This window comes from Lepidochelys kempii, chromosome 1 (assembly GCF_965140285.1).
Source record: "Lepidochelys kempii isolate rLepKem1 chromosome 1, rLepKem1.hap1, whole genome shotgun sequence".
Classification (NCBI taxonomy): Eukaryota; Metazoa; Chordata; order Testudines; family Cheloniidae; genus Lepidochelys; species Lepidochelys kempii.
This window is the reverse complement of record NC_136380.1, coordinates 294,990,787-295,062,875: the sequence shown is the minus strand read 5'-3', so window position 1 is coordinate 295,062,875 and position 72,089 is coordinate 294,990,787. Positions and strand designations below refer to the sequence as shown.

Sequence of the window (72,089 nt, the reverse complement as noted above, 5' to 3'; positions counted from 1 at the left end):
TAGGATGATCAACAGCTTCTACGAAGCAGTAGCTGGTGGTTTGTTACAGATCAGGAGCTCTGTGAAACTGTTCATAGTGTTCAGGATCACTCCTGAGCTGGCTCAACAGCTTCATCCATGAAGACCAGGATCTGTGTGCCACACTGTTTGGAGTGGCTCATGACAGTAAGTGCCAGCATCAGGGCAGACTGTCAAAAAGCAGGGCAGAGACCCCACACTGGTGGTATGCTCTAGAGTTAGATTTCACCAACCCAGTAACAAATGTGAATTCATAAGGCACGATAACAGTCTTTCCATGGAGTCACAGAGAGTCCCCTGGGACATTCCACTCTATCTTGACACCCAGGCAAGATGGACTAAGTGATAAATGGTCACTTACACCAAAGATCTCAAAATATTGAAGTTACTCCTGTACCCAAGAGACCAGTCACTTACACCAGGACAATCTGTACCTTAGATCTCACACCAAAGACAATGCTTGTAGCTAATCCTATAGTAAACCAACTAAGGGTTTATTAACTGGGAAAAAGAAATGAGAACAGACATTTACAGGTTAAAGAAGGCAACATATATACACATATGAGTTAGTCAGTTGTGGATTAATGCATGGGTCCAGGGGGCCCGTGACTAGGGGCTCCGTCCAATTTGAGCCCCCCCCCCCCCCAAGAGTGCCAGAAATGTGGCCTCACCTCCTGCTCCTCCTCTCCCTGCCATGGACCCAGCCCCCTGGCCAGGCCAGAAGCCAGAGCCAGGCCAGAGTTGCCCAGGGAACTTGGGTCTCCCTCCCACTTTTTAACAAAAGAAACCTGTCTCAGGGTGGGTGAGAGCAGGGAGTACTGCATCATCAGTGCCAGCCCCTGCTCAGCCTAAACAGGGGCAAGGTGTGGGGGGTGCACCTGGGGCCACATGCCACTGCTATGGCTGATTTATGTGAGTGCTGAGCAGCTCTGCTTGGCCTGCGGGAGAGGGGAGAATGGGGGAAGGGGTGAGGTGGAAGGAAGGGGTGGGGGTAGGGGGCAGTGGGGAAGGAGGGTGGGATAGGGAAGGTGGAAGAAAAGGAGAAGGGAGATGGGGTTGGGAAGGGATGAGGGAGGCGGTAGAGGACAGTGGGGAGAGGAAACAGGATGGAGTGGGGAGAGGCACTGTGCATCTGAATTGGCTGCTGAATTGCCCTCAGAGCTGTCTAAATTACACCAGGGAGTCACTGCTGTCCTTGGAGCATCACAGGATTGAGAGAGCAAAAAAGTGGCTTAAAGCCGCTTTAGCCACCTCCTTGCTCTGGGCTGTGAGTTCTGGGCTGTGACTCTAAAAGATGCAGAACACAATCTCACCCTCAGACAGTAAACCCACCTTATGGGCAACAGTCTCAGCTTCCACAAAGATTTGCACCACAAGCAGCAAAACAGCATTTCCTCCATTCAGTTAATATCTATAAGACTAACAATTCCCAGTAATACGAGTCTTCTTGCAAGTGGCAATACAAATTTTCCCCTCAGAAATTAAACAACAAATGTTTTCAAGGTTGTGGGCCATGGATTCTGAACAGAGTTTCTGATACAAGATTACAAAGCCTGGGGACATAAGAGTTTGAATCCCTGGGGCACAACTTCCAGAAGCTATAACTGGTATTCATAAACACTCTACGTTGTACTTTAGAAAAATACCCCTTTAGAAGGACCAGTCTGGTGAACCGGTTGCGGTGGTAGGAAAACCTGACGCAGTGTCTGACTCTTTGTGGGGCCTTTGACAAGTCACTAAGGCCCAAATTTTCAAAAGTAATCACTTCATTTTGGGTAACTTGGTGTTTGCTTACTCACCATTAGACACCTAGGACCTGATTTTCAGAAGTGCTGAGCATTCACAACTCCAGCTGGAATCCGGATTCCCGGCACCTCTGAAACTCAGGCTCTGGGTGTCTCAAGTTGAGCACCCAAAATTAGAGGCCACTTCTGAAAATGTCACCACTGACTGATTTCCCCACCTGTAAAGCAGGGATGTTAATTCTCACCCTTCCACAGGAGTGTTGTGGCGATTAGTTAGTTAACGTGTGGAAAGCACTTTGAAAATATAAAGTGTTGCTTAAGTGCTAAGCATTACAGCACTGGCATTGAAAAGATGATTGTCATACAGCAGTTACTTTTGTCATTCTTTTGGTATAAATTGCTCAGTAATCTACAATAAAGTACAATTATGACACAGACTTACATGTTATTTCCTACAGTGGGCCTCATTTACCACCCCAGGTCCCCCCAGTAATTGTGATAGCTTCCTACACTGATAGTAGGGGCTACCTTGGAGCCACATTCACCATGGAATGGCAAATGTTGAAGTATTCATGCCACCCACTGTACATAGTTACATGGTACTTACAGAGTTACTTCATTTTTGCTTTAACAGGGAACATCTACAGTAACTACTCAGGTTTTGCATTCCAGAAAGTGTTTTTTTTAGGGCTATTTCAAATTAAAACACTCCTAAATCGTCTATCTCTGTGTGAAGCTCAATTTTTATTTCCTTCAAACTAACAAAACAGAAACTTTCATTATTTTTCTTTAAGTACACTCTTAAAAACGCAACCAGCTTGAACTCTCTGTTGTAGTATTGAATCACGTTGCAGGCAAATGATCAAGCATCAAGTTTTTCTCCCGATGAAGAAAGCCTTATTGTAACAATCTGATTTTACTGCGGAAATGTAATTAGAGACTTACCATTCATTGTGCTGCTTTGAAAGCTGTCATTACTTGTGTATTTACAAGTTATAAATAGGTTGCAAAAATCAGATGGAAAAGAGAGTATGGTAAATGTATTTCCTCTTCGTTATTAGCATTCAAGAAGAAAAGCTGACAGTAGCATGAACTCCAGGGATATTATGATATGCAATTGGAGCTTCTTGTTCACAAGCACAGAGTTAAACAGACAAAGATTTTTGTCCTACAGCACATTGATAGGAACATTGATATTTTAGTCTTATTCTGGTCCCTTGAACTTCCATTAGAATCAACTAGGTAGGTATATTTCGCATGGTCAAGTTCTTGCGAGTGTAGGGGGTTTCTATGGTTCATTTATCAGTATTTTGAGTGTTCAGAACAAGAAAGATCTTGAATCTGATCTGTTACACCACTACTGTAGTCAGGGCCGTCCCTAGAGGGGTGAGGGGCCTGGGTCAGAAGTGATGGATTTGTCTCTTCCAGGACTGACCGTGCCGGCCAATCGCACCAGCCTGTGGGGCGCCCCAAAGTGGAGGGCCCGGAGTGGGAGGGGCCCAGCACAGAAGTGACAGATTTGTCTCTTCTGGGACCAACTGCGCTGGCAAATCGCACTGGCCTGCAGGACCTCCGAAAGCGTGGGGCCGGAGTGGTTGCCCTGATTCTCCCTACTGAAGGGATGGCTCTGACTGTAGTATTGTAACTCAGTTGACTTCAGTGGAGTTAATCCTTTTTACACCAATGTAACTCGGAGCAGAATCAGCACCTAGATTCTAAAACAATCTATCTTTTACTATCCTAAATACTGGGGATATATAATGCCCAATGCTCAATATAGTCCATCACAAAATTAAAACAGCATGCTGCTGGTCAGATGAAAGATGATGATATTAACATGATTGTAGGGTTTAATGGATTCCCTTCCTGAAATAGACAACAAGTGAAAATGATATAGTCCCCCTAAAGGATGATGGCTGACATAGGCACCCACAGGGCTGGAGCACCCATAGAAAAAAATTAGCGGGTGCTGAGCACCCACCGGCAGCCAAGCTCTCCTACCTCCCTCTCCCAGCTGCCTCCTGCCTGCCAGTGGTGCCAATCAACTCCTCCCCCTCCCTTTCAGTGCTTCCCACCAGCCATGGATCAGCTGTTTGGCGATGTGCAGGAAGTGCTGAGGGTGGGGGAGAGGAGTGGGGGCTGCTCATGGGAGGGGGCAGAACTGAGTGGGAAGAGGCAGGGAAGAGTCAGGGCAGGAGTGGGAAGAGGAGAGGCAGGAGCAGAATGAGATGGGAAGGGGGTGAGGAACGGGCAGGAAGAGGAGGAGTGGGGGCAAGGCCTGGGGCTGAGTGAGGGGTTGAGCACCCCCGGGGAAAGTTGGAAGCCAGTGCCTGTGATGGCTGAAATCATATAACACAACCCAACTGGGCAAATTTGTTAATTTCTGCTCAGGAGAGGCCCACGGTTAGTCTAGCTAGTTTGGAGTGAGGGTCACTGATTGTCTGAGCCGTGAGAACCAGCCAGTACTGTTAGTTCTTTGCTTTTATGAGCACTAAGGTACATCCAGAGTATTAGACTGAAAATACCATCATTGCTCAGTCAGAAGTAAACTGCTTCTTTAGAGATCCCTTCTCATTTCTCTTCATAGATGTCCTTCAGTTATTTATTGCAAGGAGAGAAAAACTCCTATAAAAGCTGTTCTGGAGTTGATGTTGTGATATTAATTTTATAAACTTCATCATAAAACAAATAGGGACAATGCAAGAACTCAAGAAGAAGAGTCAATATGACAACTCAAGTGCAGTATACCAATAAAGGGTTACTTCAGCTGAGTTTGACAGTGAGTCTTGGTCATGCATTTAGAAATCATCAGTAAAGTAAGGAGAATGAAATTCAACTAGCATGTCAATATGCACATGGGTATTGCCTCTCACCATCTAGGGCTGGCAAGAAAACAATAATGCCATTTAATTTAAAAAAATGAGGTTTTGGCATTTGTTTTGTTCTGCAGCGAAACTGAGACCTTTCAGCAACTTTCATGGAAAAAATGAGACAGCCCTGCCAGGGAATAGCCAATGGCCTAGTGGTTATGGCCTTTTCCAGGGTGTACAGGAGATCCAAGTTCAAGTCCCTGCTCTGCCTCAGTCTACAGGGTGATTGCCCTGACCACTGGATTGTTGGCTATTCAGGGTAGATGTTGGATACCTGAGAAAGATACGGCACTTGTAAAACAAAGTTCACAGAAAAGGTATTGTCATTCAGAGCTAACGTGTGGAACTGACCATTACAAATTGTAGCCATTATTTCCCAGAGTTTAGAGAATGATATATTAAGTGCATTTACAGCAAATCAATATCGGCCCCATAATTATTGTGCTAGCAGAGCAGATGTTTTGCAATCACTCTTCCAACAGCCAAGAACACATTTACTTTTTGGGAATGGAATTTCCAAGCTGCACAAATATGTTCATGTCTGTTTGGGGCAAAATTGTTTGCCATCTCATCAATCTGAAATAAGTTTGTTGTGTTTTTGTAATCTAAAGCTGGCCATTATCGTTTCCAGTGCTGTTGACTGACAATGTGTGACAGTTTGTTGTGATTAAGAGATGTCATTTGGAAGGAAAGCAAGGCTTGAAAACATTCCAAAATAAGCACTAGAAATGTGAAAAAGACTATCAGCAACTGCAAAGAACTATCATAGAACAGAATCAAACTTTTTTCTTCTAGGTTTTAGCAGTTCCAAAGGCATATAACTGGCAGTATGTCTACACTGGCAGAGTTACAGCGCCGCTCGGAGAGCGCGGAAGGGAAACCGCTGTTGTGTGTTCACACTGTCAGCTGCCTGCGCAATAGCGTGTTCACACTTGTGGCACTTGCAGTGATATTCGGAGCGGTGCACACTGGGCAGCTATCCTACAGAGCATCTCTTCCTCTTCTGCCGCTAGGAGTTGTGGGAAGGCGGAGGGGTCACGGGGCATCCTGGATCCTGTCCCAATACCCCGTAATGCATTGCTTCGCATTCCAACAATCCTTGTTCTTCCATTTGCATTTGGCACCATCTTTCAATGGTTTGTGTACTGCACGCTCTGCCTCTTCAGTCTACAGGAATGGATCCCGCACTGTTGACCAATATGCTGCTCGCTCTCACTAACACGTCATGAATGGCAGTGGAGTTATTCCTGAAACTACAAAGGCAAGAGGAGTGCAACCTTGATCTCTTGACACATAGTAGCTATGACGTGAGATTGCTTTTGGCATTCACGGAGGTGCCGGCCACAGTGGAATGCTGATTTTGGGCTTGGGAAACAAGCACTGAGTGGTGGGATCACATCATCATGCACGTCTGGGATGACGAACAGTGGCTGAAGAATTTTTGGATGAGGAAAGCCACATTCATGGGACTGTTTGAGCTCGCCCCAGCCCTGCAGCACAAGGACATGACAATGAGAGCTGCCCTGTCATTGAGATGTGTGTAGCGATTGAACTGTGGAAGCTGGCTACTCCAGACTGCTACCGATAGGTCGCTAACCAGTTTGGAGTGGAAAAGTCGACCGTTGGACTCATTTTGATGGAAGTGTGCAGGGCCATTAATTGCATCCTGCTCCGAAAGGCCGTGACTCTGGGCAACATGCGTGATATTGTGAATAACTTTGCACAAATGGGCTTCCCTAACTGTGGAGGGGCGATAGATGGCATGTATCTTCCAATTCTGGCACCAGACCACCTAGCCACCGAGCAAATTAATTGGAAGGGGTATTTCTCTATGGTTCTCCAGGCACTTGTGGATCATCGTGGGTGTTGCACAGACATTAACGCAGGCTGGTCTGGAAAGGTGCATGACACACACATTTTTTGGAACATTGGCCTGTTCAGAAAGCTGCAAGCAGGGACTTTCTTCCCGGACCAGAAGATCACCATAGGGGAAGTTGAAATGCCCATTGTGATCCTGGGAGACCCCGCCTACCCCTTAATGCTGTGGCTTATGAAGCCATTCACAGGGTACCTTGACAGCAGCAAGGAGCGGTTCAACAACAGGCTGAGCAAGTGCTGAATGACTATTGAGTGTGCTTTTGGCCATTTAAAGGCCTACTGGTGCTGCCTATATGGGAGGCTGGACCTGGCTGATGACAATATTCCTATGCTTATAGCCACGTGTTGTATGCTCCATAATAGTTGTGAGGGGAAGGGTGAAAGCTTCACTCAGGGCTGGACTGCTGGGACTCAGCACCTGGAGGCTAAATTTGAACAGCCAGAGACCAGGGTTATTAGAGGAGTGCAGCGAGGGGCCATAAGGATCAGGGATGCCTTGAGGTAGCAATTTGAAGCTGAAAGCCACTAATATTTGTTGCTATGCTCAGGAGTGCAGTACTTGTAATGCTAGGAGGGAATTGTGATTGGTGCAGACGATGCACTGTGAAGGTCTAAGAAAATTGCCTGTTGCTTTGCAGGGCTCTGTTTGCTTTCATAATTAATGGAATAAAGATTACTTTTAAACCAAAACAATTCTTTTATTAAAAAACAACAACCAGAGGGGAGAGAGAAACAAAAAAACACATCAGCACTGAGGGGGATGGGGGAAGTGAGGGTCCCAGGCGGAGGTGGGGTCCTGGGACGGTTAAAGATTTGTGTATGTTGACTTCTCATATCCAACCTTTCCCTTTGGAGTACAGTACAGCGGGTACTGTACTTCAGCAGGGCTAAACTGCAGAGGGGGGTGTTGAGTGCAGTGGGTACTGAGAGTCCGCAGGGCTGGACTGTGATGGGGGAGGAGTGGAATGCAGTGGGTACAGACTGGAAACAGGAGGTTGATAAGAGTGTGTGTGGGGGCGAATGGGAAAGAGTTTAGCGACAGCGGCTGCAGGGGAGGGCGGGCGCGGAGCTGCTCGATTCGCAGTGCTAGCAGTGCCTGGAGTATGTCCGCTTAATGCTCCATAATGTTTAAGAGCCGCTCTGTGGCTTCATTCTGGCCCTCCATGTTCTCCTTTCGGTCCCTCTTCTCGCTGTCCCGCCACTCCTTCAGTTCTTGTTTTTCGGCCGCGAAATGCATCATGACCTCACGCAGAAAGTCCTTTTTAGTTCTTCGTGACCACTTTCTAATTCTGCACAGCCTTTCAGCCGACAATAACAAAGAGGGAGGCTGGGCTCCCAAGGTCATATCTGTGAAGCCAAAATGCAACATTTTACAGAAGCAGTATTGTTTCCAACACACAGACCCACTGATTCAGTGATTTAAAACACAGCCACTATTCACATACCTGTCACTAACTGGCTGACCCCAGGCAAGCACACATGAGCCACAAGACCCCCAAAATGGTGAGTAACCACAGGGATGGGGAAATCAGTGTTCCAGGATTGTACTGTACACTGAGCACATGGCTTTGGGGAGAGCCAGCACTGTAGGAGGGGCCTTAAAATCATTCCTGTCCCCACATTTTCCACAGGCTGTATTCATTATAGAAGATATCTCGCTGCTGAGGGAGAGCAGGGAATCAAGGGAGGGACTTCTCCAAGACTACGGCTTCCTCCCTGGCCCTTATGTGGCTCATCTATGTGCAGCAATGGTCTTCCCCACCCCCCAGTGATGGCAGAGTGGCATGGGAAAGTTACCCTTAATAGGGCAAGAAACAAAGCAGGTCTGCTAAAGAATGGCGGCAGCGGATTGCCAAGTATCTCCATGAGAGTTTCTTGGAGATTTCTGAGGCAGATTCCCGTGAAGTGAGGGAGTCAATCATGACTCGGTTCTGCCACTCAGACTAGCCATGTGGTGGTACACGCATCAGACAGACACAAGCCTGCTTTCTGCAACCCTCCTGCTTCTGCAACAACTTGCTTCAGCGATTCCCAAAATCAAAGCCACTTACCAGGGGCCTCCTGTCCTGTTTGCACCTTGCCAAGATCAGACAGCTTGACTGGCTAGCCTCCTCCGGGGTAGAGAAGAGCTCTGGGCTGCATGCATTTCTGACCTCCAAGTCATTCTCTGCCTCTGGGTCCCCCTCCCCCTTCACATCCTCATCCAAGATTTCCTCCTCCTGGCTCGGTCCACTCTCGACTGGCATACGAGTCACCAAAGTATCCACAGGGGCCTTCGCAGTGGAGGTGGGGTCACCACCGAGTATCACGTCCAGCTCTTTGTAGAACCAGCAGCTCATGGGCACAGCACCATAGTGGCGGTTTGCCTCCCGCGCCTTGTGGTAGGCGTTCCGCAGCTCCTTCACTTTGACCCTGCACTGCAGTGTGTCCCGGTTATAGCCCCTTTCTGTCATGCATTGTGAAATCTGTCTGCAGGTATCACAATTCCTATGGCTGGAGCGCAGCTGGGACTGGACAGCCTCCTCTCCGCAAATGCTGATGAGGTCCAGCAGCTCGGCATTGCTCCAAACGGGGGATCGCCTGGTGTGTGGAGCAGGCATGGTCACCTGGAAAGATGCGCTGAGACCACTGCACGCGTCACCGAGCAAACAGGAAGGGGACTTTCAAAATTCCTAAAGCATTTAAGGGGTGGGGATGACAGTTGGTCACCTGAGGGCAGGATAGTAGAGTTCAAACCAATGACCAGAGAGGCGAGAACAGGCATTGTGGGACACCTCCCGGAGGCCAATCGCAGCGGTGTAATCGACCAGGGTGTCTACACTGGCACCGCGGTGCTGTAGCCCCTGGTGCAGAAAGCTGCATGCCTCTTGTCGGGGTGTCTTTTTTACAGCGCTGCAACTGCTCAGTTTCTGCACGCTGAGTGGCTTGGCAGTGTGTACACCTCAGGAGTTACAGTGCAGAAAGCTGCTTTACTGCGCAGAAACGTGCCAGTGTAGACAAGGCCACTGTCTGCATTCTGAGAGAGACTGCAGTTTTAGGGTCTGATCGTGTAAAGGTGCTCAGCACCTCCTGCCAGATGGCTGACAGGCCTTTCTGTACTGAGAGTGGGTCTCATGGGCAGTTGGGGAGTGTTATTTTCATTTTCCTTGAAAGCATATTAAAAAGAAAATTCCAAGGAGATCCCGTTCTTATCACTCTTGGTGCCGTAACTGCAGTGGTTGCAAATCCAGTGCCTTCTGTGTTCTGTAAACTATATTATAGAATGACATTAGGAAATCCTGTGTTCTGAGTGGTAAATACAGAGCCTTGTGATACCTTGACACCATGAGTCAGGACCACATTGCTTTGGAAAACTACACCTCAATTAACTCAATAAAGCTCCACTCGCTAGGTGTGATGTTCCTCTTGGGGTACCCAGAACTGTGAGCCACTGTGTTAGTGCTCGCAGCCTCCGCAAGTGAGAGCTTTGCTGCTGCTAAGCTCCCTGACACAGCCAACTTGTCTTCCTTGCCAGCAAACTCTACAGGACTCTGCCAGTCCAAGCCTTGCCTTGCAGGAACCCCAACTCCCCGGCTCCCCAGAGATGTCTTTCTGCAATGTTCAGTTCCTGTCATTGGACACTCACAGAAATTATTGAATTCACTGCCTCCAAAGAGACAGTACACACATCAGCCTGTCAATTTAGCACTCTCCAGTTTAATACACAGCACTGAGATGGTTTTGTCATAAAACAAGAATAAGTTCATTAACAAAGAACAGAGATTTAAATGATACTAAGCAAGCATAACAGAGACAGGTATGGTTACAGGTAAAAGAGAACAAAACATGCTTTCTAGTGACTAAAACTTCATTTCAGCAAGTTACACTCTTGGTTTAAGCGGCTTTCTTACCTCTAGTCAGTTTCTTGCCTCCGAGGACACTTTTCATGAACTCAAAGGGTGTTGCTCTGCTTTGTCCCCAATTGATGGATGTCTTCCTGGGGATGCAGACTCCATCCCCCATTGTGATCATTAAGCAGTCATCTCCCCCACATGCTAGCTTGATGGCTGTGTTTACCTTATATGTAAATGTGCTTTTCACTGTCCTCTGTGATCAAGCTGGTCAGACAAGTAAATACACATTGCTTTGTCTAGGGCCAGCAGGACTTTATGCATTGCCTGCCAAACACATTTTAAGAACATATTTCCCGCAGACACTTAGAAGTCTTTGTACACACCCCATACATACATTATGCAATATTTTCAGGACCAGCATGTTACCATTTTGCATACTTTATACAGCACCTTTTAGATACAGATTCTGACAACAGTGTGTTGGGGCAATGAATTTGTCCTAAGTCAGGCTGAAGCAAATTATGTTATGTTGTGTCCTCTGTCAGTCATGACAGAATATTCTAATGACAAGCTTTATTTATAATCTAATATTTTAATTGCATTTTTATTAATACATTTTTAAGTAATGCATTAATAACCTTTTTTGTAACCTTCCTGTTTATCCAGCTTAAATCTTATTACCATCCCCCCCACAATGCTTGTATCTCTTCAGTTGCTTCTTCCTGAATGCTGGGGGAAATTAAAGTTTTTGCTCCTCCATCTTCAAAGCCCTCCATGGGATTGATCCAAGGATCACATTGCTTGCTCTATGTGATCCTCTCCTCCAACGGTAACTATGTTCCACTGGAACAATGGAACTGTCCATCTTGAGTGAGACTTGTGGGTGCAGGTGACAGGTCTTTGACAACAACAGCTCCATGAATCTGTGACTTACTTCTGGAATAATGACAGGTTTCAGAGTAGCAGCCGTGTTAGTCTGTATTCGCAAAAAGAAAAGGAGTACTTGTGGCACCTTAGAGACTAACAAATTTATTTGAGCATAAGCTTTCGTGAGCTACAGCTCACTTCATCGAATGCATCAGATGAAGTGAGCTGTAGCTCATGAAAGCTTATGCTCAAATAAATTTGTTAGTCTCTAAGGTGCCACAAGTACTCCTTTTCTTTTCACTTCTGGAAGAAAGGCAATGAACCGTCAAGCCTCCAGAACAAAATGCAAAGCCACTTCTTCAACTGCTTCCCCACAATAAAACAAAAAACAATTCACAAAGAAAAAAGGAGGGAAAGAAAAATACAGTCCTTAAAGTGAGAGGAGATAGATTTTTGTGGGTGCCCACATAATTTTGAGGCTTAGACAGATGGGCTTCAGTGACTCTTTGACAACCACTTGCCCATGGCAGGCCCTAGTAACTTATCTGTCTGCTGAATCTGAGCTTGTAAAATTCAGTGTTACACTTGAACATTGGATGGATTACCACTTCCTTCTGGACTATTTGTTCAACCCTAAATATAATCTTCTATATACATCGGAGGCATGGTACCAGAAGTGAGGGACAATAACTATTTTCTGCAGTTAAGGGAAGAAATTGTTTAAAACCGAAGATGGAAATATTGAAGGTAAATATAGGAAATACATTTTTGAAAGAACATGAAATTAGGCTTTGGAATAAACTGTTGAGTCAGGTGCCATAGCTGAGTACTTCTTCACTAAGGATTTCCAAAAATGGGTTAGAATCTTAGCCCTAGTCTACACTGGGGGAGAGGGGATCAATCTAAATTATGCAACTTCAGCTACGTGAATAACGTAGCTGAAGTCAAGGTACTTAGACCTACTCACCACAGTGTCTTCACTACAGTGAGTTGACTGCTGCCACTCCCCCGTTAACTCTGCCTGCACCTCTCACAGCGGTGGAATACACGAGTCGACGGGAGAGCATTCAGGGATCAATGTATTGCATCTAGACTAGACCCAATAAATCAACCCCCGCTGGATCGATTGCTGCCCGCCGATCCGGCAGATAGTGTAGACATACCCTTAGTGAGATAAGTGTAGAGGATGATCTGGGTAAATGCACAATGTTGGATCATTTCAAACCTAACTTCTCAGATACAAAATGTATTATTTATTTAAGGTACTTCATGGAAATATTTCAGAATAACAGCCGTGTTAGTCTGTATTCACAAAAAGAAAAGGAGTACTTGTGGCACCTTAGAGACTAACCAATTTATTTGAGCATAAGCTTTCGTGAGCTACAGCTCATTTCATCAGATGCGGATGGAAATATTGAAACTTGTAATAAGAATATGAGTGCTACACTAATCTGATGGTTATGGATCCAATCCTTCAGTCCTCAGTCAATGGGAGTGTGGCAGGGTGCTGCTGGAGAAGCCCTTAATCTCCTCCTGCCACTCCAGCCCCAATCAGGGAGAAAGGATGGGGCTGGGTGAACTGCCCCATGTTTGCCTGGTAACTGACAACACCTGCCAGGCTCATTAGCAGGAGCTATAAGGCTGGAAGGAAGTGAGAGAAAGGGTGGTGGAGACTAAGAGCAGGAGGTCAGGCTCAGAGGGAATAGGAGCTTCCTAGTCTGTTGCTGGCTAGGCCTGTGGTAGACCAAGCAGCTGTAAAGCCTGTATATAGTTGGAAACTGGTGGTGGGAAACTGATCATGAATAAAGAACACGGGTGTTGCACCAGACTGAAGTGTCCCTGATTCATGGAGGAGAGGGGCCGAGGGGACTGAATCTGGGGGTGGGGGGGATGGGCACAGTGTGAACTCCATTATAGGGAGGTATGACTTAGTAAGGACTAAGGAATGTAGGATAGTGCCCTATATTAATTTAGTGACTAACCAATACTATGAAATCATATTTATATTATGGCCTGTAAAGCTCTATGTACATCTTTGGTGTTGTATAAATAATAAACAGTCTCAGTCATGTAATTTTGAGTCCTTTCTCTGATCCCATAAATCAAATATAATCAGAGCTATCATGTTTCCCACTCTTACACATATTAGTACAGGGGTTATTTCTTGGAATAATGTCAGCTGGATAGTCAAGTTGTCATCATGCAATATAATCTTTTATCTGAAAAGACACACAAGAGATTGGACATTTAATTTGGACTCACTCAGATTATTCAGTTCCAATTTGATTTTGTGTGGCAGCTGTTGGATTTTTGTTAGGCTTTATTCAGTATCAGCATGACTTCCTGATGGTTTATTGTGATGTTGATGAGCCTTCCAACTTCTCCAGTTAAGGTGACACCCAAAGAACCCGGTCAGCTGCCTATATGTCTTATATTAACCCAGTGAATAAGAACGGACATTACTAGAAGTACTTACTAGTCTCTCTTGGTGGGCAGGGCTTTTTCCATAAGGAAGTTTACTGTGAGATTACAATGCTTGTAATTTGAAACAAAAAATATCGTCCCTCTATTTCTCTTACTGGACATAAGTCTACATGGCCCAGTTTCTTCCTTTCATTTCCTTTGGGGGTAATTATAGGGAAAAGAATGGGGGGAGGGCGAGGAGGCAGGAAAAAATTAGCATCCTACCAGTCAAATAACTATTCCCCTCTCTTTTCCCCCCTCCAGTAGAAAGCGAATGACACTCTCCATACATGAAATTGCTCCACAGACAAGTATTATTTCCCTGTCAGCAAATTTGTTATTATCATTTTCAAGGTTTCCTCGGTGGCTTTTTTTGCTTGTCTTATTTCTCTTAACCTACCTCACCTGTATTGTCATTGTTTTCCATCGCTTTACAGAGCCAGGTCATCAGGTACAGCTGAGGTGAGGGGCATAAGTGGCTTTGTGTTTCTCAGCGACCAAGCCCCACCCCCCAAAAAATCCTGGGAGTAGAAAACTTATTTGGTCGCCTTGCAAGTAAGAGCACAGCTTCTGAGTCACATACCCCAGCCATGTCACAGGGCTAGGAGAGGTGGTTTGGAACCAACCATACCAGTTTTATATCACTCAGGATTTGCCTGTGTCAGAGGAAACCTCAGTCCTGTCCTCCGTCTCCTTTGTGCCATCACAGGCTAATTGCAAATTCTCCAACACAAAAGGAGTTTGAACAGGTTTGGACTGAAATTTGACCTGAATTCAAATGTTCACAATTTCCCATTCCCTGTCATTTGTTCAGTTCTAATCTCTTGTTTCTTAACATGTTCATTCTTTATTGTGGATGTAAGCAGAGTCAGGATGGGCTCCACCCTGACATCTGGTGGTGAGGTGTGGCAAGTTGTGGAAAAGAACTTCAGGGGCTGATCTCATTTGCATAGGCACACCCACCCCACCTAGAATGAGGCCATAACTGCCCAAATGGTCACTTTGGCTGTTGTGGGATCCCCAGTGTCTCTGTTATTGGGGCGGGAAGAATAAATTGTTATTACCCTGATTATGGGAACTGTGCTTGGAACTGTACTTGGCCTTTTGTTATGATGGAGGGACTCACCATCAACTGAGTAGCACTCGCTAGGCAAGGGACATGAGTTCCAAAACTCTGTGAATTGAGAGAGACTTGAGACAGGTATTAGTACCTGGTGGTGTGGGCCCACCTTGTGAGGGCCTGAAGCACCAATTGCACCTCTGTCTCTCTCCACTGTGGAATGTCAGAGCTAATTTTGGGTCTATTAAGAGTCTTGCTACAGGTACTATGCTGCATTCACTTTGGCCTTATGGTGCACCAGCACTAAGGCTCCCACTACTATGAGCTGAAATCACTGAGAGATGAAATCACTGAGCACTGTGTCAAGTAGTGGGGAGCCGGAAGATCTAGAGTGCAGCGGTGCTGTTTGTGGATAGGCTGGCGGAGTGTTCGTGAGACGGCGAGCTGAGCAGAGCTGTTCGTGAGCCGGCGAGCTGTGCAGAGCGGAGCCGGTCGTGCTGGAGCAGAGCCGTTCATGAGACAGCGTAGCATAGCAGAGCCCTGTGGGGCAGTCAGCTTCAGGACACGTATGGTGCCCCTTACCTCTTTCCCCCACACACAGGCACATTTTAGCCAGACTGGGGAGTAACACTCTGCAGATGAACTTTTGAACTCTGGGGCTGGACTTTTTTGGACTTTGGGTGATTTGTGGATTGCTGGACTCAAGAGACGTTTGGGTTCTGGGATTCAAGAACCCAAGGGAAAGGATGTGGCCCAATTTTCTGGGGTGGGTCTTTGCTCATGGTTTGGTTAATGAACACTAGTTGTGGTGTTTCCCCAATTTAATGCTGATGTCATTTACCTCATGTTATTAAAGATTCTCTACTACACTGAGACTCTGTGCTTGTGAGAGGGGAAGTATTGCCTCTTTGAGGCGCCCAGGGGGTGTGTAAGATTTTCCCAGGTCACTGGGTGGGGGCTCGAGCCAGTTTTGCATTTGCTTTGATGAGAGGGAGCCCCTGTGTACTGAACCCAGCCCTTGCTGCTATCAACTTGGCCTGGCAGAAGCGTTACATGTCTATTCTCATGCTGAAGCCATCTGGACAATTCCTAAATATGTCTGCTCTGTTTGCACCTTCTCCCATGTATACATGGGTAACAGCTATTCAAGGCAATAGAAAAAAATAATTTTGGGATTTTTTTTTTCATTTTTGCTTATTGGTTTGTGGGCCTCTCAGGAGACGAATTGTGTTTTCCAGCTGGTGGTTAGACTCTAGAATACACTTAACTAGTTAGCAGATTCCCCCATCCATTGGCTGGCTTGCTTGAGTGCCCATTTGGCACCTTACCACAACTGAAACGTGAACCAGGATCCTTGTTTCATACATTCAGCCACTTTACCAGCTCTGTCAAGGAGAGCCTGATTAGTAGGAGCTATGATAAGCTTGTCTCTGTCGGAAATAGCTTTCATTGCTGTTCACAACAGAAGATGTCTGAGCTGTAATATCAAGGTTTATCACATATGAATAATTTACTATGAGTATGATTTTAGTGTGAGAGCCAGCCTCACTTTTCAAATGTCTTCTGTGAAGGAGCTTCATGTTCTGTCAAATTTTCTACATATGTAGAGAAGTATTTTGGAATATAAAAGTCTTTTGATTTGAGACTTACATTGCTGTTTAACATGAAGAAACTGTCAGAATTTGATAAATGCATGTCGAGCAGTGATGCCAGATGGGCCTGATTCTCATTTACTCAAAGGTTTCTTTATGTTTTGTGACAGGGTCGGGCCAGATGGCTATAGGAGAGTAATTTTTTTTTTTTGAAGCAGAAAAGAATTTTATTTGTGTAACACTTACAAGGAATCACCAAAAAGGATAAAGCAAAACTATGCAACAAGAGCAAACACAAGGTATAACACAGCAGCCTTCAGGAGGGAGAAGTGTTCAGGCTAGCCTGGGCCCAGAGCGGGGGGGCTTCCTCGACACTCGTGGTCTTCCACCCTCCTGAGTTACCTGGTGGCCTAGAGCGGGGGGGCTTCCTCGACACTCATGGTCTTCCACCCCCTCGAGTTACCTAGTGCCATGCCCAGTGTCCCCGATTATTCCTCTCCTGAGAGTGTCCGACAAGATGGGCACGGCTGCGGGATGGGCGGTTTGGGGGTGGGGGGGTGTACACCACATGTGATAGGACCCCTCCTAGGTGACAGTAATGATGGTATCCACAGTGGCAACGGCTGGGGCTGGGGTCTCTCGCTCTTCCCCTCAATCAAAGGGTCAGACGGAGGGAACCGGACGGGGTCACCGAGCAGAGAACCTCTCTGGTTTTATAAATGGCTGTTTTAGCTAGGGCTAGGAGGAGGTTAACCAGGAGATCTTGCGATTTTGTGGGGCCACGGATGGGGAGTGTGTAGATAAAAAGGTGAGGGGAAAAGTGTAGCCAAAAGCGTAATAAAATATTTGTAAGGAGCTGGAAAAGGGGCTGCAGCCTGGCACACTCCAAATATACGTGCGCCAGGGTTTCCCTCACATTGCAAAAAGGGCAAGTATCCGGGATGGGGGTGAACCGTTTCAAAAACACACCCATGCTCACAGCTCCGTGAAGGAGCTGCCAACTAATGTCCCTGACGGGCCTCGGGACCAAGGTGGAATACAGGCTGGCCCACTGGGGTTGCTCACCCTCTAAAGGTGGCAGGAGGTCCCACCACTTTGTATCGGGGCGGGACACCAGGGTGTGGGCATGAAGGGTGTGAAGCGTGAGCATGTATAGATATTTCCATGGCGCAATTTGGAAGCTGACCGGCTGCAGTTCATGCAGCCGGCTCGCAGTGAAAGGGTGAGGGGTTTGTTGGGATCTACGGGGTAGGGGCCCAATTGAAAGGTCCGGCAGGCCTGGGATAGAGGGTGGGCAGGGTGCGCCCTCGCGCAGGGCTCGGTTGAGATAAGCCCGAGCAGCGGGCGTCAAGGCAGCCTTCACCTCCTGAAGTACGCGCCGGGGGGTACGAGGTCTGGAGAGCCCCATGCGCCGAGCGAGCATCACGGGATCCAGCCAGTCTCCCCGGTCGTAGTCCAGGAGGTCTCCGACTCTCGTGACTTCCGCCAGGACCAAACTCTGGCGCACCGAGCGGGACTCCGCCGCCTGCACACGGAGCTGGGGGTTGTTTAGCAGGGGCTCCGTGAGGAGATCTGCTCCCATGGTGGCCTCCACGGACCTGGCCGTTGAAAACAGTTTCCAGGTCTGGAGGAGGTCCTGGTAGAAGACCGGCAGCCTGGAGAGGTCTCGTGGAAAACCTCTCGGACAAAGATAAAAGAGCTGCCAGTCGTATTGGAGCCCTTGGAAGCGGCGCAGGAAGGCGTGCGCCAATATGCTCCACGTCGAACTACCTGCACTATAAAGCAGCCTCTGCAGGGCCTGGAGGCGGAAGACACGGACCTGAGTGTGCAGACACTTCAGGCCCTGCCCTCCTTCCTTCAGGGGTAGATGAAGAACCCCAACAGGGGCCCAGTGCATTCCTGACCAAAAGAACTCTAGAATCGATGTCCGGAGGTTGGTCAGGAAACCCGGGGCCGGGACCAGGGTGTTGAGCCGGTACCAGAGCGTGGACAGGACTAGTTGGTTAAGCACCAGTGCTCTCCCTCGGAGGGAGAGACATTGGAGTAGCCTTGTCCATTTCCGGAGCCGCTCTATCACCCCGCCTTCTAAATTTTGTCAGTTCTCCGGTGGAGAAGGGTGCGTGGCAGAAAGGTAAACGCCTAGGTAAAGCAGTGGATCCGCGCTCCACCAGATGGTCTGAAGCGCAGGTGGGAGGGAGCTAACCTGCCGCCAGTCCCCCACCGCCAAGCCGGAGCTCTTGACCCAGTTGACTCGGGCAGAGGAGGCTGCCGAATAGATGGTCTGGCAAGCCTCCACCCGCGCCAAGTCCCCCGGGTCCTGGACCACGAGAAGCACGTCATCGGCGTACGCCAACAGGACCAGCCGCAGCTCCGGCTCCCGCAGCACCAACCCCGTCAACCTCCTGTGGAGGAGACAGAGGAAGGGCTTGATCGCCAGAGCGTACAGCTGGCCCGAGACGGGGCACCCCTGCTGCACTCCTCGCCCGAAGCTGACCGGTTCAGTCAGGGTCCAGTTGAGCCTAACCAGACACTCCGTGGAGGCATACAGCACCCGGAGAAAACTCACAAACTGAGGTCCGAATCCAAACGCCCGCAGAGTGTTCAGGAGGTACCCATGGTCTACTCTATCTAACGCCTTCTCCTGATCGAGAGACAGGAGGGCGAACGACAGACCGTCTCTATGCCCGAGCTCCAAAAGGTCTCGGACTAGAAATAGGTTGTCAAAAATGCTGTGACCTGGGACAGTATAGGTCTAGTCTGGGTGGATCACGTCCGCCATCACGGACCCTAGCCACAGCGAGATTGCTTTCGCTACGATTTTGTAGTCCATGCTAAGGAGTGAGACGGGACGCCAGTTTCGTAAATCACGGAGGTCCCCCTTCTTCAGTAACAAGGCGAGCACCGCTCGCCTGCATGAAAGAGGGAGGACCCCGCCCTGCAAAGAGTCAGCCCAGGCAGTGGCTAGGTCTGGGCCAAGGGTGTCCCAGAATGCGCGGTAGAACTCCACAGTCAGCCCGTCCATGCCCGGAGATTTATTGGTGGGCATGCGACGGAGGGCTTCCGAGAACTCGGCCAGGGTGAGAGGCAGCTCTAGCCGGTCTCAGTCGCCCACGCTGACCGTGGGGAGTTCCTCCCAGAGCACCCTGCAAGCGCCAGGATCGGTTGGATCTGGGGAGAAAAGGCTTGTGTAGAAGTCACGGGCCCTCCCACACATCTCCACCGGATCCGTGAGGGGGGCGCCGTCTTCTGCTAGAAGGCAGGTGACGTGTTTCTTGGCCCCCCTCGTTTTCTCCAGGGCATAGAAGAAATGGGAGCCGCGATCCATCTCCCGAAGGAGGTGGATGCGGGATTGAACAAAGGCATCTCGGGCCCGATGGTCCTCGAGGGCCCAGAGCTCCTCCCGCTTTTCCCGGGACGCTCCGCAGAGGAACGGGTCCTCGGGGCTGGTGGCCAGACGCCTCTCCAGCTCTAACACCTCCCGTTCCAACTGCTCTATCGCTGCATTTCTCCGTCGGCTGGTGCCCCGGGTGTAGTCATGGCAGAAGAGCTTGGCGCGCACCTTCCCTAGATCCCACCATTGCCGCGCTGAGGGAAAGGCATGCCGCTGCTCTCGCCAGGCCAGCCAAAACTCCCAGAAGGACGTCATGAAGTCCTCATCCTCCAACAGGCTGTTGTTAAAGTGCCAATAGGCTGGCCCCGGCCTCTCTGCACGGAGGGAGGTTGTTATGGTAGCTAGATGATGGTCGGAAAATGGGGCCGGCCGAATGTTGGAGGACTGGGCCTGTGAAAGATGGAAACGGGATAAATAAATACAGTCCAAATGAGAGTGGTGTGACCGATGGGCCTCCACCCGGACAAAGGTGAACGTGGAAGTGTCATCTGGGTGGTGGTCACGCCAGACGTCTACTAGGGAGTGATGTTCGACTATTTCTCGGAGAATGTTCGCAGCGGCTGGGCTCAGCTCGGCCCCTGAGCGGTCCCGTTCCTTGAGGTGGTGTTAAAGTGCTAGGACTAGGCACGCATGAGAATCTAGGGTGCCGAGGAAGTCGGACACCTGCTGATAGAATTGTGGCCGTTTCGGGCTCGTTGTCGGGGCATAGATATTAACAAAGTTGACCACGAGCCCCTCCATACGGATTCGGAGATGCAGCAGGTGGCCCGGCACGGCCTCAGTGACCCCTAGCACCTCGGGCCATAGGTTGGGGGAGAACAGGGTCGCCACTCCAGTTTGTCGAATCGTGAAGTGGCTGAAGTAGACCCCATCTCCCCACTCCAGCTGTCCTTGGTGGTCGGATCCGTATGGGTCTCCTGCAGGAAAACCACAGAGTACTCCCCTTCCCGAAGGTAAGAGAGCACCTGGGACCTGCGGAGAGCCATCCTACAGCCCCTGGTTTTCAAAGTTGCGATAATAAGAGGCGTCATGCGGAGGGCTGGAGGAGTGGGGGTTCCTTATTGGCGGGGGGGTTTGCGGCCCCCAGCGGGTCGCGCAGCAATCCGTGACCCATCCTGTAAGTGAGTAAATCATCACAGAAGCTGCAGGCCCGCCCGTAGGCCACAGCACCATGCCTTCCTTTCCCTCTACCCTCCTTTATAAGGGCCCTTGTGGCCTGGAGGAGTTGATCAAAATCCCCCCATAGCTGGAGAGCCAGCTGTACCCTGTTGCGGGAGCCACGGATGTTTTCTAAAAACTCCCGCAATGCGTTTCGCAGCTCATGGAGGGGGTGGGGTTGCGATTTCTGGGTTATTCCCTGGTGGGGCTCTTGGTGCAGCCTCGTGGTCCGCTGAGGCTGGCAGGCAGAGTGTGGACCACCGATAGGGCGTCTGACAGGCTAAAGTTATTAGGTCCATCTCACGCCTTGGGGTAGAAGGGGATGGCGGAGGGAAAATTGCAGCTCCTAGTGGGTCGCGGCAGGAAAATGCAAAGGCTGCTCCCTGGGGGGAATCCGCAAAAACCAGGAAAGAAATAACCTCAGGGGCGGCAATAGCATTGCAGGAGGAGGTGGATTGGGCAAGGACAGGGGTGGGGGCGGGGGCAGAGGCGAGGCTCTGGGCTTCTGGAGGCAAGCAGCTGAAAAGTGGTGCCTCCTGAGCAGATTCGAGGGTTGAGGGGTAGGGGAGGGGGCTCCCAGTGATGCTAGGTGCAGGCTCTGTGGTGGATTTGGCGGCCATGGCATCAGGTGGTGGACCACCTTCTGTAGGGTGCCCGCCCAGGAAGGCGGTTAGGGGGAGGGAGCATGGGGAAAGGGGGACTGGGGTGAAGTTGCCCAGATCGAGGCCAGCTGGCAGTAGATCATCCTCTCTCCCTAGGGCCTCAATCTCCTCATACATGGAGGAGAGGTCGTCTTCTGCTACCCCGGCGGCTCCTCCTCTGGGGCCTGCCTCGACGGTCGCTTCGGGGTTCACGGGGGGTTCAGGTGGTTGTTCGGGTAGAAGGGGCTTCCTCAGGGGTCTCGGAGGGGAGGGTCTCCCGTGGAGGGGAGATTCTACCTTCCAATGCCATTCTGTCTTCCTCTCCTGACACCGGCGGATGGATCTGACTCGTGGGCATAGCGGAAGGCTCAGTATCAGTTCCTCCCTTCCTGGTCTTCCGGGGGGCCTCCGCATCGGATGGGTGCAGCAGAGCTCGAGCCTTCCGCTTGCCTCGCTTCTCCTGGACTAGGGTCCAGCCCTCCATAGTGTTGTCTGGGGGTTGGTTAGCAGGGGTCGTGTCGGGGGGCAGAAGTGATGGTTCAGGGGTTCGGGGGGGTAACAGTGAGGCAGCATGGGGGCGGGGGGTTCTCCTTGGGGCGGGCCCTCTCCTATACCCGGTAATAGCTTTGCTGCACCCTCCTCCATAGGCTCTGCTGGATTGTTGATAGCAAGGGCGGGGCTCCCTCGCTTGTCTGGGCGTTATAGGGGAGTGTCTCTTGGGCCCAGACAGGAGCAGCGGTGGATCGAGCAGGAGGAGAGGCGGTTTCAGGTGCCGGGCGGCCAGGGGCATCGGCAACGACGGAGCCGACGTCCTGCTGGGTCTCGGGGGTCTCGGGTGCTCCTCCCTGCTGTGTCAAAGGGCAGCCTCTGCGGACATGCCCCGCTGAGTGGCAGAGGTAGCACCGGGCTTCTCCCATGGAGTAAAAGACCCGATAGCGGGCTCCCTGGTAGGGGACTAGGAAGGACCCCTCGAGCGCCTCTTCGTCACGCACCGCCGGCGGCAGTAGAAGCTGCACTTGCCGGCGGAACGAGAGGACGTGACGGAGGGTGGGGTCCTTGCAGCCCTACGGGAGAGGGCTGATGACAGAAACAAGTTTCCCCAGGGTGGAGAGAGCGGGTAACAGGGCGGCATTGGGTAGAAAGGGAGGGACAGAGGTGAGGACTAGGCGAACGCCCAGGTCCTCTAGCGGCTCCAGGGGGACAAACACCCCCCCACCACCACCACCAGGCCCCTCTCCACCGCCTCCTGGGCGGCAGCCTCCGATGCTAAGAAAAAGACAGCCTTCCTGTACATTTTGGAGGCCGCCACGATAGCCGTGGGTCCTACCATCCTCGCCAGCTTCTGCACGTATGTCTCCACGTGGGGCGAGGCGGGGACCAGGAGGCAACGGACGCCATGCTTCCTGGTCATGGTGGGAAAGGGGCCCCGGCCGCTATTGATGGTAGCGGAGGCGGTGGGTGGGCGAGATGACGAGGCGGCAGGCGGGGGGGGGCCTGTCACCACCCGGGCATACGTCCTGGGGGCCGGGGGAGGGATGCTCGCAGAGCTGGTGGAGGGAACAGCGGGGAGGGATGCCATGGTCGGTGACGAGGCCACAGCGGTGGGGGGAGCCCCTGCCATGGAGGGCCTGGTGGTTTTAGCGGGGCCCTTTCCTTTCTTCACCCCCGGCCTTTCCGGCCAACTGGTGGGGGGGTTCCTAGAATCTGGGGGGGCAGTGGACGTAGCAGCGGCAGTAGTCGCCCCGGTGTCTCCTACTGCTGATGCCCCAGCAGGGGCGGTGGCAGGTGTTTTGACAGCAATGGTGGGGGGGAGGGCTTGGGGGCTGGGCAGGGGGGAGGTAGGGGAGGGGCAACTGAGGTTGTTAGAGGGGCCTCACCCCTCTCATTCCCCGCCATTGTGAGCAGGGAGAGACTGGGAGATACCAGAATGGGGTGGGGGGGAAGCAGATTAACCACTCCTCCCTGCTGGGCTGCAGGCGGGGGGTGGGCGTGCCAAAGGGGTCGGACTGGACGGGGGAGAAAAACAGGAATTGGGGTCCGGTAACAGGGGCAAACTGTGGGGTAAACATTCCGGTGTGGGGGGGCGGGGGACATGCCCCAACGCACGTTTGCTCAAAGAGTCTCGTTTGGTCGGCTGTAGTGTCTGGTCCGAACGGCAAAATTCAAAGCAAACAGCTGAATCCAAAGGCAGATGGCAAGTTGCCAGCAGGGACGGATGGCGGGGGGGCCGTGACGGTCGTAGTAGTGTTCGGGGGGGCACCGATGGATCGGGGGGCAGCTCCGTGTCACACCCCCTGTGGCCCTACAAACGCAATTAAAACACAGTCAAACTCCCCCCACATGAGAGTACAGTTCAAAAATTATTCAGTCTTACGGCCCCCTCCACGATGGTTAATAGCTTCCCTGGGTGATTTTTTCTGTCGGCTATCTTCTCTTCCGGCTTTGTAATGAGGCTTTCAGCAGGCCAAGAATGTTGCAGAGAAAAGAAGAATCTTCCTAGCTCAGTACGGGTTTAGAAATAACAGCAAAACGGCTGGGTCTGGGGGCTTCCACTCCCCTCCTCCGGGTAGCGGGTCGACAGTCCTCCCCCCCCCCCCCCCCCCCCGGGGGATTTCAGCTGGGGCAAAAGTGGCGTCCGAGAGCAGGTGGGGGGGGGGGGGGGCTGGCAGAAAGCTGGCAACCGACCAGCACTTGAACGGGAGCAAAAAAACAGCAAAAAAAACCAAAACGAAGAAAAAGCATCTGGCCCGGTCAAGGGGGGGAACTAAGGCAGGGTCAAAAAGTAAGAAAAATCCAGGCCAGGGGGCTTTAGGAGAGAATAGCTGAGCAGCAAGCGAAGGAGGTCCCTTTTCCCTGGGTAAGGGAACAGGGAAGGGTCCGGAACAATCAGGAACCTTCTGGAGCCAATTAAGACAGGCTGATTAGAACACCTGCAGCCAATCAAGAAGCTGCTAGAATCAATTAAGGCAGGCTAATCAGGGCACCTGGGTTTTAAAAAGGAGCTCACGTCAGTTTGAGGTGTGCGTATGAGGAGCTGGGAGCAAGAGGCGCTAGGAGCTGAGAGTGAGAACGTGGACTGTTGGAGGACTGAGGAGTACAAGCATTATCAGACACCAGGAGGAAGGTCCTACAGTGAGAATAAAGAAGGTGTTGGGAGGAGGCCATGGGGAAGTAGCCCAGGGAGTTGTAGCTGTCTCACAGCTGTTCCAGGAGGCACTCTAGACAACTGCATTCCACAGGCCCCTGGGCTGGAACCCGGAGTAGAGGGCGGGCCCGGGTTCCCCCCCCAGACCTCCCAACTCCTGGTCAGACACAGGAGGAGTCGACCTGGACTGTGGGTTCAGAAAAATGGCCAAGCTGAGGGCTGCCGTGAAGCTCCAAGGCGAACAAATCCGCCAAGAAGCGCAAGACCCACCAAGGTAGAGCAGGAACTTTGTCACAGTATGTAAATGTAATTTCCTCCCAATTTAAACTCTCTGCATGTTGTCCAAGTGGTGTAAAATGGCCTTAGCATAAATAAGATTCATGTCTGCTGTTACTTGTGAAAAAATTGAGATATCCTAGAAAGTTTGTGTTCATCGTCATATAGACAGAGTGAATATTCAGCTGTTGGCACATGGGGCACCACTATGTTCCACTTAGTGGTGCTATTTGCAGAGATTACGGCTGTGCTAGAATAGCTACTTTGTCTGTTTAACCAAGTGATAAATCAGCATTTAACTAGATAGATTAAGTTTACCCATTCCAACTCTGGTGGCAGACAAATACATGAGACACAGCTGCCCATACAGCTGGTAAAGAACTGGAATGTGCATTCTGTGGGAAATTCCACCATTTGGATAAAATGTCATTCCAAATCCAAATGAAAAGCGAAAATTTTGATATTTCCTGACAAACAACGTTCTGAATAATTTCAATTTGGAACCATCAAAACATTTTGTTTCAATAGTGTTGAAATGTTTCATTTTGACTTATATAGTACATACATAATGTTAATATTCATATTTTATTTAGCATAAAAGTCACAACAAAATGAATGTAAATGAAAAAGTCAAAATAGAATGTTGCAATATTGCAAAATAGAATGTTCCATCGAAAATTTCATCAAAATCATCATGTTCCTGTAAAAGTTTTGATTTCAACAAAGCTGCATTTTTCAATGGAAAATTGTTCTACTAACATTTTTTTTTCACCAGCTGTAATTCCCACTAATGCAGACTATGTGTCCCCTGACTCCACTGTCAATCATCAAGGCGGCGGTCAATCTGAAGGCATGTTCCCTAGATTGTTTCCTGGCTTTGCTGAAGTCAGGCATGTCATGCTGGAGCACCCAGTTTCTCAGGCCCTGGGGCTCAGCCTTCTCCTCCAGATCACCCTGGAACAAAAGAAGGAGGAAATGCCCAGACCATAAGTCTTCCTTTCAGTACTCCATAGTTTGGTCTGTGAATTCAGCGTGTTCCAAGTCCCTCCTTCTCCATGCCTACACAAAGAAGATGTAGATTGCTAGCAATGGTAAGTGGTCTACATCCAACCTGGGTCACCTTGCTACACTTTTGCATACTAGAACCCCTAGACTTGGTTCACAGGTCCAGAATCGCATGCCAAGGACTAGGAATACTGCAGAGACAGTGCACTTAGTCACAGGAGATGAGGGCAACAATGGTATCACTACAGAAAACCTTGTGACTGAGTTGGTTGTAGCACTGATGGGATGAGTAGCAGTCCTGTGAAAACTTCCTTGGTTAATTGTTGACTTGTGGAGCCTTGGGTAGGGGAAGGATGAAAAATATGGAGACAAATCAAATAATGCTTTTCAATGACTAACAAAAGCAGTAATGAAAATAAGTAAGGAAATGACCAGAGTTCCTAAAATAAGTGGGCTCTTCATCTGTACAACTCCGGACTCCTGCTTTGGGAGGTGTGACATATCAGGTACTTGCAGCTGATACTATCGTTAGTGTTCAGGTGCTCAGCTTTCCTCACTTCTGGCTTTCTGATGTGCTCATATTTTAGCAGTACAAAAAGTCATAGAATGCTCTTTAGCTTTGAAATTTTTTGTGCAGTTTTATGAGTTTCTTTAATAACACATGGCTCTTTCTTCTGCCCTCACATTAATAAGATCCATATCCTGCCACTGCCGAACTACTATATTTAAACAATAGCTCACATGGAGTTAAATTCATGGTGTATTTCAGAAGAAAAGACAATAAAAGATGAATGGCTGATAGTAGTCAATAAAAATTAAAAATTTAAAGTAAATAACTCTTACATACAGAATGTGATTTTTTTTTTTAGTTTTTTTGCTGGAAATCTACCATGTAAGAGTTAGGTTAGCAATGTGCTTGTTATTCAATGAGAAAATAGCCATTTGTCAAGTATGCAAACAGAGTCGAGACCACAGCAAACTATTAACCTAAGGGCATGTCTACACAGAGCAGCAATACACACTCTGCGGGTGTGATTTCTAAAGCACACTAATGTGTTGTGCACTAATTGGTCCGTGTAAACCCTGTTGGTGTGCACAAAAAGATTCAGTGTGCATGTGTAGTGCATGTGTAATGGACCAATTAGAGTGCAACAGGTACCAGAGCTCTTTATGTGTGCCTAAATACGCCTATAATGTATAGAATATAAAGGAATAAACCATTACAATTTAGGAAAATGGGATATGAATGAAAATGACTGAACTGATAGAGAATACTAAACTGACTGCGGACAGCTGCAGCAACAATAGGCAATAGTCAGAGATTACAGCAAAAGGCCATTCTGGAGTGTTGCATGTCTAGAACTCTGATTTTTAAGGTGCTTGACTGGAAGCAGCTAGTATCTTCTAGGATAGGACCCACATTTCCCATTTCAGAGCCACATGCCTTACACCATAGCAGCTCTTGATAACAGCAAAGAAAGTCTTTATCTCCAAGAGTATCCCAAGGTGCCCAGTAGTAATTTCCGCCTCCGTTAATCACCAGGTCCAGTTTCCCATTATTTTTATTAAAAGCAAGTTTATCAGAGAAAAATTGGAAGAGTGTCAGGAGAGAGGAAAAAATCATAAAAAAACTCAACTAAACCATTGTTAAATGAGCCCAATTATTTTTATTACAATCTAGTATGGAAACAGCAGGTTTTCATTTTAAAGAATTAATTTGCTTCCTGTAACCCAACCCCCCAGTAGAAAACCGTGACTCTTTCTCAGTCCGTATCCTGTACCGGTTAGGCTGTACCCAGTTTCAGCAAGCCTCTTACTGTAAATTGTGTGAGGGGCTAAACTGGGAAAGACCAAAACTGGGGGACATCCTGGTGGTGTAGAGTTCTTAGATGTATCTTAAACATGAGTTTTCCATTCACTTCAGTGGACTCCGGCTCAAGTCTCAAAACTGGTGCTTTATGCCACTGATGGCTAGCACAAGGCTGTTGAGGAGTAGTTCTTGTACATGCTTCATCTTTCCCTCTTGCAGGTCAGCAGCTAATGGTGAACCATGTTCAGGGCTTGAGCACTGCCAGGTGCAGCCTTTTACAAGTTTTTAACCCAGTTCACATCATTGTTAGGAAATAGATCTTCACTGGGCCTAGTTCTTATACGTATTTAAAGTATGACTAAGACTATACGTTTCAGGTGGATTCTGGGTATCTTCAGAAAAAAGAAAGTGCTGTAAGAAGTGATTAGTTTAATATACACCCAACTTTTAAGATAAAAATACTTCATTTTAACAAAGCAAAAAATGAAATATTGACCAAGATAAAGTAATAAATGTGGCTTTGTATATTAGAGATAGACAGATAAACTCAAACAGAGACAACTCAGCACCATTTTTCTGGGGTCTTTATCAAATCTTTTGCTACAAGGCATTTTGTACAGAATACTAGCTTACTGTATTTTATTTAGAAGTAGATCTGCATTTTTATTCTGGCCACAAAATAGCTGAAGCAGTGTTAACTTCCGAGGAAGCAATTTTAAAACTCTGCCTATACTCAGAATAACCCTTTGAATATAGGTTTCAGAGTAACAGCCGTGTTAGTCTGTATTCGCAAAAAGAAAAGGAGTACTTGTGGCACCTTAGAGACTAACAAATTTATTTGAGCATGTAGCTCACGAAAGCTTATGCTCAAATAAATTGGTTAGTCTCTAAGGTGCCACAAGTACTCCTTTTCTTTGAATATATTACATTAATTTCCTGACATTTTGACACTGGAGAGAAAGCTTTTGGTGATACTCACTGCTTAGCAAAACAAATAATACATCCTACAGGGATTTAAAGAAGTAGTACATTTTAGTTTCATATAGTTGCTGAAGTAAAATTAAATAACTATTTCCAAATCCCATGACCCTTCAGAGCTTTTATTTCATTTCCTCCTCCTTGAAGTAACTCCTTCCTTTCAAATATCCACTATTACAATTTATCTAACACTCATCTCTCATACAGCTGGTGAAATCTGAAAGGTTTTAGGTTTCTTTGTAAGATGAAAAAAATCTTTAAAATGTTCACACCTTCTGTTTGGTTTATTAGTATTTTATTATTGTTTTCAATCATTTTAAACACTGATGGCACCCAATTCTATTGTGAGAACCAATGCAGTTTGTGAGCCTAATTCTGTTCTCACAGAAGTCAAGAGCAAAATTCCCATTGACTTTAGCAGGGACAGGATCAAGCCCAGTGTGTTGGTTTTACATTCCAACATTTACAATCTTAAAATGGTAATAATGATAACTTAAAAAAATCTTCTCATGTGGTGGGATTTTCTAGATAGTTTTCCCCTGCCCCATAAGTACTCTCCCTTCTCCTCCTTTTGCACTGGGAAAAAAAAAAGCAAAAAAAAAAGCTAGTATTGGGTACTTTCATGTAGTCATTGCACTTTTTAAAAAGTATCCCTGTGTAGCACATCTCACGAGGCGGCAGGGAGGCACTTCTTATGTAATCGTTTATCAGCAGATTTTTCATTAATTTTGACCAATTATGCTGGTCTCTTTAAAAAGATTGTACACATCTGTCTGCTTTTTCTTGTGACCTTTTGACCTTAAACAATATAGTCTAGATTTTTAAAAAATCCTAAATTAGGGTGATGGATGAGAAGTATTTAATGATAGCCAAAATCAATGATTATTTTAATAAGCAACAGAGCAGGTCAACACTTTTTGTTGAAAGATTTTTTGATGAAAAAATGCTTTTTCCATTTTGGTTGAAGTTTTCCAACTTCTCAACAAAAACTGACTTCTCAGATATATTTTGGAGGGTTTTCAAAAATGGAAATTTTTTACCAAAATCTAAAAGATTTTTTTAAATTTCAACATTTTCACAGGAAACTTCAAATTAAATGCATTTTTTAAAAAAACCCCATAGAAGACATTTGGGATTTTTCTATTAGCTTCAATAAGCAACACAATATGTATGATCTGTTAAAATTCTGTTAATACAGGTGAGTTTTGGCTGGAATAGCCATAATCCTTCCACAAGAAACCTGACACCTTCCTAGTTTAGGAAACTTTCCTTCTCTTGAATCTCCAAATTTTTCTTCTCCTCACACATTTCTTACTTTAAAACCCTGTAGTCACACTGTCTGGAGTGGTTCCTGACTAGGAGTGCCAAGTTCAGACTTCTCAAGAAGCAAGGCGGAGACCCCAAACTTGGTTGTATGTGCTATAATTACAAAGTTCACCAACCCAGTAATAAGTGTGAACACCTAAAGCAGTATAACATTCTTACTATGGAGTCACAGACAGTCCCCCTGGGCATTCCAGGTATCTTGCCATCCAGGCAAGCTGGACTTAGTTATAATTGGTTGCTATATACCAAAGATCACAAAATATTCAGGTTCCTCCCAGTCCCAAGATACCAGTCACTTGCCCTAGTTCAATTTGTACCCTAGATCTCACACCAAAGACAACACTTGTAACTAATCCTGTAGTAAACTAACTAAAGATTTATTAACTAGGAAAAATAAATGAGTTATTACAAGGTTAAAGCAGGCAAATATCTATACACACATGAGTTACAGTCTATGGTTTTACAAGGTGATAGAGTTGTAATAATCTGTCAACTCTGAATGTCTTTTAGGGCTAACCCAGATTGACCCTGGAGATCTCTGCTTCTGTTCCATAGCTCCAGCCATGTGAGAGTCCAAACAGCAAAACAGAGATGAAAAAATTTCTTGTCAGATGTTTTGATTTCCTTCTTCCAGAATTCAAGCTGAGGGTATGAACCCTTTTGCACATAGCCTCTTCATGGGTGTAAAGGGGCAATTAACAAACTCTTTTTATTGTGATGTCCCACAATGGCTCATTAGGTTTTGATAGGCCTCTGTGATGATTAGACGATAGGGGTGTTGGAACAATTTTTATAGTGGGGGTGCTGAGACAAAACTGTAAACGCTGTATACCACTTCAAGCTTTCCCCCTTTTTAACTAAGAATTTCACTATGTTAGTTATGTTGCTTGTTTTAGGATCCCTCTTTCAACCTAAGCTGTTTTATAAGGCTCAGCTGGAAAAATATACCACTCTCAGACACTAGGCACGTCATATATATATTTAGATAAAAACTGATTTAATTTGTAGCAACACTCCTAGTATTCATCCAATATAATGTTATAAAGGTATTGAAGAAAATAAGAACGGCCATACTGGGTCAGTTCAGTTGTCCATCTAGCCCAGTGTCCTATCTTCTGACAGTGGCCTGTGCCAAATGCTTCAGAGGGAATGAACAGAAAAGGGCAATTATCAAGTGATCCACCCCTGTTATTGAGTCCCAGCTTCTGGCATTCAGAGGTTTATGGACACCAGAGAATGTGGTTACATCTCTGACTGCCTTGGCTAATAGCTATTGCTGGACCTATTCTTCATGAATTTATTTAATTCTGTTTGAACCCAGTTATACTTTACAACATCCTCTAGCAATGTGTTCCTATATTGACTGTGACTTGTGTGAAGAAGTACTTCCTTATTTTTGTTTTAAACCTCCCCACTATTAATTTCATTGGATGAAACCTGGTTCTTGTGTTATGTAAAAGATAAATAATACTTCACTATCCATTCTCTCCACACTGTTCATAATAAGAAAAGGAGGACTTGTGGCACCTTAGAGGCTAACCAATTTATTTGAGCATAAGCTTTCGTGAGCTACAGCTCACTTGCTCAAAGAAATTGGTTAGTCTCTAAGGTGCCACTAGTACTCCTTTTCTTTTTGCAAATACAGACTAACACGGCTGCTACTCTGAAAACTGTTCATAATGTTATAGACCTCTATCATATTCCCCCTTAATTGTCTCTCTTTTCTAAACTGAAGAATTGTAGTCTTTTTAATCTCTCCTCACATGGAAGCTGTTTCATACTCCTAATCATTTTTATTGCCTTTCTCTTCCAATTCCAGTATATCTTTTTTGAGATGGGGTGACCAGAACTGAAAACAATATTCAAGCATACCATGGATTTATATAATGGCATTATGGTATTTTCTGTCTTATTAGCTATCCCTTTCCTATTAGCTCCGAAGATTCTGTTGGCTTTTTTGGCTGCCACTGCACACTAAGCAGATGTTTTCAGAGAACTATCCACAGTGACTTCAAGAAGAAAAGGAGTACTTGTGGCACCTTAGAGACTGACCAATTTATGTGAGCATGAGCTTTCGTGAGCTACAGCTCACTTCATTGTGTGCATCCGATGAAGTGAGCTGTAGCTCACGAAAGCTCATGCTCACATAAATTGGTTAGTCTCTAAGGTGCCACAAATACTCCTTTTCTTTTTGTGAATACAGACTAACACGGCTGTTACTCTGAAACCAGTGACTTCAAGAGCTCTTTCCTGAGTGGTAGCAACTAATTTAGACCCCATCATTTTGTATGTATAGTTCGGATTATTTTTTCCAACGTGCATTACTTTGCATTTACCAACATTAAATTTCATTTGCCACTTTCTTGCCCAGTCACCAAGTTTTGTGAGATCCCTTTGTAACTCTTTACAGTCAGCTTTGGACTTAACCATTTGAGTAAATTAATATTGTCTGCAAACTTTGCTATCTTACTGTTTACCCCATTTTTCCAAATCATTTATGAATATGTTGAACAGAACTTGTCCCAGTACAGACCCTTGGGGGACCCGGCTATTTACCTTACTCCATTGTGAAAACTGACCATTTATTCCTACACTTGGTTTTCTACTTTTTAACCAGTTACTGATCCACGACAAGACCTTCCCTATAGGGCTGTCAATTAATCACAGTTAACTCACATGATTAGCTCAAAAAAATTAATCGTGATTAATCACACTTTTAATCGCACTGTTAAACTATAGAATACCAATTGAAATTTATTAAATATTTTTGGATGTTTTTCTAATTTTCAAATATATTGATTTCAATTAGAGCACAAAATACAAAGTGTACAGTGCTCACCTTATATTATTATTTTTATTACAAATACTTTCACTGCAAAAATGATAAACCAAGAAATAGTATTTTTCAATTCACCTCATACAAGTACTGAAGTGCGATCTCTTTATCATGAAAGTGCAGCTTACAAATGTAGATTTTTTTTTGTTACATAACTGCCCTCAAAAAAAACAAAACAATGTAAAACCTTAGAGCCAACAAGTCCATTCAGTCCTATTTCTTGTTCAGCTAATCGCGAAGACAAACAAGTTTGTTTACATTTACAGGACATAATACTACCTACTTCTTATTTACAATGCCGTGACCACCAGCCCAGCCCGGCACCATGGCCTCCACAGTGGCAGCCTTCATCACAGTGGCCCTTTTGGACACCCTGGGCGTATTGCCAGGGACAGGTCCAGTGCCCAAGATTTAGGTCAGTGTTGGTGTCATAGAATCATAGAAAATCAGGGTTGGAAGGGACCTCAGGAGGTCATCTAGTCCAACCCCCTGCTCAAAGCAGGACCAATCCCCAATTAAATCATCCCAGCCAGAGCTTTGTCAAGCCTGACCTTAAAAACTTCTAAGGAAGGAGATTCTACCACCTCCCTAGGTAACACATTCCAGTGTTTCACCACCCTCCTAGTGAAAAAGTTTTTCCTAATATCCAACCTAAACCTCCCCCACTGCAACTTGAGACCATTACTCCTTGTCCTGTCATCTTCTACCACTGAGAATAGTCTAGAACCATCCTCTTTGGAACCACCTCTCAGGTAGTTGAAAGCAGCTATCAAATCCCCCCTCATTCTTCTCTTCTGCAGACTAAACAATCCCAGTTCCCTCAGCCTCTCCTCATAAGTCATGTGTTCCAGACCCCTAATCATTTTTGTTGCCCTTCGCTGGACTCTCTCCAATTTATCCACATCCTTAATGTAGTGTGGGACCCAAAACTGGACACAGTACTCCAGATGAGGCCTCACTAATGTCGAATAGAGGGGAATGATCACGTCCCTCGATCTGCTGGCTATGCCCCTACTTATACAGCCCAAAATGCCATTGGCCTTCTTGGCAACAAGGGCACACTGTTGACTCATATCCAGCTTCTCGTCCACTGTCATCCCTAGGTCCTTTTCTGCAGAACTGCTGCCTAGCCATTCAGTCCTTAGTCTGCAGCGGTGCATGGGATTCTTCTGTCCTAAGTACAGGACCCTGCACTTATCCTTGTTGAACCTCATCAGATTTCTTTTGGCCCAATCCTCCAATTTGTCTAGGTCCCTCTGTATCCTATCCCTACCTGCCACCGTATCTACCACTCCTCCTAGTTTAGTATCATCCACAAATTTGCTGAGAGTGCAATCCACACCATCCTCCAGATCATTTATGAAGATATGGAACAAAACCGGCCCCAGGACCAACCCTTGGGGCATTCCACTTGATACCAGCTGCCAACAAGACATGGAGCCATTGATCACTACCTGTTGAGCCCGACAATCTAGCCAACTTTCTACCCACCTTATAGTGCATTCATCCAGCCCATAGTTCTTTAACTTGCTGACAAGCATACTGTGGGAGACCGTGTCGAAGCTTTGCTAAAGTCAAGAAACAATACATTCACTGCTTTCCCTTCATTCGTCCTCGGCGTCCTTTGCCCCACCTGCAGGCAATGCCGGCACTGCTTGCAGTGGCACTGCCAACAGAAGCACCAGCACCGCTGTTGCCCCCTCAGCTCTGGCACCAACCCTCCCATCAGCGGTACCACCGGTGGCTACAGCTTCGATTCCACCAGCGTCGATGATATCTGCATCGCCAGAACCAGCAACTTCAGCATCTGCTTCAGCACCAATATTTCTGCCCCCAGTGGTCCCAGTATCGCAAGTTGTGGAATATGGCATGCCGTGAGACCCATGGGGTGCTGAAGGGAGTGAGCAGGGTCCACTGGCAGACCTCTCCTCCTCATCCTCCCCAGATGAAGTGGTGGCAGGGATGTCGCTGGCCCCAGCTCTGGAGGATAACAGGCTAAACTCCATGGAGCTGTCCTGTTCTGCTCAAGTCATGCAAGTTCTACTTGGCAGTAGAAAGCCCTCCAGAATGGCAACGTACCTTGCCAAGTAGAAGAGTTTCTCTGTCTGGTCGGAGCAGCACTGTCAGTCACCAGTGCTTGCCTTGGTGCCATTCATACTGGACTACCTCCTCATTCTTAAGCAACAGGCACTATCCATGTCATCAATAAGGATCCACTTAGCCACCATCTCCGCCTTCCATCCAGGCGCAGATGGCCGCTCAGTCTTCGTGAACCTGATGGTCAGCCATTTCCTTAAAGGTCTCAACAGACTATACCTGCAAGTACAACAGCCTATCCCAGCTTGGGACCTTAACCTAGTCCTTTCCAGACTTACGAGCCCACCATTTGAGCCACTGCCGATGTGCTTCCTGCTTTACTTTTCATGCAAGGTGGTGTTTCTGGTGGCGATAAACTCAGCTAGGAGAGTGTCGGAGCTGAGGGCCCTTACATCAGAACCCCCTTACACTGTGTTCCATAAAGACAAGGTTCAGCTCAGGCCTCACTCTGCTTTTCTCTCTAAGGTTGTCTCCCAGTTTCACATCAACCAGGACATCTTCCTCCCAGTATTCTGTCCTAAGCTGCATTCCTGCAGCTGGGAGCAGAGGCTTTACTCATTGGATGTCCTCAGGGCACTAACCTTCTATATCGAGAGAACAAAGCCATTATGAAAGTCCATCCAGTTATTTGTAGTCTTCCCTGGATCACGTCATACTTTCAGGAGTGTTATGACTTGGCGAAGGTGCCCGCTCGAGCAATCCCCACACGCTCCACCAGGGCTCAGGCTTCCTCAGCAGCATTTCTGGCACAGGTCCCCACACAGGAAATCTGCAGAGCGGCAATGTGGTCCTCGATACACACTTTCATGATTCACTATGCGATCATTCAACAGGCCAGAGACGATGCGGCCTTCAGACGAGTATGCTCCAATCAGTGGATGACTCCGACCACACCTCCTGAACTTTGGCTTTTGAGTCACTGGATTGGAATGGACATGAACAAGCACTCAAAGAAAGAATGGTTACTCACCTTCTCATAACTGTTGTTCTTCGAGATGCATTGTTCATGTCCATGCCAATGCCCACCCTCCTACACCTCTGTCGGAGCAGCCGGCAAGAAGGAACTGAGTGGGTTGGGGATTGGCAGGGCTCTCTATTGGAAGCCATGAAGGCACGACTCCAGGGGGTGCCCAGGCCAACCCTACGGATGCTGCTAAGGGAAAAATCTTCCAGCTGGCATGCACATGGCACGCACACACTTGATTGGAATGGACATGAACATTACATCTCGAAGAACAACAGTTATGAGAAGGTGAGTAACTGTTTTTTTCCTGCCTCCAGCCACATGACATGGATTAGGGTTTACACATTGTTATGCCGCTATTACATGGCAGGACTCCAGTGACTAATGTTATAATTTTGTTCAATATAATATATCATTTTAATATCACATGATATCATAATATCCTCCACTGTTAGCTATAATTCCAACAAATCAATACAACTAATTAACAAAACACACAAATAACATCTAGGATGCAGTTCAGGGCAGACAACCTGAACTCAATTGACGGATGAGAGGGTTATTCTGCTTTTTATTGGACATCTGCCAATAACTGTTATTTGTGAACTTTGATGGTTTGTTAGTCACATGGTCACTTTTCATTCTCAAAAGAGTTCCTTCTGTGTAGATCCAGCACAGATCCTGAGTTTGCCATTCCTGCTCTTTTCATTGTCAGTGACTGGGTGGACTTGCGTTACTTCTGTCAGTTCACAAGCTCTGTCAATAGCATTCTGGATGTGTTAGGGGGTGTCCTCCTTGGTTTTATTTAGTTGTCTATTATTCCTCTTGTAGGAGAGGCCATCCATCCAGATCGTTATTTATGAAGTATGACCATTTATATCTGTTAAATTACCTGCAATTTCTTTAAAATCCACCTCCCTATCCCACTTGCAAGGGGGTAACAGTTTGATATTCTTATATAGCATTTCTTCCCTTCTAGTTTATTAACATATAGTTCTTTTGTAACTATTTTTTAAAGTTTATTGGCTGAGGCTGAAGAATCTTGTTAGATATGGCACTAGACTTCTTTCCTTCTGCCCTTAAATCTTTGAACTGATGACAAGTTATTCCATAATTGTCCATTATGGGGTTCTTGCTCCTCCTTTTTATGGATCTTGAACAGGCCAATGTGAGAGACAAGATACGGGACTAGATGGACAAATGGTCAATGGCGATTTCTATATTCCTATATTCCTTTATTCTAGTTTCAAAATCATTTGACTTTAATAAGACACATTAGCATGGATCAATTACACAGGAAAAGAAAATATTAGATCAGGTTTGAATAATGTAACCCAAGCCTTTATTATAGTAAATCACATAAATCTGCTATGAAAGTTTAATCAGTGTAGGCTGTCATGCTGTTGGCTAGTTTCAGAGCTTCTTACCCCATTGCACAGGCCATTATAGTTCAGTAGAAGATTAGCAATTTGCATGCATATAGTGTAATTATTCCCGGACTTACAATTGTCTTTTATCTAGAGATGTGAAAGCTTGACCGGTCTTCCTTGTGAAGTAGGCTTTTCTGTTTTTCTTTTAGAAAAAAATTCTCAACCCTTTCAAGCCCAAAGAGAGCTTCCAAAGTCAAGGGAGAAATCCTACAGAACCAGATTTAAGCATTTAGGCCTAAAATCTTCCATCAGATTCACCAGGAAGAGCTCATATAAGCAGTTTCAAATTAAATGTTATTCTGGCTGCAACACATCAATGTTAATCTCTGAAAGTGCCCATACATAGAATCACAGAATCACAGAACTGGAAGGGAGGTCATCTAGTCCAGTTCCCTGCACTCAAGGCAGGATTAAATATTATCTAGACCGTCCCTGACAGGTATTTGTCCAACCTGCTCTTAAAAATCCCCAGTGATGGAGATTCCATCGCTTCCCTAGGCAATTTATTCCAGTGCTTAACCACACTGACAGTTAGAAAGTTTTTCCTAATGTCCAACCTAAACCTCTCTTGCTCCCATAGCTTCTTGTCCTATCCTCAGAGGTTATGAAGAAAAACTATTCCCCCCTCTCCTTGTAACAACCTTTTATGTACTTAAAAACTGTTTTTATGTCCCCCCTCAGTCTTCTCTTCTCCACATTAAACAAACCCATTTTTTCAATCTTCCCTCATAGGTCATGTTTTTTAGACCTTTAATCATTTGTATTGCTCTTCTCTGGACTTTCTCCAATTTGTCCACATCTTTCCTGAAATGTGACACCCAGAACTGGACACAGTACTTCAGTTAATAATACGCGAAGTAGAGTGGAAAAATTACTAAGCGCGAAGTAGAGTGGAAGAATTACTTCCCGTGTCTTGCTTACAGTACTCCTGCTAATACATCCCAGAAAGATGTTTACACTGACTCATATTTAGCTTGTGATAACCATAAAATATTGTTGAAAACATGAAATACCATTTTCAACTGGGTCTGAGCCATTACTACAAACTGGAAATAGACAAACTGATCCCCAAAAGAGGGCATTTTGCCATAGAAAAGGAACATATTTCACACCAAAGGACCACTTACTCCAATTCTTCTGTTTTGGCGCTATCTTAGGTTAAAGTTATTTAGAGAGGAAAAGCTATTGATTTGTCACCGTTTGCAGACTGTGCAGGCTCTGGGGTGAGCCAAATGGATACACTTTTCTCTTTACTGCTTTTTGAATGCCAAATATTGTATCTGGCCCTAGTGCAGATAGAAAGAAGGCTACAAGACCCTTCTGTCCTCTTGCATTCCTGTTTAAGGGACAGGAAGGGCTTTCTTGTATTATCTTTTGAGGCACAATGACAAGGCAGAAACAGAAAGAAAGAAGACAAGTCCATGGATCTGTCTCACCCTGCATCAGTCCATGGGGTCCCCTAGAATCACCGTGGGAAAGATGCCCATGTGCAGCAAAGAGCTGGGAGAAGGAATTTGCTTTCTGAGGCACAGTTTGTGCACATGCACGTGCACACACACGCACGCGTGCTCTGCACTACAGCCTGCCAAAATTTGAAAAAAAATCTTTTTGTCAAAAATGGCCTTTTAATGAAAACAAGAAATCTGCAAAACGTTGACTTCCAACCTTTTTGTGACTTTTTTTTATTGAAATGTTTATCTGTTCTCTTCAAAATAATTAGCGAAAAATTTTGTTTACCAAAACCCAGGTTTCTTGGTCAACCACTTCCTGGAAGTCCATTTTCTGTAAACAAATACATCTGGGGGGAAAAAAGTCAATTAAAGAATTTCATGGAAAAAATAGGAAAATGAAAACGGAGTCCGTTTCAAATCCCGTGATGTGGAGACAACTTTAACAATTTTCAGTATATTTTGTTTTAATTTTTTGACCAGCTCTGCTGTGCTCTACCCCTTAGTTAGGGCCATGTGCCCCATAAGGAAGAGAGTGCAAGAGGATACACGTAATATTTTCAGTGTATGAGACCAGTCCCACCAAGCGCAATTCCAGGCCCCTGGGTGTTGTGGGGGTGTGGGCTCTGGGAGGGATTTTGGGCACAGGATGCAGGCTCTAGGCTGGGGCAGAGGGTTGGGGTGCAAGAGGGGGTCAGGGGATGAGCGCTTACCTCGAGCGGCTCCTGAAAGAGACCGGCAGTGGCTCCTAGGTGGGGGGCTGAGGGAGTCTCCGTGCACTGCTGCCCGCAGACACTGCTCCCACAGCGCCCATTGGCCACAGTTCCCAGCCAATGGGCGCTGCGGAGTCAACGCTAAGGGTGGGGGCAGCGTGTGGAGACCCCTCTCCCCAGGGGCCACAGGGACATCAGCCTCTTTTGGGAGTGGCATGGAGCAGTGGAGTGAGGGTGCAGGAAGCCTGCCTTAGCCCTGCTGCGCTGGCAGCGACCAGGGGCCCCCAGGACCTTTTAAATTGCCTGGGCCCCTGGGCAATTGCCCCCTTTGCGCCCCTCCTCCTCCCCGTCGGCTGGCCTGTATGAGACAGAGCCACAGGCTGGTTCATTGAGTGGAACATGTTAGTGCAAAAATAAGCATCTCATGCATACTTTGATTTACAGCTCTTTGATTGTAAGTGAGAGGACTGAGAATCAGGGCCATTATTTTTCTTTTCTCTGAGTACTCTACCTTCAAATGTAAGGATTCTCTCTGCCGGTCAGTTAGGTGCTGTGCTGGGGGAGGAGGGGGGGCAGAGGATTTTATACAATGAGAGAGACACTCTGGGTTATTTTTTTTCCTCATGGAGATGTATTTTTCCTTTGTTCTTGTCCTTAATCTAACATACATGGAATGGCTCACATGCTTAAATTTAGGAACCTGTTTAAGGAACTTTGCCAAATCAGGGTCTTATTATTTAATATAGATCTATTCATGTTAACAATGAAGGTTTCGTCTAAATGTAAATCTACCTTTGTATCTCAATATATGTGCACCAAAATCCTGACCAGTGTAGAGTTATATGAAAATTATTATTGAATTTTTAAGGTATTTTTTTAAAATCAGACTGTAGGGTTCAAACTTTCAAAAGGCAGGAGCCCAGGCACTTGACTGTACAGACAGCTTCTGCAATGGTGCATATAAAAAACTAATCCTTCACATGCACAGTTATTCCATTTGAATTCAAGTGCAGTTGCAGGTCAGCTTTTGCAAGTGCAGTTTTTGTGCAAGCTAAGGGCCTCCCTTGACAGAGTATATCTCTAACTGAAAAAAGAAAAGGAGTACTTGTGACACCATAAGCGAAAGCTTATGCTCAAATAAATTTGTTAGTCTCTGAGGTGCCACAAGTACTCCTTTTCTTTTTGCAGATACAGTCTAACATGGCTGCTACTCTGAAACCTATCTCTAATTGGTAATCTATGAATAAGCAGCCTTAAAGGTTGTGAATCCTGCTAAACAACTTGTACTATCACTTTCCCATTTCTTATTACTGCGATGCTACAAAACAAAGGAAGATGTCAATGGAAAGAATGTGAATCCAACCTGGACACCAAGGGTCCTCTTTGGGCCCACACTGACTGTTCTCTCCATAAATGTTGTAGGACTGTCAGCTCCTAAACAGGAAATTATTGCTGATACTTACACAAAATACCAGTGCCATGTTCTCTATCTACAGGAGATACACTCAGGATTACAGGACAAATGACCCAGGACATTAGGAATGATGTTGGCTGTGGAGAGACAGTCAATTTGGCAGCACTGTATTGTTAAGGCAGGTATCAGGATTGCATCCATCTAAAAAATGGAAGAGAATAATATCAAGCTTCTCACCGCTGAGAAGGATAAGATCTCCATAATTTCCATCTAGAAGCCACCAGAGATACTATTCAATTTCATCGACCCACCTGTATGACAACGAAGAGTACCACACATTAATTGGTGATTTCAACAGCCATAACAGTCAAGGGGGCTATACAGAGAGCAAAGATGATAGAAACTTGGCAGTTGCTCATCAGCTGAGCCTGCAGCTCCCTAGTTCTTTCAACAGTTGCCAGTGGAAGCATGTGTATAAGCCTGACCTAAGCTTTGTTAGTACTACATTAGTTCACATGTGTAGAAAATTGGTTCTAGACCTAATTCCGAGTGCATACCACCACCCAATGGGAATTGAGATAAGCACTGGTATCTTTTGTATCATGGTGTCAGAATGAAGTTCAACTTCAACAAAGCAAACTAGTTGGCATTCGCCAAAGATCTTGACACAGCTGTCAGACCTATTGCACTGATATCAAGAAATATGGCTGCTTTGTCGATGCTGTGCATCTGTCTACTAGGTGAAACATATCTTGTGGATGTCAGAGGGAATATAACCTTGGCCTAACTCCCCGAACAGCCATACTGTATGAGACATCCAGGCAAAAATTCCAAGCAGACCCCTTTGGTGATGACACAATAGCTGCTGGTGAACATCTACTGTTGGAAATTTCTAAAGAACACCTAAAATCCTGGCAGAACTTAATAGAATCTGTGGATATTACACTTAACAGCAAAAAACATAGTAGACCATATGTAGACTCTCCAACTCTGATATTTCAACATCTGGGTAATCAGATTGCCCACCAAATGCTACTACATGGGAAGGATAAGTGGACTACCACTACCAACTAGTCATCACTTCGGAAAATACCTCTGGATACATCCAGCAATCTAGATCTTAAAGTGCCTTCTCCATGAAGGATTGGATTCGGGCATCAATATCCTGAAAATAGGGAAAGCAGTAGGCTTAGATAACATCTGAACTGAACAGATCAAAAATTTCAGCCTACATAAATGGAAGGGACTCTTGAGTATGTTTAAGATTTGTCTCATCTAGCTCAAGATACTGAAAATCCGGTGACAAGCCAAGGTAGTGGCCCTTTTGAAGCCTGGTAAGGAACCATCCAACCCAAACAATTTTTGACCTCTCTCACTCTTGTGTGATATTTTAAAATTGTTTGAGTGACTACTGTTGTATTGCCTTATACAAGTTATCAGACCACTTCTGATCAATTAACAGGTTGGTCATGTAATGAATAGCTTCTGAATTTGATGCAACATATCAAAGATAAATATGAACAGGGATTGATTAGAATAGAGAATGACTCTGTATCCAGGGTACTTTGGCTCCCACCAGTCAAGCACCTTCCACCCAGTGCAGATCAACTCCAGAGTATATGGTGTTGTCTTAATAGACTCTGCACTGGAGTTGGTTGGTCTGGAGATGTGATGTTCAACTGGGCCTACATCACTGTCCCAATACTCATGACTGTCTCAATACTCAGTGGCAGAGAGCCTGAAAACATGAAATATCTCATGTGATGCCAGCAGCTTGTGCACAAATTCTCTTCCAGTGACCTGGCAGAGTGCAATGACTGGGCAATTGCATGTTCACAGATGTGGCAGGTTGCAGTATGAGGACATGACCCCAAGGCCTCATTTAAGGAATGGGGGATAAGTAGGAAGGAACAATAGGCACATACCTGAGGAATTCTAAACCCAGTACTATTCACTGCTGCTTTTGTTGCAACACTTGATAGTGATATAGGTATCTGATAAATGTCAGTACTAGGCTTAGCCTTGGATTACCGCATTGCTGTCCATAGTGAGAAGAACATATTCATTTAATAACTGGCAACAAGACAACAATAAGGGTATCTGCATTTTCCATCTTGCAAATATGCAAATGTACAGCTTTGTTGTTATTCCCAAACACATGCTGACATAAAATACAGAGTTATGATAAATTAGACTCTCCTGCTTGAGATAATGGAAGTGTCCTAGACCAGAAACCTCTTTTTCAGTACCATTGTTATGACATGATTGATCAGAAAATTATAAAACTGCCTGGTAAGCATACTATATATGTATGGACATCATCCTTTACACACAGAAAAAAGGCCAATGCTCGCAACTGTCACTCATGCTAGTAATTCTCACTCACCCATAGAGTCTCGTTTAAGTAAATGGGACTACTTATATGAATGAGGTTGTTCGATTAAGCCCTAGATTGACAGGCATCACTGCCTATGATGTGGTATTCAGAGATTTCAGCGTAAACCATAGTGAAACTATTGTTGTGGACCAAACTGTTACAGCAGGATGGTCTTCTCCAAAGCTTTAATATATAGTGTTATATGTTTCTGCTAGAGCTAGTAGCAGAAATAAATGTCCTAATGATTAGGACATTAATATATAGGACATTAGGGCATTAATATATTGTTGTCCAACAACTTGTAGTTGAGGTAGAGACTATCTTAAAGAAACACATTCAATCTTCATTTAAAGACTCTGAGTGATTCAGACTGTTGTAATAATTGGGTTCTAAAGGGGTTCCCTCACTGTAGGTGCACCTCCTTGTGGCTGGGTCTGGGAATTAGCTCTGACCCCGGCTGGTGCCCCCTTCTGTCAGTTGCTCATGCTGTGGTCCCCGCCCCCACACTCTGTGTGACTCTGGGTTCTCCCTCTTCATGACTCAGCCTCCTATCGGTTCATTATATAATTCCCTCCCTTCTAGGGCAACACAGTCTCACCAAAGAAGCTGGCTGATGTTACCTCAGATGATCTTCTGTTCCACCTCTAGTTCCTGTGCCATTTCCCAGTGGCCAGTAGGGGAATCTGGGCCCACCTGTTACTCTGGGTTCCAGCTCAGGGACCCTATGACTAGCAATTTAGGTCTGCTCAGCCTCAGATCCTGTTGCTGTTTCCTGGGCTCCTTCCTACCCCATCTCTCTAATCTATAAGTTTATATTGGAACTTCCTCTGCTCCTAATGGCTGATTGACCTCTGGCCTCTTGTAAGTCTTTTAAGTCTCCCCAGTCCAGGCAGCACCCTAGGGTGTATCCTTCCCCTGGCTCTCCTCATTGTCCTTGGCCAACTCCCTTTCCCTCTAAAGAGTGACTACAGACCATATGCCTGTAGCCCTTTCCTTCTCTCACTTCCTGGCTATATAATCCCAGCCCAGCTCCTTCCCCAGCTGAGCTTCATCAGCTGTCAGGCTTTATCAATCCCTGTGTCAAGCTGTCTGGAGTTGCCCATGACCATGAGTGCCAACCTCAGGGCAGACTGTAACAAACCAGGTCACCCAAGCTGATTGTGTGTTCTACAATTAGATTTCACCAAACCAGTATCAGATGTGAACTCCTCAAGCACTATAACAGCCTTCACATGGAGTCTCCAGTCTGTCTTGTCACCCAGGCAAGCCTGCCTTTGTGATAGATGATCCCTGGGTTGGGGTGTACTCCCCACACTGGCCCTGAGAGGTAAATTGGGTGAAGGAGCAATCCTGCAACTTGTCACAGCAGCACAGTGTGAGAGGGAGCCCAGACTGGTGGGTCAGGGCGGCTCAGTGGTACCTCAGTTCCAGGTGTCACCCTGGGGGGAACCCGTCACACTGATATCTATTTTAACAATACAAACACACAAGTGAGCCAGACTGATTTCCAGCTGTGCATTTGTCAGTGTTCAATGAAATCTAGGGACCTTGTTATGAGCTGGCACCTGCTCTGTCAGCATCACACACTGGTTCCCCTCAGGTGCACCATCTCTAAGTTTAATTAGTCCTTCCTGACACACATTAACCCACTCAGTGCTTGTGTGGGGTGACACCCCAGCATATGGGCTTACAGATTTATTGTGAGCTCAAATTTGAGAAGTGAGTAAAAATAATAAAATATCACAATAACCTATAACAATAAATGTTGATTGGAAAGGGTTCAAAAGGGAGACAGAAAGACTTGGTTAATCCAAACAAAAAGGCCTACAGTTATAATTTAAGGACTGTGATAAATTCAGGCCTGGTAAACAAGAGAAGTGTAGGTCTAGAAATCAATAGACCAAACTTGGGTGTGTCAAAAGTTAGGCCTAATTGTTGGACAAAATAATGAGAGGATGGGCTATTCTACCCAGCACTCCCTTTTTGGGGTCCTTAAAAAAAGATGTGGGGGGATTAAGGGCTGTCTGACAGCCACTGCTGGCTGGGAGATGGTTGAAACAGAAGGAATGAGCTTCACGATCATGTCTGCTGCTCCTGCTGGGACCTACGGAACCACCATAACACCATTAGGCCTTTATTGTCCTGATCCTGAGAGATGTCCTGACCAGACTGGGCTTGAAACAGGGTTTCAGATGACTTAGCCACCTTGCCCTGGTTATGGCTAAATCCCAAACACCCTCTGGGATGTGACACTGGTTCATGCTCTTGCCTCTTCCTTTCCCCCATATCTCCTTTTCCTTCACCATCTTATTCCTTCTCTTTCCTATCCCTCTCCTTATTTCCTTCTGTCTAATAAGGCTCAGCTGGCCTAGACTGTATATTTTGCAACACTGTTGTAAGCCTGTGACAAGAAAGAGGCAGCTAAAAGCAATGCCCTAAAAAGCCCAATGCTGGTTCAAGTTTGCCAGGTCTGGGAGTGACTGATAAAACTGTGTGCCATGGCCGTGTTTTTTCAGCAGTGAGGTTACAAGTGAAAGTACACGTCTTTCTGTATATTCTATCTTTCCTGTTCTTTTCTCTCCTTTTTGTGTGTGTGCTTGTCTTGTTTTGGCTTCTAGGAAATGGGATCAAACTTTAACAATAACAGCTCCAGCCCATCTCAACTAATTTTCTTTTCCCCCAAAAGGAAGGTTATTATCATTTTTAATACCACCTAAAAGACTGTCAAACAAGATATTTTTTCTTCTAAAATCTCTTCACAATTTAAGGAGAAAGGAGAATAAAGGATATTATTAAAATGGAAGCCTTACCTAATATTTTATATTTCAAGTGCTCTGTTTTTTTTTCTTCTTTTCTGTATCTTTAATACAAGTTAAAAAGATGTTTCATGGTGTTTGCCACGGTACTGAGGAGGCTGAGGGCTCTGTACTTCAGAGTCCTTACCCTTGTAATATACAATTATGGAGTCATGTAAACGCCTTTTGTTCTCTGGGTCCATTTATTACAGCACAGTTAATACAATACCACATGCCTTTGTAAGCTGTACCAATGGTTGCTTCCCACCACTTATTTCCACTTTGAATTTTTCTGACTTTAACTTCCATCTATTGAACCTTGTTATACATTTGTCTTCCAGATGAAAGAACCCTCTAATATTATATAACTTTTCCCTTTTTAGACTATGATCAAGTCACCTCTTTGATAAACTAAATAGATTAACTAGCAAAAAACTACATTAACATAGAGTTGTGGTTCCCTAGGGGCAGGGGAGTAATATCTCGTTCCCCTTTCAGAATGTCAAGGTAATGAAAACTCAAAGTTGCGAAAACCAGGAAATACAGAGTTAAGATACACGTGGAAACAACCATAATACTGCTCCCCTGGAAGGGACAACAGCCACTGGGAATTATCTGCATTCCCTCCAGCTGCATTCACTGAATTGAATGTATTGATTGCAGTAGCTGTATTGAATAGTGGATTAATTAGTTCTAGCAGGTTTGAAGAGCTATGATTATGATGTGAGGCAATCTGGGGTGCTGTGGCCCTTTTGGGGATGTATACGAGCCCCTCTCCCTGACCTCTCTTTGTGTGATCAAAGGAAAGAGATGAATGTGTGCCTTGAGAGATTCAGTATCCCTCATTTCAGTGCTGCATTGTGCAGGTTGTATCACTAGCAGGACAGAGGGGTCTTCTTGTCATCAGGATAGTCAGCAGTTAGGTGGGAGATGAGTGTGGTCTGTGTGTTTAACGGAATATAGTGAAAGTACAGTATTAGATAGCACCATGTGCATAGGGATGAAGAGTTTGTAAAAGGGGTTGAAGAGGTTGTAAAATGTAGCAGAGGTGGTGTTCAATGCATGCAAAGGCAGAATGCAAGTATGTTTTGTGGGTGTGTTGGGGCATTGCTCAAAAAGAGCAGAGTATTCTAGGTTGCATTAGGGTGACCAGATATCCCGATTTTATAGGGACAGTCCCAATATTTGGGGCTTTTTTTATATGGGCTTCTAGCACCCCCCACCCCCTGTCCCAATTTTTCACACTTGCTATCTGGTCACCCTAGGGTACATGGGTGTGTAGCTGAACTTGGTGTTTCATTGTTTTCACAAATTTGAGTTTTGCTCACCATGACATTCTATAGAAGGGCACGAGATACCACTGGGCAACTGTAGCTCTGCATTAACAAAGTTTTTTGGCATTGGATTTCTTAGTTTTTTTAACAAAAAGAGAAATGGTGTTGGTAGCAGTTAGCAGTCATTTAGGCAGTTAGAAAAGGAGTACTTGTGGCACCTTAGAGACTAACCAATTTATTTGAGCATAAGCTTTTGTGAGCTACAGCTCATTTCATCGGATGCATACTGTGGAAAATACAGAAGATGTTTTTATACACACAAACCATGAAAAAATGGGTGTTTATCACTGCAAAAGGTTTTGTGGCCTCCCCTCCCCCACTCTCCTGCTGATAATAGCTTATCTAAAGTGATCACACTCCTTACAATGTGTATGATAATCAAGGTGGGCCATTTCCAGCACAAATCCAGGGCTTAACAAGAACTTCTGAGGAACAGCGGGGGGGGGGGGGGGGAGTATACCATGTACATTGGGCAAACTGGACAGTCTCTACGTAAAAGAATAAATGGACACAAATCAGATGTCAAGAATTATAACATTCAAAAACCAGTCGGAGAACACTTCAATCTCTCTGGTCACTCGATTTCTGATCTCAAAGTTACTATCCTTCGACAAAAAAAATTCGAAAACAGACTCCAACAAGAGACTGCTGAATTGGAATTAATTTGCAAATTGGATACAATTAATTTAGGCTTGAATAGAGACTGGGAATGGTTGAGACATTATAAAAAGTAACCTATTTCCCCTTGCTTATTCCTCCCCCCCCCCACTATTCCTCAGACGTTCTTGTTAAACCCTGGATTTGTACTGGAAATGGCCCACCTTGATTATCATATACATTGTAAGGAGAGTGATCACTTTAGATAAGCTATTACCAGCAAGGGGGGTGGGGAGAAAACCTTTTGTAGTGATAAACACCCATTTTTTCATGGTTTGTGTGTATAAAAACATCTTCTGTATTTTCCACAGTATGCATCCGATGAAGTGAGCTGTAGCTCACGAAAGCTTATGCTCAAATAAATTGGTTAGTCTCTAAGGTGCCACAAGTACTCCTTTTCTTTTTGCGAATACAGACTAACAGGGCTGTTACTCTGAAACCTGTCATTATGATTTAGGCAGTTGTAATTATTGTGTAGATGTGCAGCTCAGATGCTACTGATGGGTAAACTGAGGAATAGAGAGATCAAGTGACTTGGTCAAAGTCACCCCACAGACCAATGGCTGACCCAGGACTAGAGCCCAGTTTTCTAAGCCCCAGTCCACTGTTCACTCTACTAGACAACATAGTTGTTATGTGATACCTAAGTGACCCCTCTGTACACTTTTTTACAATGGAATTGGGATAACTCTGTTTTAAAATGTTTGGAATGTGTAGTTGCTAGCAGGACTGGTGAGAGAAATCTCAGACATGGGCTATGTCCCAAGAGCTTTACAGTCTTCTTACCTGGTGTTTATAGGAACTTTAAAAATGTGAGATAAGACCAATGACTGTCAAGCTCCTTTCCCCTGCAATTGCCTACAATATACAGCCCTCTTACCAGCTCACCTTTCCCTTCCCATCCCATTAGGCTATTAGCTTTTCAGAAGGTGTGTGCAAAAATAGTTGGTAGAACCTTTGGATGTAATAAAATACTAGGCTTTTGGGGGAGGGGAAGTGTTGTATCTTGGGAAATCCTTGGTCAAATGTCCCCACATTTGGCTCACTAAACCTACCCAGTGCCCCCATGAGGCAAACCAAATTTCAAGGCAATCTGAGTAACTGTAGATTTTAGAGCACTTAAGAGTCAAAGTTTAAACAGCAAGCTTGTCTAGACCTTGAAAAGAGTGGACCTGGTAGGCCATAACAACCACAGTGTCGAAAGGGGGACTTTTTAGGAAGGATAGAGGATGGAGGGAAAGGGCTTTACAGCCTAAGAGACTCGGAGAAGTGTGAAATGGCCCATTCATCTCGATGAGATATTCTCAGCTAAATGGGAACATCCCTCGGAGAGGAATACAGCTTGACACAATAGCTCTGAGATATGTGAACTGCTCCATTCATAGCAGTGGGTGTTCCCATCTCCTCTCCTCACTGCTGGAGAACCTGTGATATGCATCAAGTATGCCTGTTATCAGCTCCCACATGTGTCAGCAGTGGGTTTTCAGTGCATGCTCTTAATAGTTCTGTTCTCAGCTTCACTTCTCCAAATGGTGGCTCTCATGGGGGTGGAGAGGCAGCAAAAGGGGATAAGGGATGTGCACTCTGCCAAAGAACAAGTCCTCCAGAACCTGGTTTACAGGAGGAGGGGTCAGACACCTGTAGATGGGTGAGGCCTCCCAGATCCTGGTGCAAGGGAGGGGAATGTGAGGCTGTCAGGTGCCCCTGCTCCTATTCTCCCCTGGTCCCACTGTCACTCACCCTGCCCTCCTTCCAGTGTCCCATCCCCTCCCAGCCTCCACTCCTCCGCATCATCTGATCTGACCCACCCATCACCATTTATACCCCTCCCCATAATTGCCCTTCCCCTTGCTGCACCCCAGGCCTCTCTCCACCTATTCCCATCTACTCTTCCACCCGCTAATTACCCTTCCTTTCCAGCAAGCACTTGCATGTGCAATTTACTTTCATTTCAAAAATAGTTTCAGTGCCTTCTGAATAATCTACTGTACCCAGATTATATCCCCCTCCCCCTCCCAAAAAAAACACCCAAAACTTTTGACTGAAGCAGATTGTAGCCACATGTCTCCTTGTTTTTCTTTCCAATGTCTACTTAAGGCTGGATTTAAACTCTCAGTGGCTGGGTACTGGTGAAGGTTTGATAGCTGGAACAGGCATCCTTGAGCTATTCAGGTCCTGTAACGTATAGTTACCTTCTTTCTCTGCACACGTGCAGTGCAATCTATTTGGCATGTGACCCTTAGGACTGCTTGGTGCACACCTAACTGGAGAACCAGACTCTTTGGCTAATAACGTTGTCCTTTGATTCACCCAAAGGGCTAGTGGGTGGCCTGCACTTTATTGGGGTAACTTATGAGCATTTGAGACCCTGGAGTGATGATCTCAGCTCTGGATGATCTCTGTCTGTGTGCTCTGCTGTAATAGAACTTCTTTAGTGTCTCACTGTAAGGCAATGGTGGGCAATCTGCGGCCCACAAGCCACATGCAACCAGTCAGGGTAATCCTCTGGAGGGCCACCAGACCGTTTGTTTACATTTACATTTTCATGGCCGCCAGCAGCTCCCAGTGGCTGCAGTTTGCTGTTCCTGACCAATGGGGGCTGCGGGAAGCAGTGTGGGCCTGGCCGAGCATGGCGAACCATGCTGGGAGCTGCGGGCGGCCATGAAAACGTAAACAACTGGTCTGGCGGCCCATCCGCAGATTACCCTGATGGGCCACGTGCGGCCCATGGGCTGCAGGTTGCCCACCACTGCTGAAAGGCATGTTTTACAGGCTTACTTTTTGTTTGTTACAAAGGCAGAAAGTCTCATCTTGTGTAGTTAACAAAGTAATGAAAGATGGAACAAATACATGCAATGCATACTTTCTGCCTAGAGACACTCGTTAGGAAAACAACTGTATGCTCCCCTCTAGCTCTTTTCCCCGGTGATAATCCTCCTCCTCTCCTCCTCCCCCCGGCACAAATACATCCATACTCTGAGTTGTTCACCACATTTATTTCATAAATGTTAATGAGAGCATATTCAATTGATATTTCAATGTTAGTATGAAGGGCTCTTATGTGAAATCACTTGCATAATTAATGTTCAGGCATCACAATCAAATGGAAGAAAAATAAAGACATAGCTCACAAAACAAACATATCTGCAATTTACTGTATTGCTGCCAAGAAGGGTGAATTCAGAGAGAAAATCTGAGGCAGACAGGAGATCAAGCAGTACTCTGAAAGACCTATTCTACGTGGGGGCAAAAATAATGTGCTCATTAGCTACAATTGCTGCGCTAGACTGAGAATGCTCATAATGCTCTCAAGCTACAGCATGCTGATCCTTCCTCCATAGACCATAATGGGGTTGTTGAGCCACAAACCATTTCATTATCTTTAAACTCCAGTTCCTTGGAATGGAGCTCTGGGGAGGATGATGTCACAATTGTCTGTCACAAAGATTTATATTCTAAATTATTATTACTACAAGGTATGTATGATTCAACAGATTCTCTTTGCTAGAGTATACCGTCAAAACTGAACATTCCATGCTTGATTTATCTCTAACTGGAAGATTAAGGGATAAGAATCACCAGCTTGAGAGAAGTTATAAGACATCCACTTTTTTATCAGCATTTTTGTTTTAAAACCAGAGCAAAAATAGAGTTTGAAAACTTATTAGGGTTGACCTAGTCTGACTGTGTCTCCAAATTTAGAAGACAGACCTCACGCCTACAATTTATGGACCAAAGAAAATGTAACAGTCAGTTGTGTAATATTATTTATGAAGTTGTGTGGAACAAAATTAAAAGGAAGACTCTCTCTATGAAAGAGTTCCACATCTTTATTAAAGTCATTTACAATGAGAATGATTTTAGCTAACCCAAATGTAACACCATGCTGTTAGATGCTAGTAAATGTGATCAGTTGAAAGTAGGCATATACGTTCATTGAGAAGATTTATATAAAAAAAAGTTGTAGAAATTATATTGCTTGACAAAGAAATTTAATATATCCTGCCTCTAGGCGATGTAGAGATCATATCAGTCTTGCTTTATTTCCATGGTTTTTTATTGCTTCAGGCAATACTTCTTGCCCTGAGAAGAGATTTCCCAAAATAATTGGAATTCAGCCTAGAAATAGAGAATAACCATCTAGAAGTTGGGAAAAAGTAGTCTTTTGGTACCTAAAATGTTTTATTTTGTGTAGTTGTATACAGTACCTGTAAGGAATGAAGTAACTTCAATATATAGCTCAGTAAATACTCAACACAGTGCTTCAGAAAATCATTATTGAAAAATTAATTCAAATGGGCTTTGATGTGGGCCCTGTCACCTGGGCTGAAAAATGACTAAAGGAACATAAATAAAGGATAATATAAACAGCAATATTTTGAGGTGGGGGAGGTGTCTCATAGGGTGTTGCAGAGACTAGGGTTGGGCTAGTTTTATTTAAACACTTTATCCATGATCTCGAAGAGGTAGTGAACCACAAGTCAACTACTTTGTAGATTATATCAAATGTAGATGGGTTGTAATAATAGTGATGGTTAGCTAGTGATGGTCAGGACTTGGATTTCATGTTGTTACACTCTGCCTCTAGCAAGAGGTAGCCTTGCCCATGGTCCCTAACACAACCAACTTGTTATCCACTCAAGTGCTCTCTTCTGGTCTATGCCAGCCTTGTCTTTGTCTAGAAGGTTAACAATCGGTGAACCCCAGTCCCTGAGCCCATATAAATCCATGGTACGCCCACATCTTGAATACTGCTTCTCATAACACAAGAACTTATGTTACGTTCTTAACACAAGAACTAGGGGTCACCAAATGAAATTAATAGGCAGCAGGTTTAAAACAAACAAAAGGAAGTATTTCTTCACATAACGCACAGTCAGTCTGTGGAATTCATTGCTAGAGGATGTTGTGAAGGCCAAGACTATAACAGGGTTCAAAAAAGAGCCAGATAAGTTCATGGAGGATAGGTCCATCAATGGCTATTAGCCAGGATGAGCAGGGATGGTGTCCCTAGCCTCTGTTTGCCAGAAGCTGGGAATGGGCTACAGGGGATGGATCACTTGATGATTACTTGTTCTGTTCATTCCCTCTGGGACACCTGTGATTGGCGCTGTCGGAAGACAGCATACTGACTCAGTATGGCCGTTCTTATGTTATGTTCTTATGTCCCTGTGAAACATTCCCCTGTGCTATCCAGCCCCTGTCATTGGTTACTCACAGAAATCCCAGATCCTCTGTCCCCAAAGGAGCAACGCATGTAATAGTAATAGTAACATAATAGTTTTACCTGAAATCACTGCTCCTGTGTAACACACAGCACTTGCAATAAAAAAAGAATAGAGATTCAACTAGAGACAAGAGAGAGTGATGGAAACAAATGGTAACAACACTAAATAAATCATAAAACATGAACTAGGGTCTACACTTATTAATAGTTACCTTTCCTATCTAATAAATTAGGTTCCCCCTCAAAGTTCAATCTGTTTCAGAGCTGGCTGGCTTTACAAAAAAGAGACTCCAAGCTTTCTTGAAAACACCCCTGCTCTACAAGATGTTTCCTCAGTGAATGGACACAGGAGGTCTCTCCCCATCCTATGTTATACTGAAACAGACTTTTGTCTTTATTCAAAGACAGTGTGTCATAAATATAAAGGGAAGGGTAAACCCCTTTAAAATCCCTCCTGGCCAGAGGAAAAATCCTCTCACCTGTAAAGGGTTAAGAATCTAAAGGTAACCTCGCTGGCACCTGACCAAAATGACCAATGAGGAGACAAGATACTTTCAAAAGCTGGGAGGAGGGAGAGAAACAAAGGGTCTGTGTCTGTCTATATGCTGCTTTGCTGGGGATAGACCAGGAATGGAGTCTTAGAACTTTAGTAAGTAATCTAGCTAGGTATGTGTTAGATTATAATTTCTTTAAATGGCTGAGAAAAGAATTGTGCTGAATAGAATGACTATTTCTGTCTGTGTGTCTTTTTTGTAACTTAAGGTTTTGCCTAGAGGGATTCTCTATGTTTTGAATCTAATTACCCTGTAAGGTACCTACCATCCTGATTTTACAGAGGTGATTCCTTTACTTCTATCTACTTCTATTTGTATTAAAAGTCTTCTTGTAAGAAAACTGAATGCTTTTTCATTGTTCTCAGATCCAAGGGTTTGGGTCTGTGGTCACCTATGCAAATTTGTGAGGATTTTTACCAAACCTTTCCCAGGAAGTGGGGTGCAAGGGTTGGGAGGATTTTGCGGGGTAAGACGTGTCCAAACTATGTTTCCCAGTAAACCCAGTTAGAGTTTGGTGGTGACAGTGGATATTCCAAGGACAAAGGATAAAATTAATTTGTACCTTGGGGAAGTTTTAACCTAAGCTGGTAAAAGTAAGCTTAGAAGGTTTTCATGCAGGTCCCCACATCTGTACCCTAGAGTTCAGAGTGGGGGAGGAACCTTGACACAGTGTGATCCCCTGTCTGTTGTAATGTTCCTTTTTTATCTCCAAATGGTTTTGATTGTTTGCAGTTGACTCTGATGGTTTTCCAATGATAGCACAGGATGGAGCAGAGCTAGACAACTAAGCCTTAAATTAGATCACTAGCTAACCAGGGTAGGGTGACAATTGCCACCTGCTTGAATGGGCCATCACCAAGACACATTATTGACTGGTGACTAACTTTTACTCCAAGACCATAAAGCATACTTTCAATATAGTTATATTATTGCTTAAATATTACCCATACATACATCTTGCAATGTTTATGAATTTTGACAAGTTACAAGCTTTCTGTAGATACCTTACATGTTACCCTTTATGGATAAATAACCTGCAAGACATGTGTTTGGTGTAGTGAGGTTGTCAGGTCTGAAATAAGAGCTGTTTGCAAAGAACGGGGGACCCTTTGTCACAGTCACCAGTGAGGATTGTGCAATGCCCAAAGGTAATTCATTGCCAGAAGATATCAGTGAGGCCAAAGGTTCAGTAGGATTCCAGAAAAGACTGAAGATGTATTGGATAATGAGAACATCCATAATTACATGAACAGGATTGGGAGAAAAAGTATAAAAGGGATAGAATAAACTCTCATGTTTCAGCCACGAGTCAGCCACTGACTTACAGATTTTAGGAAGAAATTTCCTCTGTGTGGCAGTTTGGGGGTGTATCTGTGTCAAATTGTGAGAAATTCTATTTTTTTGTGTTGTGCTTGTCACTGTAAATTTCATTGTGGCTCAGACATCCCTTTTGTAGAAGGGGCTTGACACCTAGTGGACAATTTATGTCTGACAAAGTGGTAGAACCATCAAGGGCCATAGACAACTCCACCTTACTGGAACAGCAGGGCCATTGACTTTGAATGGGTCTCTGCACAGACACTGATGGGGGCTGCAGCCTGGACCTTCCTTCAGTGAAGGACACAGGGAAACAGTGGACAGAGTCATCTTTAAAAGGGGTACTTCTCTAAGCAAGGAAGGCCAACCAATGCCAGAAGAAAGATGATCAGGCCAGAAGGCCAGAAGAACTGCCTGGCCTCAGGACTCAGACCAAACCCAGTACTCACAGGGGTGGTAAAATCAGACCAGTGGGGTTGCATTCAAGAATTCAATTTTTTCCATAGATCTGTAACTCTCTTATGTTTTTTTAAGAGTAAAGTGTTTGCAAATAAGCAATACCTTTGCTAAACCTGTGCTTACTATTTTACTGCCATGTTATCCCTGAAGGGTGTACCTAGGAAATCAGAGCTCATTCAAGCAAGTGGACTCTGGGGGGAAAGTGCCTTAGCACATGGGGGCTCAGGAGGGCCAAGACACTGGTTCCAGGGTCTAGGGAGACAGGCTGCTGAGTCCCACTGACCAAGTAGGGAGTGATCATATCCAACATGGCTATTCCTATGCATGTAAATTGGTTTAAAATATGGGCAGGAAATAACAAAACAAGATAAAAATGCAAACTGATACATAAAAAAACAAATATTTAACAGGAGGGAATCACCTAAATAAGCATCACAGTGTGGCCTTGATCATTTAAACTTAAAGGTCCATAATTCTGTTTTCAAAAATAGAGTAATGAATTCCATATAAATCACACTGAAAAGCAGTTCAGTTGTCCAAAACCTCAATTATGCAAATATATTCAAAATCCATCAGACATTCTGACATTCAGAAAGACAAGGTTGCATTGTATTGCCAAACAGTGAATGGCTATGAGAAAACCAAAAACATATAGAACCATAGAAGGGAGACTGGCACTTTTTATGAGGACAATGTAATGTTAATGGGAGCTCAGCCATTGTGAGATGTAAAGTTTAGTGTTAAACTTACTGGGTCAGATCCTCAACTGGTGGAAATAGGCATAGCTTTATTGAAATCAATGGAGTGGCTTCCATTTACAGTAACTGATGATTGGCCCACTTTGGGATATTTTCCTGCACTTCTAATGCTTTCAGAGTAAAGACTACACTGCTTGAACCCTCAATACCCCAGGTGAATATGATAAAATCATTTATCATAAGCTAATTGCAAGCTTTTAGTTCTATTTCAGTCTTAGAAAACTTAATGTAGTAGTTTCTAACCTGTGGCACAGAAGGTACGGAATAATGCTACTTAGCAAAACCACCTCAAGGCCATAACGCCACTCCAGTGACAAGCTATGTTCAGGTATTAGCAAATGTAAGATGGCTCCCAAGTGGGGACTGTGAATATGATGTGCTAGTGGCATGTGTCACACTGGCTCAGGTGGCCGCATGTCAGGACTTGGCACCTGGATTTGATTGCCATTTTCAGTTCTGTAGGTGAGATTTCTATCTGCAATCTGTTTTGACAGGCAAATTGCCATTGGTGGTATGTATGCGCAATTTTCCTCTGACTTCAGAAATGCTATAATTTGGGGCAATTACTTTTAGGGAGGTGCATTTTCCAGTCTCCCAGTATATAACATAATATATGCAATTATCAGAAGCTTGAGAAAGAATTCCTCTCTTTGCTATCCATGCTGCATTGCTGATACCAAACCACTTGCAGTGTTCAAATGGTAAGAAACAAATTTAGTTTGGCCCAATAGGTGTATAATAGACTGATTCAATCTTGCAACTTAATTAATACTGAGCTAGGCATAAGACGTACAAAATTTAATTTACTCACAGAGTTCTATGGAACACAGGATTCCTAATTATTTTTTGTTTTAGTGAAAATATTGAACCATATTGCTGCCAGTACAGGCCTGCTGTGTTCATTTATTTTGTACAGCTGAAATCTCAAGAACAGGAACATGGCTATTTACCAAAGTGAAAAGCCCAGATTTCTAACTGTAGGCCTAGTTTTATGGAAAGCAATGGGAAAACTCCCATTGATTTCAATGAGTATACATAAGAACAGCCATACTGGGTCAGACAAATCTAGCCCAGTATCCTGTCTTCTGACAGTGGCTAATAATGCTATTTCAGTCTTAGTATATTACATAAGCATAGAAGAGCCTAGTGTGTATAACTTAATTTAGTTTGGGTTTGATTTTCTGTGTGACGCTTCATTTTTTCTTTCGATTTCCCAATTTTTAAGGTTCAAAAATATACCATTAAAATACAGATTAAATTGAGGCAGAAGTGATATGGTTCTGCTTTATTGGGAACCAGGATTCAAGGAGTGTCCATAGAAGGTCCACACCCCTGTATACTGAAGAACATACCTATGGAGGGGTTTCCTGTCCCACCCCTGACCCCTGGCATGGAGGATGGATTTGGGTGAAAACCAGAGGAAGGATCTACTGGCACACAAATCAATAGAACATTCCCTTGTGTAGGGGATGAGGTGGATCAATCACTAGAGTGTACTGGCCTAAGATTGCTGCAGTGGCCATAGCTTACAAGTTGCAGGGAGGATTGCATTTATTTGTGTTGTGAACGGGGCAGGGTTTCCCTGTGTGTTTGTCATAATAGGGCTTGAAATTAACATATTCAATTAAAATTATGAATATTTTGTTTACTTCCTTTCTAGCATAATCTTTAAGCACAGTTTTAAGAATAGGGACTGTTAGTCCATGTCTAGTGAAAAACCAGAAAGAGTGAGCACAGGACATGGATGTTTCTAATGCAAAACCTCTAAATGTCCATCTTGTATTTATTTCTCTGCGAACAGTGCTGACATTTTTTTTACTGAAATAGCTATAACTCACCACCAGATTGTCACTAACTTGTTGCACACATCTTTTAACATGTATATGTACCTCTCAGGAGGGTCAGTGAAGAGATGCAGGAAATGGTGCCTTCAGTTTACTCTTGAGACACAGCTTTCTGTCATCACCTTGCTTTTCCCAATTTGTCTACTGATGTGAATTATTCTCTCACTTGCAAGATTCAGGCCTGATTGAGGGGCTAGCCGGTTGAAGCCTAACCTGGGTAAAAATAAGAGAAGGTGACTGCAACAACGAGAAGAAATGGTGAAAATTGTATCAGACTCTTTGTGGAAATGCAGCTGATGTTATTACTCAGATTTGCAATCAGGAGTTAGTTTTAGTTTCTTGACCTCTCCAGGATTTTCCGGTCTCATCTGTGTGCAAGAATGTTTCTTTTAAATCTGTGCTTGGTGAATAGGGTTCAATGTGTTGTCTTGGAAGTGGCCATTGCTTCAGTTATTCATGCTCTTGTCACTTGAAATTAAAATAAAGTTCTGCATGGGGCAGACCACTCAGAAAATTAAACAAATGCAAAATGTAGCAACCTCCTTAGTTCTTCAGACAGAGAGCACTTTACATTGGCATTATGAAGTCTTCATTAGCTTCCAAATAGTTTCTAGGTGAAATTTAAGATGTAGTTTTTTACATATAAACGTCAAAGTGGTTTGGGAACTGGCCAGCTGTCTCCCAGTGTGATACTGTACCATGGCAGCTGTGAACAGTGGGAGAGCTCAAGCTAACACCCACCCATTTTAAACTGGTGGCTATGAAAACAGAATATTTCTATGAAAGTCAAGTTCTGAAATTCACTTTGGTCTGATAGAATTCAGATTTGTTGATCTTAAGGGAACATCACACGGCTTATCTATTTTCTCAGGCCAAGGGTTATCAGGCAAGTGCCCTGACCACCAAGCTATAGAGAGAGTCTGTCTCTTTCTCTGATCCAGTGCATATTTCATTATTTATACAAAGTGGAACAGCTCCAACAGAAGAGAATGACTCTTTCTATAGCCCTGGTGGTTAGGGCACTCATGTGAGAGACTCAGGTTTATGTGCCTCCTCTGAATCCGACAGACCAGAGAATTGAACCTAGGTTTCCCACATGAATGCCCTAACCCTCCACACCCCCCCCCCCATGTCTTTTCATGAAAAATTTTGAAAGGTCTCCATTTAGTTCCACATTGGAATGAAAACAAATTGCAGAATCTCAAAATTTTTCATGAAATGGGAATGTTGCTTTCTGACTAGCCTTACTCCTAAGTGACTTTGGAACTTTTGAAATTTTTGTCACTAAAAAAATTTAGGCCCCTCTTTAAGTAACCTGACAAGCACTCAGCTGCTCCCATTAACTTCAAGGAGTAGCTGAGATAAGGATGCTATGATTAGAACCTCTTATTCTAGACCTGATGCTCAGAGCTCTCTGCCCATCTCCTCAGACTTCTGTCTGACTCACTAGCACTTCTGGCAGCCATAAAAAAATATCAGGTACAGTACCTCTGGGAAAAAACTACCTAATTTTAAGGGTCTTTTTCAATATTCTCTGAATGTTCTTTACCTCAGTTATTCTCCCAAAGAACTATGAGACAAATCCTCCTTCTCCCCTTCAGCTTCACCAAAGAAAATAGGCTATTTTCTTTATGATCCTCTTCTTTTAGTTCCTCCACTTCCTTCAGTTGATTCTCCATTGCTTTGAACCTATGGGAGCCACTGACTGCTGTGCAGAGTGGGTATACAATGCTACCGTTCTTATTTGATAGTGCTTTAACAGCCACTGTGCACTTTCTTTGCACTTGTCTAAAGGACTGCACAAGGTTCAAGACAATGGAGAATCAGGTTGACTATTTTGTTTGTTTCAGAGTGGTAGCCGTGATAGTGTGTATCAGCAAAAACAGTGAGGAGTACTTGTGGCACCTTAGAGACTAACAAATTTATCCACAAAAGCTTATGCCCCAATAAATTTGTTAGTCTCTAAGGTGCCACAAGTACTCCTCGTTGTTTTGTTTGTGTGGGTTCTTCTCCTGTGTGCTTTGGTATAACAGATATTGTCAATGAGATAATTGCAGTATCCACAGCACTGCCAGTTATTTGATAATCCTATTGGCTATTGACTGCTGCACTTTCAATTTTTTGTACATAAAAGTTCAGCTACTTCTAAATTACCTGATTGCTCAGAATTTATCAAGTCTTCCTGAATAACCAGTCAATCAACACATCTCATATCAAATTGACGTGAAAACTCAGTGAATGACAATATACTGCAGTTCAAATGTGTTAAAATGACTTTGTTCACTAAGTAAAGTCACCAAGGGTATGTCTACACTACGAAATTAGGTCGAATTTATAGAAGTCGTTTTTTTAGAAATCGGTTTTATATATTCGAGTGTGTGTGTCCCCACAGAAAATGCTCTAAGTGCATTAAGTGCATTAACTCGGCGGAGCGCTTCCACAGTACCGAGGCAAGCGTCGACTTCTGGAGCGTTGCACTGTGGGTAGCTATCCCACAGTTCCCGCAGTCTCCGCTGCCCATTGGAATTCTGGGTCGAGATCCCAATGCCTGATGGGGCTAAAACATTGTCGCGGGTGGTTCTGGGTACATATCGTCAGGCCCCCGTTCCCTCCCTCCCCCCGTGAAAGCAAGGGCAGACAATCATTTTGCGCCTTTTTTCCTGAGTTACCTGTGCAGACGCCATACCACGGCAAGCATGGAGCCCGCTCAGGTAACCGTCACCCTATGTCTCCTGGGTGCTGGCAGACGCGGTACGGCATTGCTACACAGTAGCAGCAACCCCTTGCCTTGTGGCAGCAGACGGTACAGTACGACTGGTAGCCGTCATCGTCATGTCTGAGGTGCTCCTGGTCGCCTCTGTGAGGTCGATCAGGAGCGCCTGGGCAGACATGGGCGCAGGGACTAAATTTGGAGTGACTTGAGCAGGTCATTCTCTTTAGTCCTGCAGTCAGTCCTATTGAACCGTCTTATGGTGAGCGGGCAGGCGATACGGACTGATAGCAGTCGTACTGTACCATCTTCTGCCGAGCAGCCATGAGATGTGGATGGCATGCAGTCCTTCTGCACCATCTGCTGCCAGCCAAAGATGTAAAAGATAGATGGAGTGGATCAAAACAAGAAATAGACCAGATTTGTTTTGTACTCATTTGCTTCCCCCCCTCCCCTGTCTAGGGGACTCATTCTTCTAGATCACACTGCAGTCACTTACAGAGAAGGTGCAGCGAGGTAAATCTAGCCATGTATCAATCAGAGGCCAGGCTAACCTTCTTGTTCCAATAAGGACAATAACTTAGGTGCACCATTTCTTATTGGAACCCTCCATGAAGTCCTGCCTGAAATACTCCTTGATGTAAAGCCACCCCCTTTGTTGATTTTAGCTCCCTGAAGCCAACCCTGTAAGCGCCCCTCCCAGCATCAGAGCAATGGCAAACAATCGGGCATCTGAGAGTGCTGTCCAGAGCAGTCACAATGGAGCACTCTGATGGGGCTAAAACATTGTCGCGGGTGGTTCTGGGTACGTGTCGTCAGGCCCCCGTTCCCTCCCTCCCTCCGTGAAAGCAAGGGCAGACAATCATTTCGCACCTTTTTTCCTGAGTTACCTGTGCAGATGCCATACCACGGCAAGCATGGAGCCAGCTCAGGTAACCGTCACCCTATGTCTCCTGGGTGCTGGCAGACGCGGTACGGCTTTGCTGCACAGTAGCAGCAACCCATTGCCTTCTGGCAGCAGACGGTGCAATACGATTGGTAGTCGTCCTCGTCGTGTCCGAGGTGCTCCTGGCCACGTCGGCTGGGAGCGCCTGGGCAGACATGGGCGCAGGGACTAAATTTGGAGTGACTTGACCAGGTCATTCTCTTTAGTCCTGCAGTCCTATTGAACCGTCTTATGGTGAGCGGGCAGGCGATACGGACTGCTAGCAGTCGTACTGTACCATCTTCTGCCAGGCAGGCAAGAGATGAGGATTGCTAGCAGTCGTATTGTACCATCTTATGCCAGGCAGGCAAGAGATGAAGATGGCTAGCAGTCGTACTGTACCATCTTCTGCCGAGCAGCCATGAGATGTGGATGGCATGCAGTCCTTCTGCACCATCTGCTGCCAGCCAAAGATGTAAAAGATAGATGGAGTGGGTCAGAACAAGAAATAGACCAGATTTGTTTTGTACTCATTTGCCTCCTCCCCTGTCTAGATCACACTGCAGTCACTCACAGAGAAGGTGCAGTGAGGTAAATCTAGCCATGTATCAATCAGAGGCCAGGCTAACCTCCTTGTTCCAATAACAACGATAACTTAGGTGCACCATTTCTTATTGGAACCCTCCGTGCAATCCTGCCTGAAATACTCCTTGATGTACAGGCACACCCTTTGTTGATTTTAGCTCCCTGAAGCCAACCCTGTAAGCCGTGTCGTCGGTCGCCCCTCCCTCCGTCAGAGCAACGGCAGACAATCGTTCCGCGCCTTTTTTCTGTGCGGACGCCATACCAAGGCAAGCATGGAGGCCGCTCAGCTCACTTTGGCAATTAGGAGCACATTAACCACCACACGCATTATCCAGCAGTATATGCAGTACCAGAACATGGCAACACGATACCGGGCGAGGAGGCGACGTCAGCGCGGTCCCGTGAGTGATCAGGACATGGACACAGATTTCTCTGAAAGCATGGGCTCTGACAATGCATGCATCATGGTGCTAATGGGGCAGGTTCATGCTGTGGAATGCCGATTCTGGGCTTGGGAAACAAGCACAGACTGGTGGGACCGCATAGTGTTGCAGGTCTGGGACGATTCCCAGTGGCTGCAAAACTTTCACATGCGTAGGGGCACTTTCATGGAACTTTGTGACTTGCTTTCCCCTGCCCTAAAGCGCATGAATACCAAGATGAGAGCAGCCCTCACAGTTGAGAAGCGAGTGGCGATAGCCCTGTGGAAGCTTGCAACGCCAGACAGCTACCGGTCAGTTGGGAATCAATTTGGAGTGGGCAAATCTACTGTGGGGGCTGCTGTGATGCAAGTAGCCCACGCAATCAAAGATCTGCTGATATCAAGGGTAGTGACCCTGGGAAATGTGCAGGTCATAGTGGATGGCTTTGCTGCAATGGGATTCCCTAACTATGGTGGGGCTATAGACGGAACCCATATCCCTATCTTGGCACCGGAGCACCAAGCTGCCGAGTACATAAACCGCAAGGGGTACTTTTCGATAGTGCTGCAAGCTCTGGTGGATCACAAGGGACGTTTCACCAACATCAACGTGGGATGGCCGGGAAAGGTGCATGACGCTCGCATCTTCAGGAACTCTGGTCTGTTTCAAAAGCTGCAGGAAGGGACTTTATTCCCAGACCAGAAAATAACTGTTGGGGATGTTGAAATGCCTATTGTTATCCTTGGGGACCCAGCCTACCCCTTAATGCCATGGCTCATGAAGCCGTACACAGGCAGCCTGGACAGTAGTCAGGAGCTGTTCAACTACAGGCTGAGCAAGTGCAGAATGGTGGTAGATTGTGCATTTGGACGTTTAAAGGCGCACTGGCGCAGTTTACTGACTCGCTTAGACCTCAGCGAAACCAATATTCCCACTGTTATTACTGCTTGCTGTGTGCTCCACAATATCTGTGAGAGTAAGGGGGAGACGTTTATGGCGGGGTGGGAGGTTGAGGCAAATCGCCCAGCTGCTGGTTACGCGCAGCCAGACACTAGGGCGGTTAGAAGAGCACAGGAGGGCGCGGTACGCATCAGAGAAGCTTTGAAAACCAGTTTCATGACTGGCCAGGCTACGGTGTGAAAGTTCTGTTTGTTTCTCCTTGATGAAACCCCCCGCCCCTTGGTTCACTCTACTTCCCTGTAAGCTAACCACCCTCCCCTCCTCCCTTTAATCATTGCTTGCAGAGGCAATAAAGTCATTGCTGCTTCACAGTCATGCATTCGTTATTCATTCATCACACAAATAGGGAGATGACTACCAAGGTATCCCAGGAGGGGTGGTGGAGGAGGGAAGGAAAATGCCACACAGCACTTTAAGCACAGCACTTTAAAAGTTTACAACTTTAAAATTTATTGAATGACAGCCTTCTTTTTTTTGGGCAATCCTCTGTGGTGGAGTGGCTGGTTGGCCAGAGGCCCCCCCACTGCGTTCTTGGGCGTCTGGGTGTGGAGACTATGGAACTTGGGGAGGAGGGCGGTTGGTTACAGAGGGGCAGCAGTGGCAGTCTGTGCTCCAGCTGCCTTTGCTGCAACTCAACCATACACTGGAGCATACTGGTTTGGTCCTGCAGCAGCCTCAGCATTGAATCCTGCCTCCTCTCATCACGCTGCCGCCACATTTGAGCTTCAGCCCTGTCTTCAGCCCGCCACTTACTCTCTTCAGCCCTCCACCTCTCCTCCCGGTCATTTTGTGCTTTCCTGCACTCTGACATTATTTGCCTCCACGCATTCGTCTGTGCTCTGTCAGTGTGGGAGGATAGCATGAGCTCGGAGAACATTTCATCGCGAGTGCGTTTTTTTTTCTTTCTAACCTTCACTAGCCTCTGGGAAGGAGAAGATCCTGTGATCATTGAAACACATGCAGCTGGTGGAGAAAAAAAAAGGGACAACGGTATTTAAAAAGACACATTTTATAAAACAGTCGCTACACTCTTTCAGGGTAAACTTTGCTGTTAACATTACATACATAGCACATGTGCTTTCGTTACAAGGTCGCATTTTGCCTCCTCCCACCGCGTGACTACCCCCTCAACCTTCCCCCCTCCCTGTGGCTAACAGCGGGGAACATTTCTGTTTAGCCACAGGCAAACAGCCCAGCAGGAATGGGCTCCTCTGAGTGTCCCCTGAAGAAAAGCACTCTATTTCAACCAGGTGACCATGAATTATATCTCACTCTCCTGAGGATAACACAGAGAGATAAAGAACGGATTTTGGTTGAATGCCAGCAAACATACACTGCAATGCTTTGTTCTACAGTGATTCCCGAGTACGTGTTACTGGCCTGGAGTGGTAAAGTGTCCTACCATGAAGGATGCAATAAGGCTGCCCTCCCCAGAAACCTTTTGCAAAGGCTTTAGGACTACATCTAGGAGAACCGCAAATGCCAGGGCAAAGTAATCCTTTCACATGCTTGCTTTTAAACCATGTATAGCATTTTAAAAGGTACACTCACCAGAGGTCCCTTCTCCGCCTGCTGGGTCCAGGAGGCAGCCTTGGGTGGGTTCGGGGGGTACTGGCTCCAGGTCTAGGGTGAGAAACAGTTCCTGGCTGTCGGGAAAACCGGTTTCTCCGCTTGCTTGCTGTGAGCTATCTACAACCTCCTCCTCCTCCTCATCTTCTTCGTCCCCAAAACCTACTTCCGTACTGCCTCCATCTCCATTGAAGGAGTCAAACAACATGGCTGGGGTAGTGGTGGCTGAACCCCCTAAAATGGCATGCAGCTCATCATAGAAGCGGCATGTTTGGGGCTCTGACCCAGAGTGGCTGTTCGCCTCTCTGGTTTTCTGGTAGGCTTGCCTCAGCTCCTTCAGTTTCACGCGGCACTGCTTCGGGTCCCTGTTATGGCCTCTGTCCTTCATGCCCTGGGAGATTTTGACAAAGGTTTTGGCATTTCGAAAACTGAAACGGAGTTCTGATAGCACGGATTCCTCTCCCCAAACAGCGATCAGATCCCGTACCTCCCGTTCGGTCCATGCTGGAGCTCTTTTGCGATTCTGGGACTCCATCATGGTCACCTGTGCTGATGAGCTCTGCATGGTCACCTGCAGCTTGCCACGCTGGCCAAACAGGAAATGAGATTCAAAAGTTCGCGGTTCTTTTCCTGTCTACCTGGCCAGTGCATCTGAGTTGAGAGTGCTGTCCAGAGCGGTCAGAATGGAGCACTCTGGGATAGCTCCCGGAGGCCAATACCATCGAACTGTGTCCACAGTACCCCAAATTCGAGCCGCCAACGTCGATTTAAGCGCTAATCCACTTGTCAGGGGTGGAGTAAGGAAATCGATTTTAAGAGCCCTTTAAGTCGAAATAAAGGGCTTCATTGTGTGGACGGGTGCAGGTTTAAATCGATTTAACGCTGCTAAATTCGACCTAAAGTCCTAGTGTAGACCAGGGCCAAGAGATGTAACAGTGTGAAGATAAAAGCCACATCATTCCCATTAAGTTCAGTGGAAAACTTCTGTGTTGTGTTCTCACCCCACAGGGTGCGTCCCATTTCAGGACCTTACATAGTACAAAGAAAAATAAAGAATTTAGTCATGAAGATGATGAAAGTGTCACATACCATTGCCTGGAGTACTAAAATATTAACCAGGCCTGCAAAGGGGTACTAATAGTTGTGTGGAGAGATGATTGCGAAATATTTTTAATGAAGGGAAAAAAGCATGTGATCAAAGTCTGATTTAGCTCTTCAGTTTTCTGTTATTATCCCCTTCTTATTTTGCTTTAAATTCTTTTGTCTGTTTCGCATTCCATGAGACATTATCTTTACTTGTAGAAAAGAAATGAATTGTTTCAGTAGCTTCGATAGCAGAAGGTAAAGGCAGTTTATTTAAATTTAGTGAAGTTGTCATTCTACTGCTTCTTTGTTCATCTACAGATGTAAAGGCAATTTGGCTTCCATCCAGGGAGATATAAGTACTTCTTGGTATGTAATCTTCCAACACTCTAAAAATCAAATTTTGGTTTAATAACCTCTGATAAGTAATCAATAGCATTTAATGTGACTTGTCTAAGGTCTTTATTGTTTCTAATGGCGGATCATTCTCAAACTACTTTGATGTGGGCACTGTGAAGAACAAGCTACATTTTGGAGAGATAGGAGTTAAAGATACGTGAGAAATGATCATGGATTATCTGAAAAACTATCTCTAATTGCTTGTTCTCCAGATAAATGAAAGTTCTAGGAAATTATGGTACAAAGAAAAATAAAGGTCATCCAACAAGTGAAACTGTCACATACCATTGCCCACAGTACTAAAATATTAACCATGCCTGTCAGGGGTACTTCTGTTGTCTGCTAATAAATCATTGTGATAAGTGAATGTGGTGAAATATTGCTGTAAAAAAGAAAGGTCCCAATTTTTGAAGCATGATGTTGCTCTCTTTCAATCTAATTTTTTATCCCTTTCCTATTTTGTTTTCAAAGTCTTTTATCAAAGATACTTTGCTATTATTACTTAGGAAGGAAATTAACTACTCTGGTAGCTTCAGTGGTAGAAGTTAGAGATAATTTTTTTTATTGAATAAAATTGCCAATCTGTTGTCCTGGTTCAGTTACAGATGTTAATGGCAATCTGGCTTCCATCACTGGCAATGTAAATAGTATTTTATGCACTGTTCCTCAAAGCACTGAGCGTCCTGAATATTAGCTCACCATCTAGAATTCTTCGTTTACTAATTTGATTTTTTTTCCCTTTTGCTGCTAAGATCTTTTCATTGTTAGGTCATTTCCTTCCTGAGCCAAAATTGATGATAATTAGGCACAGATATTACAGAGAAAAGACAGTTTTATGAGAAAATAGATTGAGAGTAGGGTTGGATGATATACTGTGTCACATAACCACTGTAATATGCATCTGCTCAAAATCACTTTACATGTATAGAAATAGTTTTGAAAAATGATATTTTGGAGAAGGCCCCATGACTGGAATTGCTGGGGGATGCTCTGCTGGGAGAGAGTGAATTGCTTAGGATTCTTTTAGGGTTTTTTATAGCACCCATTATTGACTGTAGGATCCAAGCAATAATGCCTTTTGCTTGTCTGTATCTGCTCATCTTATCACCCTTTTTTCTTTCCGCTAAGGAAATCATACATTATTGCTTATACTTTCATGTATATTCCTGACTCCATAGAGTTGTTAACTTTATGTATCTATCTATGCATCTAAACTGAAATGTCATAGAGTAATTCCTGGTGTTTGTATACCCACAAGCCTTCTAAGTGGAGGCATCATGTTAGAAAGAACCACTTGATCTCCAACTGAACTCAGACAAAGGTCACTCCATCCCACACAGACAAACCCTAGTCCTAGAGAGAGATAAAACAGCCTATGAGTACATCTACACAGCAGATGAAGGTATGATTGTATCATGGGTAGGTATACCTGTGCTAGCTTAATCTAGCTGGCACTGGTAACAGTGGTAGTGAAGACATGGTGGCAAGGATTTCAGGATGGGCTAGCCACTCCAGTACAAGCTCTCCAGTGACCCTGGGTATGTATTTGGGTTGCTAGCCCATGCACAAGTTCATAGAATCATAGAATTGTAGGACTGGAAGGGACCTCGAGAGCTCATCTAGTCCAGTCCCCTGCACTCATGGCAGGACAGACAGGTGTTTGTCTAACCTGCTCTTAAAAAATCTCCAATGATGAAGATTCCACAACCTCTCTGGGCAATTTATTTCAGTGCTTAACTGTCATGACAATTAGGAAGTTTTTCCTAATGTCCAACCTAAACTGCCCATACTGCAAATTAAGCCCATTGCTTCTTGTCCTACCTCAGAGGTTAAGGACGACAATTTTTCTCCCTCTTCCTTGTAACAACCTTTCATGTGTAGTAGGAAGAGAGCCTGAGACATAAGCCCTTGTATCAGAGGCCTGTTATGAGGCAGGACCTGCTCACAGACTCTGGGAAGAATAGGGCTCATATTGAAGGAATACACATTCCTAAGAAGTGCTAAGCACAGAGTACTCACGCAAACACATCCTGATATCAAGTGGTACCAGAACATCCCAATATCAAGGATGGAACAAAAATATTCCCCAAGGATAACAGGAACATACTGACTGCTCCTAAAAGATAAGCTCAGGATGAGAGTACGTAACGTGTTTATATTGGGGTATAAAGATGTATCTCAGAGGGAGTATCTTCGGCCAACCTGGGGGGCAGTGGAAAGTTCTGCCACTGACTGAGCTGCGTCCATTGTCATGGGCATACATATCTTAGTATCTTCATAGAGTCTGCCAGGTGCTATTACCGTGCTTTGTTGACAATAAACCTGGCTGGGTGCCTTCCTGCCTTAATGGATCTTGTGGTCATTTTATGGTTCGCTCAAGGTCTGCTGTGCCAACTGTCTGGCCAGAGCTGGGACAGCACTCAGGGAAAACACACAGATAGCCAAACATCTGACCACATCATGCACTTGAAAACTGTTAGGATGTCACCTTTCAGTTTTCTCTTCTCCAGACTAAACAGCCTAAACAAACCCAATTTTTTCAATGTTCCCTCAAAGGTCATGTTTTCTAATAATTTTTGTTGCTCTTTTCTGGACTTTCTCCAGTTTATCCATGTCTTTCCTGAAATGTGGCATCCAGAACTGAATACAATACTCCCACTGAGGCCTAATCAGCATGGTGTAGAGTGGAAGAATTATTTCTCATTTCTTGCTTACAACTCTTCTGCTAATACATCCCAGAATGATATTTGCTTTTTTTGCAATAGCGTTACACTGTTGATTCATATTTAGCTTGTTATCCTCCCTGATCCGTAGATCCCTTTCTGCAGTATGCCTTGTATGGGTGCAACTGATTGTTCCTTCCTAAGTGGACTACTTTGCATTTGTCCTTATCGAATTTCATCCGATTTACTTCAGACCATTTCTCCAGTTTGTCCAGATCATTTAGAATTTTAATCCTATCCTCCAAAGCACTTGCACCCCCTCCCAGCTTGGTATCATCTGCAAACTTTATAAGTGTACTATCTATGCCATTAGCTAATAATTGATGAAGATATTGAACAGAACTGGACCCAAAATAAATCCCTGTGGAACCCCACTCGATATGCCTGTCTGGTTTGACTGTGAACCACTGATAACTACACTCTGGGAACTGTTTGCCAACCAGTTATGCACCCACCTTACAGCAGTTCCATCTAGGTTGTATTTCCCTAGTTTGTTTATGAGAAAGTCATGCACGACAGTATCAAAAGCCTTACTAAAGTCAAGATATACCACATCTACCACTTTCCCCCTATCCACAAGGCTTTTTACCCTGTCAAAAAAAGCTATTAAGTTGATTTAATACTATCTGGTTTAACAATATTTGTTCTTGACAAATCCATGCTGACTGTTACTTATCACCTTATTATCTTCTAGGTGTTTACAAATTGATTGCTTAATTATTTGCTCCATTTTCTATCTGGGTATTGAAGTTAAGATGACTGGTCTGTAGTTCCCCAGGTTGTCCTTATTTCCCTTTTTATAGATGGGCGCTATATTTGCTCTGGAATCTGTCTCCCATCTTCCGTGACTTTTCAAAGATAATCACTAATGGCTCATATAGCTCCTCAATCAGCTCCCCGAGTATTCTAGGATGCATTTCGTTAGGCCCTGGTGACTTGAAAACATTTAACTTGTCTAAGTAATTTTTAACTTGTTCTTTCCCTATTTTAGCCTCTGATCCTACCTCATTTTCACTGGCATTCACTACTAGACGTCCAATCGCTACTAATCTTTTTGGTGAAACCTGAAACAAAAAAGTCATTTAGCACTTCTGCCATTTCCACATTTTCTGTTATTCCCCTCACCCCCATTAAATAATGGGCCTACTCTGTCCATGACGCCACATAGATTAAAGCTAGTGCAGGTATGCCTACCTCCACTAAAATCACACCTTCATTTGATGTATAGATGGACCTTGTCTGTTGACCTAGGTTATTGGAGTGGGAGCTACTGAAGTAATAATGTGAATAAGGGTGGCAGAACTTGGTCCTCTGGCTTTATGGATGTGAAATTATTTTCACAGTGTTCATGTTGCACTGAACCTCTCCCATTAATTTTAATTAGTGAGCCCCAAAGTAGAACAGCTTCTTAATTGCCTCCAGAATTACACTGCTAAAAATTAAAGGGTACTCTAGGCAGAACAGAAGAAATAAAGAATTTTAAAATACCACCAGGTATTCCGATTTTTTTTTTGATAGACTGCTGTTTGTTATAACCAAGATGAATGCCATCATACCATTAATCTCCTTACCACATTAATCCTTTTTCATTGGGTAAACAGTTACTGGCTCTGGCTTGGTTGCTTTTTCTCATGCCTTCAGTATTATTAGCACAATTTTGGGAACAGGGGACGCTGAATTGTGTTCCTTCTTCAGGCTGATAAACTGACTGGAACCAAAATGCTTAAGGATCATAAACAATAGCCATCATTTTACCTTAAAATGTTTTAATATGTATATTTATTCACTGAAAGACATTCCCTGCTAGATCATGGCTGTGGTGTGGGTTAGATTTTATTACTTTCCAGTGTCCTTTATCAGTGGAAAATATCTGAATACAGAATTTCAAATCTGTGTTATAATCCTCTCAGACATGAAATGTAGAATTAAAATGCTGCCAGATTGTTTGACAGCAGCACTGCCATGAGCCTCTCCAATATTCAACTTTGATTTTATATACCATAATCATATCTTATTTAATAAAGCACCCTACATCTTGAAGGATCCTAATAATTATATATTTAGGAAACTGACATACAAAATATACTCAGGGATTTAATTATCCACTACTGAAATACAGCCACCTCTTTTTGAAACCCTCTGAGACCATGAAAACTGTTTTTTTTTTTAAACAGAAGGGAGTGAAAGTAGGGCCAAAAAAAGTGATTCTACAGAGCTTTCTCTTGTGATTTTGAGTCTTATATAATTTTTGTGTGAGGTTTTTTGTGTCTGTTTTTTTTTCTTTTTTTTTTTTTTGCAAGGGTCACAGTGAATATGTTGTCAAGAAGAGCTTGCAGCAATAAAGATAAACCAAAGCTGTATATCTGCCAACTAATGGTCAGACGCTCGAGTGGACTTAATAAATCACCATAGTGACTCCCCTGCAGGCTAGAC

General features: G+C 45.0%; 1 protein-coding gene across 1 annotated transcript; it reads right to left on the bottom strand.

Annotated features, from left to right (window-relative positions):
* Positions 1–35,720: 35,720 nt before the first annotated feature.
* On the bottom strand, positions 35,721–66,016 carry LOC140910082 (uncharacterized). Its single transcript, XM_073340270.2, has 3 exons — positions 65,434–66,016; positions 64,468–64,845; positions 35,721–35,908 (listed from the first exon to the last, which is right to left on the bottom strand). The coding sequence occupies exons 1-3, from the start codon at positions 66,014–66,016 to the stop codon at positions 35,721–35,723; spliced, it is 1,149 nt and encodes a 382-aa protein (XP_073196371.2).
* Positions 66,017–72,089: the final 6,073 nt, after the last annotated feature.

Bases quoted from the DNA above. Each gene is read 5' to 3' on its own strand.
- LOC140910082 (XM_073340270.2), bottom strand. From the start codon at position 66,016: ATGCAGAGCTCATCAGCACAGGTGACCATGATGGAGTCCCAGAATCGC. The intron at 64,846-65,433 runs GTGAGTGTACCT...TTTCTCCACCAG, and splicing joins AGGCGGAGAAGGGACCTCTG to CTGCATGTGTTTCAATGATC. The intron at 35,909-64,467 runs GTAACCAACCGC...ATTCCAATCCAG, and splicing joins ACTGCCACTGCTGCCCCTCT to TGACTCAAAAGCCAAAGTTC.